This window comes from Cervus elaphus, chromosome 12 (assembly GCF_910594005.1).
Source record: "Cervus elaphus chromosome 12, mCerEla1.1, whole genome shotgun sequence".
Classification (NCBI taxonomy): domain Eukaryota; kingdom Metazoa; phylum Chordata; class Mammalia; order Artiodactyla; family Cervidae; genus Cervus; species Cervus elaphus.
The window spans coordinates 76,104,624-76,176,712 of NC_057826.1; the positions used below are offsets into that span (position 1 = coordinate 76,104,624).

At 38.7% G+C, this 72,089-nt stretch overlaps 5 gene segments (V, D, J or C); all 5 read left to right on the plus strand.

The window, feature by feature from the left end:
- The first annotated feature begins 11,521 nt into the window (after positions 1–11,521).
- LOC122705750 lies at positions 11,522–12,183 on the plus strand. The segment is given in 2 exon segments: positions 11,522–11,629; positions 11,837–12,183. Coding segments are annotated over 2 exon segments (396 nt in total).
- A 5,463-nt stretch (positions 12,184–17,646) lies between these two features.
- Positions 17,647–39,964, plus strand: LOC122705751. The segment is given in 5 exon segments: positions 17,647–17,713; positions 26,290–26,399; positions 26,530–26,875; positions 38,284–38,492; positions 39,945–39,964. Coding segments are annotated over 4 exon segments (621 nt in total).
- A 2,105-nt stretch (positions 39,965–42,069) lies between these two features.
- LOC122705752 lies at positions 42,070–43,558 on the plus strand. The segment is given in 3 exon segments: positions 42,070–42,191; positions 42,411–42,712; positions 43,544–43,558. Coding segments are annotated over 3 exon segments (366 nt in total).
- A 14,341-nt stretch (positions 43,559–57,899) lies between these two features.
- On the plus strand, positions 57,900–58,567 carry LOC122705753. The segment is given in 2 exon segments: positions 57,900–57,962; positions 58,161–58,567. Coding segments are annotated over 2 exon segments (459 nt in total).
- Positions 58,568–68,949: 10,382 nt separating this feature from the next.
- Positions 68,950–69,684, plus strand: LOC122705754. The segment is given in 2 exon segments: positions 68,950–69,079; positions 69,296–69,684. Coding segments are annotated over 2 exon segments (438 nt in total).
- Positions 69,685–72,089: the final 2,405 nt, after the last annotated feature.

Below are 72,089 nucleotides of genomic sequence, written 5' to 3' on the forward strand. Positions count from 1 at the left end.
AGGACGAGTGAGAGTCACTCTGAACACTAAGGAGGGCGACAGCTCCATGTACATCGGAGGATCCCAGCCTGAAGACTCAGCCACATACCTCTGCGCCTCCACACAGTGCTCCTCAGCCCCCTGCAGCCCACACCCAAACCCGGGCCTGCTGCTGCTCTGGGACCAGCGCTGAGGAAGGGCCATTGTTGGGGGAAAAGGGAAATTCAATGAATGACAGTGTCTTCAGTAATCAGGGGGAAATGCAGACACAGATAAACAGGCATTCCAGTCACTGTAGCTCCCTCAACCAACTGGACTGTTCCTAAACATCACTAATCTCCACTACCACCAGTATACTGGCCATATCATTGATTCCAATCCTAGCCTCCTCTTTTCCCATGATCCCAAGTGAACTAGATAGTACTCAAACCTATCTAAAATAATGTGGTTTTACCTGAGTAATATTTACCCTTCACTATTGCTATATCCTAAGAGCTAGTCTTTATGGTATTTCCTTATGTGCATGAATGTAATATGGGGATATGCTGTCTCACACATCTGGCATGGAAGTCTGCATGTTTTATACCAGAGCAGTCAATTCTGTCTCATTTAACTCGTTGGAGATTTTGATTTTGCTTTAGTTCAAACTTCCCACTACATGGACATCTGTATGTCATTTCTTTACTATGTGGCTGTTTACATTTTAAAAAGTCACTTTGATATCTGGAAGAAGCATTGATAGGGGAAATTCACTACTAAAATTGGTCTCTCCCCCAGTTTATATTGTAACTGTGATAATGAATAAGTAACTGAACTCCAGGATCTGAGTTTCTTACTTAGTAATTTCCAGGTATATGAAGCTGATCAATCATCTGGCCCTGTGCTCATTTTGCAGATTTCCAAATAGCCCACCAGTTTAATATCATATTGGGCTTCTGTGATGGCTCAGACGGTAAAGAATCTGCCCACAATGCAGGAGAGCCGTGTTCGATCCCTGGGTCAGGAAGATCCTCTGGAGGAGGGAATGGCTACCCATTCCAACATTCTTGCCTGGATAGTTCCGTGGGCAGAGGAGCCTGGTGGGCTGTAGTCCATGGGGTCACAAGGAGCTGGACATGACTGAGTGACTAGCACTCTCACTTAATGCCGAGTTGGTACTTTGCTGCTGCTTAGTCACTTTAGGTGCGTCTGACTCTGTGCGACGCTACGGACTGCAGCCCGCCAGGCTCCTCTGGCACAGGCTGCTAGTTCTGGGATCTTTCTGGGGTTTGTCAGCATGAATTAATTTGCTTCTGGGCTCTTCATCTTATAGCTTGTGTTTTCAGGTTTCTCCCCACCATACACATTAGTAATTAATATCTAGCCTCTGTCCAGCCTCCTGAAGTATGGTGCTATGTTGCTCTCTCTCTTTCATAAATTTATATTTTAAAAAATGTATTAGTGTCACTATGTTTAGGAAAGATAATACATATTATAAAAACAGTACTGGTTTGCATTCAAATCCCTCAGACCGAAACTATTTAAGAGACATTCATGTGAAAGATTTCTTTCTCAAAGGTCATTCACAAGGCAGTAATGAATCTATTTGTCCATCAGATTGCAAATGGTTGAATCCGTTTTGCGATATGAATGTGCATAGAACTGGAAGGTAAAGCACAGAAGTGAGTGAGGTGAACCTGTAGTTCATTGTACAGTAGTGCTGATGGAATAAAACAACACGCCAAAAAAGAGCTGCTGGTCAACTTCCCAAACTGGGTCTTCAACATGATTGGCATAAAGATCAATGGAAGAAATTTCTAATACTATCAGTGAAGACCCTGAGTTTTAGCTGACTCTGAGTTGGTAGAAACAAAAAGCACACAGAAAAAGCAAGGACACAATCTGTCTATACTCTGTGTTGCTGAAACACAGTGCTTCATGTATTTTTCATACCAAAGAACATATAGAAATTGATTACATTTGTACAGCCCTTCAATATAGAATGCTGCTTGAAACTGACCTGTGATTCCACATTCCCTGGGCTCTTCTTCACCTTAGGAGGTAAGGAGATAAAGCACTTTCCACCCAGGTAATCAATTCCTGGATGCAGTGGCACATAATTTGGAAAATCTACTCTTATAAACATGGGGAAAATGTAAACCTGGAAATGAGATTTCTTCAAAAATACCTGTGTCTTTAAGAAAGTCATATGTAACCAAGCAAACATGCACCAAACTTATCAGTTTCTTTGGGTTCCCAAATGGATTTGAAATTGAAAATATTCTGTTGTGTTAGTTATAGAGATACAGATCTGACCTCTTAAATAGTCCCTCATTTTTTAAAGTCACATGGAGTGAGAAGAATGAGTGAAATATAAAAATCAAATTGAACAAGGAAACCTCACATCTCCCTGTTTACTGTAGGGCTCCAACATGAGCAACCAACCACCTGCTCCCGTTCTAAGAGGCCCAAGGCTCTCATATTACCTGGGCATCACCAGCTAATCTTCTGCGCTAAGGCAGGAGCACTCAGACCACACGTGAAGAAGTTTGGTGAAACAGACAGATGTTTCAGGTCCAGCTCTTTGAGACAATCAGAAATCAGAGAGAGGAAAAACACCTTTCATTCTTGCTAATATCTCACAAGTCTTCAACAGGATTCTCTTCACAGGTGTTAGTGTCATTGTGTTTTGCTGCACAACAAACCACCTCAAAACTCACTGTTTAATTATCTCATGACACCTCTGCTCCATGCAGTGAAAGGGGGCTCAACTGCACTGGAATCCCTCAATTTACTCACTTAATTAGTGGGGTTTGACTGGAAGCTGAGGCTGAACTGAAATCTCAGAAGCTCAGGCTCATCTCTTCTTCAGACGTTCTCAGGAGTGACCATGGCCCATACATGTGATCTCTCTTTGGGGCCCTGAGGGAAGCTGGGCATCTTACATTGTGCCTCGGGGCTTCCAGAATCACAGAAGTGTCAACTGCCAAAGAGTCGCCCCCTTTCGCCTCAGAACTGGCATAATGTTAATTCTGCTCATCTGTTTACTCCAGCAAGTCACGCAGCCAGCCTGGACTCAGTGCACACGGGGGCTACACAAGGTCCCAGGTATCAGGAAGCAAGGATCACTGGAGGCAACTTTGGCCACTAGTTTCCACGTGAACTGATAGAATAAATACATTCCTTGTGGCAAAGTGGCACCAGAGTGCTAATGAAGCACATAGACCTTAATAATCATCAAGGTCAAGTCAGTTTACTTCTCAAATAACACCCACATCCATTTCCTCATCTCTATGCTCCTTGCAACTGACCTAATCCAAGCATTTAGCACCTCTCACTTGGATAACTGCAAAGGCCTCTTCACTCTCTTCCTGCCTTTGCTCTCAACTCTTTGAATCTGACTTTTACATGACCACAGAGTTTATACATATATATATATATATATATAGATATAGATATAGATATACTATATATATATTAGAGAAGGAAATAGCAACCCACTCCAGTATTCTTGCCTGGGAAATCACATGGACAGAGGAGCCTGGTGTGCTGCAGTTCATGGGGTCACAAAGAATTAGACACAGATTAGCGATTGAACAACAATAACAATAACTGAATAATAATAACAACAATGGTAACAACAGTAACATAAAATTAGTTTACTTCATGCTCATCTTTGGATAATGAGGAACCATTAGAAATTATAAAGATCAAATTTTATATTAAGAATTACAAGGCAATGTACAATTTTTCCCTGAGTTACTTCTAGTTTTCTCATTCACCCTTTTCTGCCACATACTCTAGATGTACATCAGCCACTTTAAAATAAAACCATTTATGCTGGCATTAAGCTCTTTTCTTAATCTGAACCTTTGCAGATGCTGTCCTCTTTGGTCAGAATGGTTTTTCCCAAGTACTTGTGTAAAACACATATATGTACTCAACCTTTACAGCCCAGTTCAAGCAACATTATTTCTTATGTGAAGTCTTAGAGGATAATATTGCTAACTTTTAATTATAAATATTCTTAGATCTCATCCCCTCTTAAGATGGTTTGACAGGAATACAGGAATATTTGCTACTGAGGGCCATCTTATATTTATATTCATTCAAACTGTTTCCTACGAGGCATGAAGAGATTCCTTTTAGTCCACAAACCAAAGCATGGTCAGGTTCCCTTCTTTTCATTTAGCAAATATCTCCTTCACAGCACAAGCCCTGGAGATAGGCTGCAGCAAATACGATGCTGTGAGTTGGGAAAGCGCGGCCTTCTCCAGGGGGTGACTGTTCTGTCTTGGTTTACATCCTTCTATGTAAACTGTGGCAGGGCTCCTGATCTGCATGAAGACCAGGGAACTTTTAAAGCATCCCCAAGTGCTGCTCCAGACCACTTGCTCTTTTAGGGTGGGAGTGGAGCCTTCACCAACATAGCATTGCTAGATTTGTCTTCATCTGGAGGTTCAAATCCAACATGCCTGAAAAGGAAAAGTTATCCCAATGATGTGCATTTCAAAGAGCTTTTTTAACTCATGGGATTTTCCTTTTCCATTACATCCTAAACCTGCTACTCTTTCTGTTTCTATATATAAAGTAATTCAGATTCAGATTTACTTTTGACTTTAAAGAAGTTTTGAGATGTCTACCATTTATATAACTGCATGGCAACACTTCAAAGACATTAAGGACCCTATAGTGGGTTGGAGGGTGGCCCCCGAAGGATACATTCACATCCTAATCCACGGAAACTGTGAATGTGAACTTATTTAACAAAGCAACTCTTCAAATGGAATTAAGAAAAGGGTGTCAAAATCCAAGCATACTGGATTATCTTGGTGGAGCCTCAATCCAGTGACAAGTGTCCTTTTAAAAGACACACAGGTGAGAAGGCCTCGTGAAGTCTTCTCGGTGGAGGAAGAGGCTGGAGGTGTACAGTCACTAGCAAAGGAGCACCTGGAGCCACCAGAGGCCAGAAGAGGCAGGAAAGAGTCTCTCCTGGACCATCTGGAAGGAGTGTGTTCCTGCTGACACCTTGTCATCAGACTTCTGACCTCCAGGTTGCAGGGAACCAATTCTTGCTTTTTGGAGCCATCAAATTTGTGATAATTTGTAATGGTAGAACAAGGGCTACTGGGGCTAACACAGTTTTCCATAGGTAACATTTCTAAATAGCTACAAGCAACTCCTGAATGTTTACATTCATGGAAGGACATTTTTAAATTACTTTAAAGAGGAATTAATTTAATTATATTACTCTTTGAGACATTTGCATTCAAATTCTCACATAAGTAAACATACACATTTATTTATCATTCAAGTGTTTGAGTAACCACTATTTACCAGGTATTACTGGATCAGAAATTTTTGATCCAGTCACAGAGGGGCAGCATCTGCTAACATAGACACTCCCTGGGGAAGAAGGGTGGGTAACATGGTGGTAAGTGATGGGCTGTCTCAAACTGCAGTCACTCCTTTCTTTTTTATTTCCCAAAGGCAGTATAGACCAGGTTTCTATAGGTCTGGAAGAAGCTGATACAAGGGAAACCCTTTAAGGAGCAGGCAGATTCAGCAACTCTTTTTGAAGAGGAAGAAAAGGGAGATGCTACCGTTAGCACCAGTGTTGATCTTAAGGATGCAAATATCACATGAGCTTGGGGTTTCCCTGATTGCTCCTTGAAAATTCAGCACAGAGGAATCTTATCTGCAGGCCACTGTAGCAGGGGGATTTTCTGATTGAGAGCATGATGTTGAGAAGAAAATGAAAACTAAAAAGTGGGAGATAGAGTTGGGGAGAGAGACATGGGAAGAAGGAGAAAATACACAAGAAGAATGAGAGAGACCATGACAGCTGAGAGAATAAACATCTAATCAGACTTTCTCTGTTACTTCTCACTGCTTTTCTGAACAGAAATGAATGGACAACAGAATTCATTTTCCTGGATTCTTGCTCCTGCAAGAAGGAGAGAACCTCACCACATACTGTAATTCTCAAGCACATTTTACAGTTTACAGTGGTATAAGCAGAGGCCTGGGGGAAGTCCTGTCCTCTTGATTATATTAGCTGAGGGTGGAGAAGTGAAGACGCAGCAGAGACGGACAGATCGGTGTGGAGAGTCCAGACAGCACAGTTCCCTGCACCTCGCGGCTGCCCAGCTCTCAGACGTAGGAACCTACTTCTGGGCAAGGGGACAGTGCTCTGGAAGCACCTGCTGTCTGTCCCCAAACCTCACTGTGGGCTCGGGGGTCACTCCTCCTCATCTCTCCTCAGAGCAGGGGCCAGAGAAAGCTGAAGTCATGATGTCTATGAAGAAATTGTAGTTTTAATAAAAAAAATCACCAGACTCGGTGTCACTGAAGAATTCTGTCAAACACTGAAGAGGAATTAGCATGAATTATACACAATTTCTTGCAGACAATAGAAAGAAAATAGTTCTTCAGTCATTTTATGAGGCTAATATTACCCTGATGCCAAAATCAGACAAATACCATAAAGAACTGAAAACTACAGGGAAATATCTTTTATCTAGAAGATAGACACAAATTTCTTAAAATATTTTAGCAAGTAAAATTCATTGATATGTAAAATGAATAATATACCAAGCACAAATGTAATTTCTTTCAAGGGTGCAAGACACTTTAATATTGAAAATTAATGGATAGAATTCACCATATTAGCAGGGTAGAAAAGAAGAACCATATCATCGTATCAATCTAGTCAGAAAAAAAAGATTTGCAAAAATTCAGTAGTCAATTATGATGAAAACTCTGAGAATCACAAGAATAGTGGGGAATTTCCTCAATAGTTAATGTTATTCTTACTAGTAAAAGACTATAATTTTCTTTGAGAAAGAGAAAAAAGCCAGAGTGTCCATTCTTGTCACTCTTTTGGTACAGTGCTAGATGTTGGAGCAAGTGCAATAAAGAAAGTAGATGTAACGATCTTATAGAGTTGAAAGAAGAAGTAAAACTGTCACTATTTGCTGGTAACATGATTATCTATGTAGAAAATACAAAGACTATACCCCTAAATTTATATTAGGAAAATCCAAATTAAAACTACAAAGAGACACCACTTCACATATATCATAAGGGCTAAAATTAAAAATACTGACAATACCAAGTTCTGGCAAGGATGCAGAGAAGTTGGATCACTCATGCATTGCTGGTGGGTGAATGGTCCAGTCATTCTAGAAAATAGTCCAAGAATTTCAAATACACTTAAATATTCACTTGCAGAATTCTTAATACTTGAAATCAACCAGTGATCTTCACTGAATGAACAGATAAATATCCTGTAGTACATTCACACAATGAAATATTATTTATACATCTTTCTAAACTTCAAGAGGGTTATTTTGCAATAAATCATTTTAAGTTGAAACAATAGGAAGGCAAAAGTTCGTTTAATACGGGAAGGAAATTTATAAAAGAGTGGAGATAAATGTATACATTAAAACTGATTCACTCTGCAGCACTGCAGAAACTAACATTGTAAAGCAACTATACTCCAATGAAGGTAAATTAAAATAAAAAAAAAAAGAAAATCCATCTAATATATTTAAGCTAGGCTTCCCTTAAATGTGGCCAATACTTGCATTAGCCTACAGGGGAAAAAAATCATCTCACACAGTCTATTTTATACTAAAATGATGAAAATCTTATGTAATGTATTGAATACTGTACTGAAAGTGAAAATCAGGGTGGTTATATGGGTGTGAAATGGCTGTAAATGTGTTAGTTGTTAACACTCATGATTTTGAGGCTGGCCAGGGGCTCAGCTCACTCTTGCTGCCCAGAATCACCAGGAAACATAATACTGCATGTTGCTAGCCCAGGAAAATATAAAATTTCAATATTCCAAGTATGGTTTCTATTGAAAGCATACCACTTTCTCACTACTGTAAAGTCAAAAATTCTAAATTGAATTATCATAAGTTGGGGACAGTCTGCAGTGATTAAAAGGAACAGACTATTGATATATGCAGTAGTCTAGATGGATCTCAGGATGTTATGCTAAGTAAAAAAGTCAATCTCAGAGACTACATGGTATATGATTACACTTATTGGATTATTATGACTGTATATGTAGTGTGATTCTGCTTATACAACATTCTCAACAGGACAAAATACAGAGATGAAAGGACATCCGTAGTGACCTGGAGTGTAAAGAATTGCAGGCCTCGGGAGGGTGTGCAAAGAGGGTTTCTTTAGAGAGATGGAACAATTCTATGTCATGATTTTAATGGTGGTAACAAGAGCCTATACATGTGATAAAGTTTCACAGAGCTATGCATCAAAACCAGAGTCCATATGAAACTGAGGTATCAGATTGCGATCTGTATTTTAACAAAATTTTAGCAATATCAATTTCCTGGTATGTATATGTAATTATTATATTAGCATATATATTTTAGAATATCAAGCTGATCTTCAGGCTGCTGCAATCCTTTGTGGTCTCTTCTGCTTAGTTACAAATAAATGGAAACCAGGAGCAGATTTCAGGGATTTTCAAGGGTTGTTGAGGTGGGGATGGTCTGCAAAGTAACTTCTTCAGGGTGATGGAATGATTCTGTATCTTAATTTTAGTGGTAGTAACAAGAACCTACAAATGGGATAAATTTCACAGCTATGCATAAAAAGGTAGATATAAAAACATGTGATATGTATAATAAAATGATACATATAATATAATGATACATATAGTATATGTATTATCATTCTTCTCCCCAGACTGCTCTGGGCATTTGTGGTCTCCCCTGCTTCTTTGTAAATAATTAGAAACCAGGACATCAGCTGCCTGTCACTCAGAGTTGAAATGGGACAGAAGAGTAGATGGTTCAACTACATATAAACTCTCCTTCCTGCATCACTCATTAATGAGTTCTTTTGACCTTAAATTTTAAGAACTGGCACTGTTTTGGAGACTGTGTCTATACTTCCTTTTCTATTTGCTTATTTGCTTTTGGTTCTTTTAAATTAATTCATCTATTAAGATGACGAAACTAAGTGGAAGATTGAGATATACATACTTCATGATCTTGCACAATATACAGAACTTCAGTAATCAACTTCTGTGGTATTGACATATACTAAGTGTTTGAACAGGACTGGAAAAGGTCAGTTTTCATTCCAGTCCCAAGAAGGGCAATGCCAAAGATTGTTCAAACTATTATGCAATTGTGCTTATTTCACATGCAAGTAAGGTTATGCTTAAAATCTTCTAAGCTAGGTTTCAGCAGTGTGTGAACCAAGAACTTCCAGATGTACAGGCTAGGTTTCAAAGAGACAGAGGAACCAGAGATCAAGTTGCTAACATTCATTGGATCATGGAGAAAGCAAAGGAATTCCAGAAAAGCATCTACTTCTACTTCATTGACTATGCTAAAAACTTTGTGTGGATAACAGCAAACTGTGGTAAAGTCTTAAAGTGATGGAAATACCAGCCCACATTATTTGTCTCCTGAGAAACCTGTATGCAGCTCAAGAAGCAACAGTTAGAACCGGACATGGAATAATGGACTGGTTCCAAATCAGGAAAGGAGTCTTTCAAGGCTGTATATGGTCAGCCTGCTTATATAACTTATATGCTGAGTACAACATGTGAAATGCCGGGCTGGATGAATCACAAGCTGGAATCAAGATTGCTGGGAGAAATATCAAAAACCTCAGATATGCAGAAGATACCACTCTAATGGGAGAAGATGAAGAGGAACTGAAAGGGCTTTCTGATGAGAGTGAAAAAGCTGCCCTGAAACTCAACATTCAAAAGTCTAAGATCATGGCATCTGGTCCCATCACTTCATGGCAAACAGAAGGGGAAAAAGTAGAAGCAATGACAGATTTTATTTTCTTGGGCTCCAAAATCTCTATGGACAGTGACTGCAGCAATGAGATTGAAAGATGCTTGCTCCATGGAAGAAAAGATCTGACAAACCTGCAGGTGGGCTAAGTCACTTCAGTCGTGTCCTGCTCTGTGTCCCTGTGAACTGTAGCCCTCACGGATCCTCTGTCCATGTGATTTCCCAGGCAAGAATACTGGAGTGGGTTGCCATGCCCTCCTCCAGGGGATCTTCCTGACCCAGGGATTGAACCCACATCTCTTATGTCTCCTGAATTTGCAGGCAAGTTCTTAACCACTAGTGCCACCTAGGAAGCTTAAGATGACATATTAGAAAGCATAGACATCACTTTGCTGACAAAGGTCTGTATGGTCAAAGCTATGGTTTTTCCAATAGTCATGTGTGGTGTAAGAGTTGGACTATAAATAAGGCTGAAAGCTGAAGAATTGATGCTTTTGCACTGTGGTGCTGGAGAAGACTCTTGAGAGTCCCTTGGACTGCAAGGAAGACAAACCAGTCAATCCTAATAGGAATCAGTGTGAATATTCACTGGAAGGACTGATGCTGAAGCTGAAACTCCAGTACTTTGGCCACCTGATACAAAGAGCCATCTCATTGGAAAAGACCTTGATGATGGGAAAGATTGAAGGCAAAAGGAGAAGGGAGAGGCAGAGGATGAAATGATTAGATAGCATCATTGACTCAATGGACATGAATTAAAGCAACTTTGGGAGATACTGAAGTACAGTGTAGCCTGGTGTGCTGCAGTCCATGGGGTCACAAAGAGTTGGACACAACTTAGCAACTGAACAACAATAAAGTGTTTGAAACCTGTAAATACCAAGTTTTGTAGGAGAGCATTACAGCATTATGTCACAGAAAGATTTGGCATACTTATCTTGAATTTATTTTACAAAGAGAAAAATAATGAGCCACTAACAAGTGAGACTGAACACTTTGGACCACTGACATAGAAAATGTGACGTCAGGACAAGTCCAGGACACATGATCTAATAAGTGCAATTCTGCTTGTGGAGGGGACAGGACTGAATATCCTGGTCTTCCTCAAAGTCTAATAAATAAGACTCAATTTTGAATTTCAAAAGAATATTTTATTCCTGTATAATTTCATTCAAAATTTAAAACTGAATAGACTCTGAAAGTCAGATGGACTGATTTTTTGTCATTTATGGTGAAGTAACTTTATTTATTGAAAAACCTAAATAAAGTCAAAGAACTCAATACAAAGACAAAGAGATACAATAATTATTTTGAATAAAATTTCCATTCACCAAGAAGCCTAAGATCTGCAAGTTTTCTTAAAGAGTCATTAGATTCTGGATGGAGAAAAGTAAGTATAGGCTAAATAAATGACCAGTTAATAGATAACAGAACATTTCATAGGCTATAGTAAATTATATTTTAAATCAGCTGGAAAAACCATTTTGCTGAATAATTATCGATGTATGTCACCTTGCTTAACATTCAGTTCCCCTCAGCTTAAATTTTAATACTGATTGCTTTTTTTCATGCCTTCTTTCAGGATCTGATTAATTTAATGACCAGGAAAAAACAAGCAGACAAAGTAAAGGTTTGTGGTGAGCCAGACTTTTTCCCATGCATGCACAGACCATGTGGTCTATGAACATCACACCCCCCACTTCCTGTTGGGGGGAGTCACACAGGTTCCGGATAGTATGTATATGTGCTGTCGGGCACTTAAAAGACACTGAACTCTCAGCCTGAGGCAGAACTCAGCACATTTGTTCAGGGAAATCCATGCCTCATGCCGCTCTCCAGTCTGCTCTGGGTGTTTCTGGCCTTCACCTTCCCTGGTAGGGATGCTTCCAAACCCGGATGTGATTATTCAGGGTAAAAGGACTGCACACAGGCATTGGTGCTTCACAGGGACTTGGGGAGGAAAGATGGAGAAAAGCAAGCAAACATCTTATGATTTCAATTTTTTGTCTTTGGGTCCTAAATAAATCCTACACTATTTTATTCACTGACTCATCTTTGTTTTCTGATTTTTTTCCCCACAGCATCTGGTGTGGCCCAGAAAGTTACTCAAGACCAGCCAGATATATCCAGTCAAGTGGGGCAGTCAGTCACCCTGAATTGTCGGTATGAAACAAGTTGGAGAAATTACTACCTTATTTGGTACAAGCAACTTCCCAGTGGACAGATGACTTACCTTATTCATCAGTATTCAGAAGACAGTAATGCAAGGAATGGCCGCTACTCTGTAAACTTCCTGAAAACAGATAAATCCATCAGCCTCATCATTTCATCCTTACAGCTGGAAGATTCTGCAAAGTACTTCTGTGCTCTCCCTAAGCTCACAGTGCTTGAAGTAATAGGAAAAGCTGTACAAAAACCCAGAGCTTGATAAGAGAGAGCCCCCCTGCTGCAGGACCCCAGCTGAAATTCACACCCACAGACCTCAGACAAGAAATGATAGTCCTGTGGTTGTTTAAGTTGTGGTCTGGATCAGAAGATTTAATTCTAGATAAAGGCTCCTTCATGTCATTGAAAACAGGTGTCCAAAGTAACTTTCTACAAATACATTCTCCTCTTGAATTTTTGACTTTAAGTCAACCATACAGAACATGTGTAAAGTTGTCTAGATTTGAAAACTTGTCCCATAATACTTTAAACTGGCAGTTTTACTTCGTCACAAACCTGGGTCTAGTTGTGTGGAGTCACCATCAAAACCATTTGCTTAGTCACTTCCTCTTAGACTTCGTGTCAGGGCACAATCAGAAAAGCAGAACCCTGAGTGATGTAGAATAAGAGATTAGTTATAAGGACTAGAATTCAGGCAATAGCTAGAGCTGGTGGACAAGTCTGTACAAAGCTGTTATTTTATATCTGATGTTGAGCCTGAATTCACTTTAAGTGAGCTTAGAGTAACGTTTGTAAAGGAAAGTTTGATGAGGACAAAGCATGGACAAACTGTGACACATAAAGTCATACTTAAACTGCGAGGATACTTGGAGCCCACAAAGACTTGTCTGTTTCACCTCCTTCAGTCTCACAATACTGGGTGACCTTGAAGAGAAGTGGCTGTCATTCCCCATCATGCTATACGCATACCTGGCCCAAGACAAAGAAGATGAGGAGGACTTCTAATGGGAAGTGGAGGAGTTGTGAGTCAACCATAAGATGAGCTAGTTCAGCAGCAGCAATGTAGAAAGAGCATTTGCCAAAATCCAATAGTCAACCATGGTGAAAACTCTAAGAAGCACAGCAATAATGGAGAAGTTCCTCAACAGCACTTAGTATGTTTACTGGTAAAAAACTACACTTTTCCCTAAGGAAGGGAACAAAGGGAGAATATCCGCTTTAATCACTCTCCTTCAGCACAGTGCTGGACGTTGTAACCAGGGCAGTAAAGAAAGTAAATATATGATCAACCTTATAAGCCAGAAAGGCAGTCAAATTACCACTATATTCTATCTATGTAGAAAATCCCAAAGAATATACCCTCCAAAGCTCCTACAACTAGTAAGTAGGTTCAGAAGGTCTCAGGATACATAAGATAAACACAAAATAATATGCATTTCTATATACTAGCAGTAAACATGTGGATATCTAAATTAATAATATAATACTGTTTACAATGACTCAAGAAAGACCCTAAATCCTTAGGCTAAAATTTAAGAAAACATGTACAGAACTTATACACAGAAAGCTACAAAACACTGGTACTTCCAAAAAATACAAATAGCCAATTAGTCTAGCTATTATCCTAGAAAGACCAACTTTTCCCCCATGGAGCTGCATAGGCATCTTTAAAAGTGAAAGTGAAAGTCACTCAGTCATGTCCAACTCATTGCAACCCCATGGACTATACAGTCCATGGAATTCTCCAGGCCAGAATACTGGAGTGGGTAGCCTTTCCCTTCTCCAGGAGATCTTCCCAACCCAGGGATCAAACCCAGGTCTCCCATATTGCAGGTTGATTCTTTACCAGCTAAGCCACAGGGGAAGCCCCATGGAGCTGCATAGGCACCTTTAGAGAAAAAAAAAAAAAAAAAATTGATGACACATGCATTATGACCTCCTTTTGGACTTGATTCTGTTTATTGACTTTATTTTATCCTCATACCAACAGACCATTCTATCTTAATTACTGGGGCTTCATACACATTTTGAAATCTGGAAATGCAAGAGATGCTTTGTTTGTCTTATTCAAGGCTTATCTAGGTTTTCGCACTTCCACATAAGTTATACATAGCTTCTACCACAAGAGATTGAGGTAATTTTCTTGGGATTGTGTTGAATTTATGAATTGATTTGGGACAATTGACATCTTAACATATGGAGTCTTTGGATCCATAGCCTCTTTATTTATGTCCTCTCTAATTTCTTTCATTAATGTTAAGATTTTTGTAGAGGACATGCATTGTTGCTGTTGTTTAGTCTCTGTCGTGTCCAACTCTTTGCGTCCCCATGGACTGTAGCCCGCCAGGCTCCTCTATCAATGGGCTTCCCAGGCAAGAATACTGGAATTGGTTGCCATTCCCATCTCTAGGGGATCTTCCCAATGCAGGGGTATTTTCTACATATACAAATGTATGATGTATAAATAAAAATAATCCACCTGGTTGGCAGGCAGACTCTTTACCACTGAGCCACCTGGGAAGCAAGACTACTTATTGATATAACAATTTTATCTTTTATTTCATATAAATTTTTTTACCTTAATTGACCTAAATGCCCAGCATCAAATCCAGAGCTAGGGTTAACTGGGTTAAGAAAAATGTGAATACAGGGATTTAATTGTGCTCTGAAATGGCCAGAACAGAGTTAGATGCCTGTCAATATGAGAACAGATTCAATTCAACAGCCAAATAGATGGTACCAACCTCTTGTTGGGGTTTTGAAAATACTATTTCATTGAGCAGCCTTAGGAAACGGTCTTTCCTGATATCAGTGTCTGTAGGTGGCAAGGAGTGGTCACCACTGAGTACCAGGCCATGGTTTATGTTAGTTACCCCAGACATCAGAAGTGAGGACGTTTCTCATCTCCCTATAATAATCTGTCACTTTTTTCTCCCAAATCAAAACTATTCTAGAGTTACTGGAGAGGAATCAAGAAGAGGACTTGCATACCTTATAATAAATTAGTTCCCAAGCATTTGATAAATGGCATTTTAATTGCATTTTCTAATGCTTTTGCTAGAATCTAGAAATAAAATTGACTTTTTGTGTTTAGTGACTGTATCAATGCACTAATAGGTTCTAGTTCTTAAACAGCTTGTTTAGAGGTACTTTGTATTTTCTACACATACAAACTTATGATCTCTAAACAAAAATAGCTTTACTTCTCCTTTTCAAACTTAATACATCTTATTTCCTTTCCTGGTTTGATCCCAGGCCCTCCATCAAGTCAGTGAATAGGAGTACTGATAGTCTACCTGTCTTGTTTGTGATCCTGTAGGGAATAATACTGACTTTGATATTTTCAATGATACCCTTTATTAGATTTGGGGATTTGTCTTTTATTTTTGGATTGTTGGGAGTATTCATCATACTTACCTCCCATAACTCCCATCATACATACATAACAAAAGAGACATTAGCCGTTCAGCAAATTCTCTTGATTATTTGAAAGTAAATTAAGTACACAATTTTGGTTTTCATCAAGCAAAGGAAGATAACCTCACCTCATATGGTCAAGATATAATCTTCTAAAATTAAAAATTCTGAAAAGCAACAATAGGCTAGAAAACTTATTTTCAGATTCTCCATATGTTTTTGGAGATATTATTTAAAATGACACTTTGAAGTTTTTCATACAATCCTCTAAAAAATAAAGTCAAATAAACCAACAAACAAAATGTTCATGCTAGTTTTCTTCTGCCTTTTGCTAATATAATAAAATAATATATTCCTACATAGCTTAAATGAATTCATTTTCATTTGTTCCTATATTTTCAGTAGTAGTGGGTGTTGACTTGTGTGTGCATGTGATCTGCCACAGAGAGACTCCCAAAGAATATTTATGATTATTTGTTAAATGAATGAAGCATGATTATCATGATATTTACTCCCATATCATCAGTTTAATTTTCCTCCATCCTATAGTTGGGATGTTTGTTATCTGTTCTTGAAGTTTGTCCACAAATATAACCCTCTATTTATCCTGTTGGAGTCTTTTGTTTAACTTGACTTCCATGGCATTGAAAGATTGCTTTTAGAATAATTTCAAGAGTTGCTCAGCATAACTTCTTTCACTAAGTTCATGAATAACAACTCATCTACTCATTCAGAAAACAGATAACTCTTGAGTGCTTTTTGTGTAGGAACCTCTCTTTATAAACTTTGAATAACCTTAAAATATGGGAAGGTTAAAGACAAAAGGAAAACTACAAAGAAGCCGACAACTGAGGATCATAATGGGGGTGTGACAAAGAAAGGAGCCAGAAATAACTAAAATCTTTTGTGGAGCGGTATAGAACTAAGAAAACACAGCTGAGTGCAGAGGTAGTACAATTATGATGTGTGTGAGTTCTCAGTCGTGTCCAGCTCTTGGGCCCACCAGGCTCCTCTGTCCATGGATTTACCCAGGCAAGAATATTGGAGTGGGTAGCCATTTCCTTTTCCACAGGATATCCCTGATCCAGGGATTCAACCCCCATTGCCTACGTTGCAGGTGGATTCTTTACCGGCTGAGCCACCAGGGATATTTACCTTTCAATCTGAGCAACTTTTCAAAAGGTTGACTTCTGGTGGGAGTTTAGCTCTGCAGTCTGTTTATTCAGTCACAAGAGGGGGCTGCTTCACTTGGAAACAATGGTCCTTTATGGCTATAAAGGAAAGGAAACATGTTTTCCATCAATGTTCCACAGAAAAGTGAAAAAAAAAGAACAGATTTTCATTGTCATTAGACAAACTGATTTTATAATCCTTTGTTGAGTGCATGTGGTCGAGGATTCAGGGAATCATAGCCTCTTAGCCTAAACCTTTTCCATTTACTTCCCTAAACACTGCTTTCCTATTTCCCACCCCTGGTTAACTCTTCCCTTCCCTATTGCTTATGCTCTTTCCTCTTCACTCCTCTTTTTCTGCCAGGATCACCCTTCTCCACCACAGAGAGTTTGCCTTCCCTTCTGTCTTTTCTCTCAGTGTCTGCATCCTTGGTGCAGAGCACCTACAAACGTGGGCACAGAGGGCCTTTAAGGGCAATTGTTCAAGGAGGACGAGGAGAATACCATCCGTGTCATCAGTTACTATATCAAGAACCGATGCGTTGAGAAATGTCTGCCTAGATGGAGACAGATGCATGATTCCAAGGACATTTTCAGGACGCTGAGTTCCTATGTCCGAGATCAAGATGTTTAGCTTTTTGTCTCAGTGTTACTAATATTTCCTGTCCCTAGGAACAACCAGAGCCTACTTTGAAATCTCACGTACATTTGCTAGAATGTGGATGGGAATTTTCACCTCTTTACATTTTAGAGCTCAGTAAAGCTTTCTGGGATTAAACAATGTTTTCCACAAGCTTCACGGAGCATCAGAAAATTTCTTTGAAGAAGTAATGATAGAACAATGGTTCTGGATAGACACACCACTGCGATTGGTGTTCCTTTTCCAAAGCCAGACTTTAAACTTCACAAGAGTATCAGTCTGTACCCTGTGAGTTGGGGATGTCTCTCCTTCTTTGGAGGACATGACTGAAACATGGGAGGAAGACCTACACAAGGAACTGCTTGATCATTGGCTGACAGATCCTGGCAACAACACACTGCAACAGATACCTGCGCTGGTTCTAAGTCTCTACTAGCAGCAGTTGTTTTGTTCACTGGAGACAAGCCCAGGAGCAGACACAAGTGTGAGCCCTGAGCCCACAATCCTGGTTTGTCCTTGAAGTATGAGGCTGGTGGTTGGAGTAACTGTTTTTCTGACCTTGGGTAAGTGTTCTGTGTCTACAAGGGTTGACTTTGAGGCCAAGGGAGCATAAAGCATCATTTGCTTTCTACTCTCCTTCCTGTGTTTTATTCAGCTTTATAGCAATGGAATTGAGAACAGATCTATGAATTTGCTAGTGAGCGCAAACTTCTACATGACAGGTTAATCCATAGCCATGATCCCAGAAGAGACCTTAGCAGTAAGCAGGTTGGAAGAAATCTCTGGGGTTATTGAGCCAAAGACCCATGGGATAAAGCCTATAGAGTTCTCAGAATCTTGCATGTGTCTTTGGTCCCTATATAATAAGCACCAATAATATTTCTCAGGACACAGATAAAAATACTGGAGTAGGGGGTAAGTCCAGACAGTTTGGGGAATGTTGTGCCCTTGTTCCACAGAATTACACTGATTTGTTGTCGGGGGATAATTTTATTTTCTTGAGCCTTTAGGGACTGTGACTGATGCTAAGACCACTCAGCCCAGCTCCATGGATTATGCTGAAGGAGAGGATGTAAACCTACCTTGTAACCACTCTACCATTGGTGGAGATGGTTATATACATTGGTATTGGCAAAATCTCAATCAGAGTCCACAGTATGTCATTCATGGCTTACAAGGCACAGTGAACAAAAGCCTGGCCTCTCTGACCATAGCTTCAGACAGAAAGTCCAGCACCTTGGTCCTGCCCCAGGTCACCCTGAGAGACACCGCTGTGTACTACTGCATCCTGAGAGGGCACACGGGGACAGATGGGGCTGCACCTGGGCAGTATCTCTGGTGGGAAGAAGGGGGGACACAGTGGGGGAGCAATCATGAGAGCAAATCTAGAGTCATTTAGAAGGAGAGTCAGAGAGCAGTGAGAGATGAGGAAAATGAAGGGAAGGGAAAGGGAAGAAGATGGATAAAGAAAAGAAGAGAAAGAGGACAAGCAAAAAGTGCGTCACTGGTTGATGTGGCTGCGAATGACAAGGCAATTAAGGATCATAATTTTAACACAGGAATAAAGTGAAGAGGTATTAATAATTTCTCATGGCTCCTCCTCGTGTCAATAAAATGTTGGTTTCAGTGTGTTAAAGATGAAAAGAGGGAAACAAAAATAATTCTCCTGTTCCAAAGGCTTCTTTTGTTTGGACCCAGGACAAAACCATACTCAGAACACATATTATTACAGTTGTTTCACTTGCAAATAGATCTTACTCAGAGGAAAATCTGAAATGTTATTTTGTTACAACTCTAGAACACGCATGTTTGTGATAAACAAAATTTAAGGAAACAAAAGCTAAGTGAATATTTGTTTTTAATCTGTCTAGAAGTTCTGCCTCTATAAAGAGTTTTCATAATTTTTTTTATATTCTAAGCAGTATATAGATCCATCACATCATAAAAGTCTCAGGCAGAGCAAAAGTGAAGGCTCATAGCTATATCTCCTTCATTCCACCAAATGAAGGAGATTCCTCCCACTGTCCTTTTCTGACAGTTTAATGTATATCATATCAGCCTGTTTATTTCAATTACATATATTTTTGCACAGTTCCCCAGGTGAAAGGCTTCCCTGGTGAAAGGCTTCCCCTTGATGAAAATGAAAGGGGAGAGTGAAAAAGTTGGCTTAAAACTCTTCATTCAAAAAACTAAGATCATGGCACCAGTCCCATGACTTCATGGCAAATAAATGGGGAAACAATGAAACAGTGAGAGACTTTATTTTGGGGAGCTCAAAAATCACTGCAGATGGTGACTGCAGTCATGAAATTAAGACACTTGCTCCTTGGAAGAAAAGCTATGACAAACTTAGATAGCATATTAAAAAGCAGTGACATTACTTTTGTGACAAAGGTCTGTCTAGTCAAAGCTATAGTTTTTCCAGTAGTCATATGTGGGTGTGAGAGTTGGACTATAAGGAAAGCTGAGTGCCAAAGAACTGATGCTTTTGAACTGTGGTGTTGGAGAAGACTCTTGAGAGTTCCTTGGACTGCAAGGAAATCAAACCAGTCCATCCTAAAGGAAATCAGTCCTGAATATTCATCGGAAAGACTGATGCTGAAGCTCCAGTACTTTGGCCACCTGTGTGAAAAACTGACTCATTTGAAAAGACCCTGATGCTGGGAAAGATTGAAGGCAGGAGAAGAAGGAAATGACAGAGGATAAGATGGTTAGAAGGCATCACTGACTCAATGGACATGAGTTTGAGCAAGCTCCATGATGGACAGGGAAGCCTGGCCTGCTGCAGTCCATGGGGTTGCAAAGAGTCAGACACAACTGAGTGACTGAACTGAACTGAACCCCAGGTGGTGCAGTGGTAAAGAATCTGCCTGCCAATGCAGGAGATACAACAGAGGCAGTTTCAATTCCTGGGTCAGGAAGACCCCTGGAGTGGGAAATGGCAACCCACTCCAGTATCCTTGCCTGAGAAATTCCATGGACAGAAGAGCCTGAGCAGCTACAGTCTAGTGGGTCGCAAAGGGTTGGACACAGTTGATCACACATGCACATATCTTTGCACATCACTTTATGCAACTGCATACACATTTATACACATACATACATATGTACACACACACAGATCAAATGATTTGCCATTAAATTGAATTTATTTGGATTTTTCACACTGTGCCTTTTGATTTTCATTTAATAATGTCCTGGAGCTCTTTCTACAGTTGAAACAAAGTGGAGTGGCCCACTACATTCTTTCTGATGCTTATTTAGTACTTTGAAACATTTTATCATTAAATTAATTAATTAGTAATTATAATAATTATTATGAAGACAACATCTTACTCATCTTTGTGGAATCTTACACATCTTTGTCTTACACATCTTTGTAGGATCACTTTGGCATCTACATGAAAAATTTAATTAGATATATGAATTAGATACTAGAAAATTTGATTAGATGTTCAATAAAGGGTGCATTTAAAATTTTTGGAGAAGTGGCATCTTGCCCTCTATATGCTGTAAACAGTCACACTTCAACAGAGTGAGAGGACATATCTTGCATCCTCCACAAATAGGAAATTACCTGTGAATTTTATTTTAACAGTCCAAATATATTTTATCTATACACAATGTGCATGTATGCTAAGTCGTTTCAGTCATGTCCGACTCTTTGTGACCCTCTGGACTGTATCCTGACTGTCTCCTCTGTCCATGGATTCTAGGCAAGAATACTGGAGTGGATTGCCTTGCCCTACTCCAGGGGATCTTCCCAACCCTGGGACTGAACCCATGTCTTTTATATCTCTTGCACTGACAGGCAGGTTTTTCACCACTAGTGCCACCTGGGAAGCCCCAATATGAGAGAAGGCTTTTTATTAATCAAATTGGTTCACTACTTTAGGATTGACAAGCACTGTGCTTCCTTGGGCACATTGCTGAATCATCATGTGCATTTTTACATTTTCATTGACTTACAGCTGTGATGACACGTTGACTGTGAGTATCAACTGATGTCTAAATGAATATTTTTTTTGTTATTTTTTTATGCGAAGTTAGAATTCCTCGCATCTTTCCAGGGGACTCTATCTAGCTACATGCAATCATCATCTTTCAAACTATCTGGTGTCAACCTTATGACAAACAATAATTAAACACTTTGATAAAACAAGCAGAAATCTGTGCCATTTATCACAGTCTATGAAGAATGTCAGAGATAAAGAGAAGTGTGTATTGGAATGAACTGAAGTTCACAGGAAGAGCCTAACAAAATAGTTGGGGACCAATTTCACATTTAATAATGATAGGAATGGGGAATACAAAGAGGAAGGAAGAAAAAGATAGAGGGTTGGATGAAGGAAAGAAAAAAAGTAAATAGGAAGGAAAAATTTAATGAGTCCGTGAATGAATAAGGATTTTGGAATACATTCTTGTCTTCATTACGAGATCCCGTGTGATGTCCTTTGACTCTTTCTTCTGTGTTTTTAGAAGATCTAACTCATGCCCTCTATATTTTGTTGCATCCCTAGCAATTGTCAGTAAAATGTTCAGCCAAGAATATTTCTTTATTCAGTAAATGTTTATTGAGCAGCTACTATTTGTCAGGTACTATGCTAATTACTGAGGACATTTTAACAAATAAAACAGATAAAAAGATAAGTTTTAGGAAAAGCAAAGTGAGGAAATAAGCAAGTGAGCTCTAAAGCTGGGAAGGGGAGGAAATGAGGGAAAAAGTGACTGAAAGTGTCCTGAAGGGATATGCTGATCTTTGGAAAGTGCTAGAGCACCTCTCATTGTGCTTTCCAAGACTTGAGTACAAGTATCTGTTACCTCAGATTTCACTCACAGAATCAAAACAATTTCCAATGTATGATAAACATAGCTATTTACATTTCCACACACATCCTACACACCAGGACAAATTTCTGTCTTTTTGAATATCCAAGAATACGATGTGAACGATGCCACATTGAGGATTCTAGTGTTTCACAAACTCCATCTGTTAGGCATATCTGAGAGACTGAGTCTAAGTTAGAAGCATATCTAATTCATTCTATCAGAATTGCGTGAAATGTGCAACATACTAGGTGATTTCAAATTGACTTGCCCCCTGAAGTAGATAAGATGTAAGAGGGTTATAAGAAACAAGTAACAAGTATATACACATATGGCACATGGAAAAGACAATTTCCTGAACACAAAGAAAACAAAACTTCTGAAAATAATCCATTGGGATAACCAAAATTTACTGATTGATGACATCTTCTTAGAGACTTGAGCACCAGTTGATCTGGTTGTGGCCACCTTCCTCTGTACTAGGACCTTTGAAGGCACATTTGCTTCTACCCCTGATTGACTTCTTGCAGAGAGGAATGATTCACCAAGGAGTCTGACCTGTTTAATTTTCTACATTGACCTAATCACCTCTTACCACCCCACACTGCTTTCTACGTTGTGCTTTAAATCCTCATTCTATTGAAAACAAACATTCAGTAGCCCCTGTAAAAATTCCTTCCACATATCTTAACTGAAACCTGACTGTAATACAGCTCTTTCACTTGTGGTTACTTCTGGTCCTCCCTCATCTAAAACACTTCAAATTTAGAAATGAGAACAGCATGCTTGTCACTCCCACACCCCCCAAAAACGGACTCTTGTCTTTGACCCTTTGAGGCTTTACCTTTTACCCCTACTTTTCCCTATTCCTTTCATCACTCTCATCTTTATAAACATCAGACACTCTCTGGGGGAACCATGTTTCACTGTTTGCTCAGAAACGTCTCCTGGAATTGACTCTCACTCACTCCCTCCTCCTCGCTTGCTCTCCCCTGCCTTTAAGTTAGATGTTCTGGTTGACACGTCAGCATTGCAGGATGCTGTTCTGCATGATAAACAAGCCCCCCTTTCTTCAAAGGCCTTTCTTTAGGACTCTGGTGTGATTTCCTCCAGACCTCCAGGAGGTCGCTTCCTTAGCCCCAGAGTGCTGCCTCCGTCTGGCTTTCCTGCTCTCAGTTAAAGATCACCTGACACGTTACCAACAAACACGCGCCAGGCGTTTCCTCAGAGCTGCTCTTCCCGAGCCTCCCCGCACTGTCTCTTACGATCCTGTGTGTTTGTGAGAATCATTCAGTGCGACGCCGCCGCACTCTCCCTTATATATTGAAGATGTACACACATAAGATTCTACTGTAACCTAAAATACTCCTTGACTTAAATTCAGAGAGGGCAATTCAGAGAGAAACCTGAACTCGTCAACTTTGAAGTCTATCAGTTAGGATCCCTCTCAGTCACAAACTCCCATGGCCACACTCCAGGAAGATGTGATGATGTTTCTCCAGGTAGATGCCACTCCACCTCTGAAATCTTACATCCTGTCTAAACCTTGCATCCTCAGATTCCTACACTCATATACTTCTGCTGCATTCGCTCTTTGACTCTTTATGATCATTTAGTCCCCAGATCTCTTTATTGTTATCTTATTTCTCAGACGTTTCCAATCTTTTATTTCTCTTTCTACAGTATCTAAACTTCACAGCCCTCCTTCAATCAGTCTTTAGTCACTAACTTCATTGTTTTGAGTTAATTCTATGTCATATCAATGATCTTATTAATTCCTAATCATGGATTGATATCTGCCTTATGTACTCCATTGGGGTAATGATTAAAAACACTATATTACACTGATACCATGGAATACTGTTCAGTCATTATAAAGATCAAATTTAAAAAAACCTACTTTCTTATATACTTTGATAAAGCAGAGTTCAAGAAAATCACACAGATGGGCAGGCTGGTGTCACTGAAATGTGATCACCTCCAACACTAACTAGACCCACAGTGCTTCCAAGAAAGTATTCTTTTTCTCTGTAATCATTTCTCATTGTCAATTCCTACAGTGACTTTTTCAAAACTTCTCACACTCATCAGATTTCTTAACCCAGGATCTCTTCTATTAATTATCTTGGAAGGTACTTAATTTCTACCTACAAGAAGAAAAAAATCATTAAATTAATAGATGTGTCAACTTTCTGCCTTCATACCCTGAAATAATACTGAAATCCAAACCAATTCTTTCCTCCTTCATTCCAATAAAATTGGAAATAACTGTTTCTCCTCACAAATTAATTCTCCTACCTGTGGTCCATATTCCATCCTGGCTGTCTCTTCAGAAGTTTGATCCATTGTTTATAGAACATTTCCAAAAACATGTAAATATATCTCAACCTTTAAAACCCCTACGATTACCATTTCAACATCCTTGTCTAGTTAGAACCATATCTTTTCTCCCCATCACAGTTCAGCCTCTGGAAGGAGATTTCTGTATTCCAAAATTTTTCTCCTTTGTCTTGTCTCTACTACAGTTGAGTTTCTGCCGAAAGACTGAAATCATGATCTTTGTGCTGCTAAAAGTCAACAGACACTTTTCAGTCATCATCTCACTAGGTAGACTTTTTTTAGCATCTGCTCTGGTGGACAGTCCTTCCTCTTTGAAACTCCACTTTCCTTCTCTTTCAGGACACCAGTCAATTCTGATTTGCCATGTACCTCTCTGGACTACCTTTGAGGTTTCTCTGATACTCTTTGCTACTGGCCATCACGTCAGTGTTTGAGTTCCTTGGAGATTTTCTTTAGTTTCTATTCTCTTGTGAAGTTTGCTCTGCGTGTGTGTCTTGGTGAAATTACATTTATTCTAAAGAGTAGTATTGTCAATAGTTGTCAGTAGATGACAACATAGTGGAGTCTAATTGAATTAGGTTCTAATCCTTATATGTCCTTGGACAAATCATTTAACTTCTAAAGGACTTGAGTTATCTAGACTAATGGCCATAGTGCTGAATTGTCAGTGGCCAATGATACAGATTCTTGAATCATACCAATGGGACAAATTTCAGATCACTTACTGTAATCTTGAACAAATTACATCCTTCCTTCCTTGCTTCAATTTTCTCATCTATAAAAATAAGGATAATTTACTTTATGTGATAATGTGATTATATAATCACATAAACTATTATATTACAATATAATAGTTTTTATTATATTTTTCTTATATTTTTCTTATATTTTATATTATTTTAATAAAATATATAAAATGTATTTTATATATTTATAAAATTTTATAAGTTTTATTTATTAAATATTTGTTTTATATTTTATTACAATAATATAATATTTCACTCTGTATAATGGGCTCCAGTTTCATCCATCTCATTAGGACTGATTCAAATGAATTCTTTTTGACAGCTGAGTAATATTCCATGGTGTATATGTACCACAGCTTCCTTATCCATTCATCTGCTGATGGGCATCTAGGTTGCTTCCATGTCCTGGCTATAGAAAGATAAAGAACATTACAGCATACTAACACATATATATGGAATTTAGAAAGATGGTAATGATAACCCTATATGCAAAACAGAAAAAGAGACACAGAAGTACAGAACAGACTTTTGAACTCTGTGGGAGAATGTGAGGGTGGGATGTTTCAAAAGAACAGCATGTATACTATCTATGGTGAAACAGATCACCAGCCCAGGTGGGATGCATGAGACAAGTGCTCGGGCCTGGTGCACTGGGAAGACCCAGAGGAGTCGGGTGAAGAGGGAGGTGGGAGGGGGGATCGGGATGGGGAATAAGTGTAAATCTATGGCTGATTCATATCAATGTATGACAAAACCCACTGAAATGTTGTGAAGTAATTAGCCTCCAACTAATAAAAAAATTAAAAAAAATAAAAAAATAAATAAAAAAAAAAAAAGAAGGAACAGAATTGAAGGGGGGAAAAATAATATAATATTAATTATAATATATTATATATATTGTGATTATATAATCACAATAATTATTTAATTCATAGTATTAAAAGAGCCTCTTAGTAAGCAAACCTTTGAAACATTCTCATCAGTTTAAAATGCTAAGTAACTCAAGCCTAAATAGGAGCAGAAAGGAGATGGGGCAGAAAATCCTGAAGACTCAATTTGTTTCTTTTGTTGACCTGCAGAGGGTGATGTTGCATAAACTGGAAGTGTTTGTCTTACTCCTATGAGCTTCTTTATCTTACAGCTCATTGAAGTGCATTTCTTACTGGTAGTAGCTAGGATTGCCTAGACAGGGATCTCTTTAACTCTCAGATTTTCCCTGTTACAAGGACTCAGCACACCCTGGCACATTCCTTCCTGCTCCTCAAAGGAGATCTTCCTTCCTCTGTAGCCATGCTCTCAGCGACTCTTCTGCTACTTGGAATGCTCTTCACAGCAAGTAAGTAACATTATATTCCATGCTGCTGCCTATATAGAAGGGATTTTGTTCTGAGGGTGTCTGAATGGAAACACTGTCTCATTATAGATAGGTGTGTCCTGGATTCACTGATGCTGCATTGCTGTTGCAGGAGGAACTGGAGCCCAGTTAGTGACCCAGCCTGACGGTCACATCAACGTCTCTGAAGGAAACCGTCTGGAGCTGAGATGCAACTATTCTTATGGTGGATCTATTTATCTCTTCTGGTATGTCCAGTACCCAAGGCAAGGCCTCCAGGTTCTACTGAAGTATTTATCAGGACCCACCCGGGTTAAAGGCATCAAAGGCTTCGAGGCTGAATTCAAGAAGGATGAAAAGTCCTTCCACCTGAAGAAAGCTTCAGCCCATGGGAGTGACTCTGCCAAGTACTTCTGTGCTCTGTGTGACACAGTGCCTGAGTCTGCAGAGGGAGCTGAACAAAAACCTTCTCAGACATTGTAGCTTAAAACACTCAGGGTCTCAGCCTGACCTGGTTTTAGAGAGGTCTCTGATCTGATCAAAGTGAGCAGAAGGAGAAGCAGAGTCCTGGGGAGTGCATGGTCCCAAGGAAAAACAAGATTTTCAATGAGTCCCTTGTTTGACATCTATGCAAGACCAGACCTGGAATAGATTTGAATGGATAGTCTCCTTTTTCGTGGTGACGTAGCATTCTGAAGGGTCAGGATCCTAATTTAATGTGTTGCTGTTGTTGTTTAGTCACTAAGTCATGTCCAGCTTTTTACAACTCCCTGGATGGCAGTCCCCCAGGCTCGTTTGTCCATGAGATTTCCCAGGCAAGAATACTGCAGTGGGTTGCCATTCCTTCTCCAGGAGATTTTCCTGACCCAGGGATAAAACCCATATCTCATGCTGGGCAGGCAGGTTCTTTACCGCTGAGCCACCTGGGAAGCCCCAGTTCAACGTGAGCAGCACTAACCTTCTGATTGTTCACCTTCTGAGCTGTCCTCCAACACGCTCCTCCCACAGCTCTCGTTTACAGCTGAGAGCACCTCCATTCTGTCCACATCTCTTGCTGTAACCTTAGTGATCTTTGACTCTTATTATTTTCTCACTGCTTACATCTAACTCAGAAAGAAACCCAGTTGGCCGTATCTTAAAAATTAATGCCAGATTGAACCACTGCTGCCATTTTCACTGCTACTTCTTTGGCCAAACCACGCTTATCTCCCAAATGTATTACTCTGAAACCCAGTTTACATATTATGACATAGACACTCTTCAGGAAATGGTATTGGGAAAATTGGAGAACTGCATGTAAATCAATGCTGTTAGAACATACTCTCACACACCACACACAAAAATAAACTCAAAGTGGCTTAAAGACCTAAATATAAGACACAATATTATAAAACTCCTAGATGAGAACATAGGCAAAACATTCTCTGACATAAATCTCACCAGTGTTTTTTCAGGTCAGTCTCCCAAGGCAATAGAAATAAAAGCAAAAATAAACAAATGGGACCTAATAAAACTTACACTTCTTTTTTTTTTTTTTAACAGCAAACGAATTCATAAACAATATGAAGACCCAAGCTACAGACAGGGAGAAAATATTTGCAAATGTTGTGATAGACAAGGGCTTAATTTCCAAGATATACTAGCAGCTTATATGACTCAATAACAAAACAGGCAACAACCCAGTGGGAAAATGGGCATATGACCTAAATAGAAATTTCTCCAAAGAAGACATGCAGATAGCCAACAGGCACGTGTAAAGATGCTCAACACTGCTAATTACTAGAAAAATGCAAATCAAAATGACAGTGAGGTATCACTTCACACCAGTCAGAATGGCCATCATCAAAAAAATCTGCAAACAATAAACACTGGAGAAGGTGGGGAGAAAAGGGAGCTCTCCTACACTGTTGACCTGAATGTAAATTGGTTCAGTCACTGTGGAAAACAGTATGGAAATTCCTCAAAAAACTAAAAGTAGAGTTCCTATATAATCAAGCAATCCCTCTCCTGGGCATACACCCAGAGGAAAAACCATGGTCCAAGAAGATACATGCACTCCGATGTTCACTGCATTATTCACAATAGTCAAGACATGGAAGCAACCTAGATGTCCATTGACAGAAGACTGGATAAAGAAGATATGGTACAGGTATACAATGGAGTATTCAGTTGAGTTCAGTGGCTCAGTCGTGTCCGACTCTTTGCGACCCCATGAATCGCAGCACACCAGGCCTCCCTGTCCATCACCAACTCCCGGACTTTACTCAAACTCATGCCCATCGAGTCAGTGATATCATCCAGCCATCTCCTCCTCTGTCGTCCCCTTCTCCTCCTGCCCCCATTCTGTCCCAGCATCAGGGTCTTTTCCAATGAGTCAACTCTTTGCATGAGATGGCCAAAGTATTGGAGTTTCAGCTTCAGCATCAGTCCTTCCAATGAATACCCAGGACTTATCTCCTTCAGGATGGACTGGTTGGATCTCCTTGCAGTCCAAGGGACTCTCAAGAGTCTTCTCCAATAACACAGTTCAAAAGCATCAATTTTTCAATTCTCAGCTTTCTTCACAGTCCAATTCTCACATCCATACATGACCACTGGAAAAACCATAGTCTTGACCAGATGGACCTTTGTTGGCAAAGTAATGTCTCTGCTTTTCAATATGCTATCTAGGTTGGTCATAACTTTCTTTCCAAGGAGTATGCGTCTTTTAATTTCATGGCTGCAATCACCATCTGCAGTGATTTTGGAGTCCCCAAAAATAATGTCTGACACTGTTTCCACTGTCTCCCCATCTATTTCCCATGAGGTGATGGGACCAGATGCCATGATCTTAGTTTTCTGAATGTTGAGCTTTAAGCCAACTTTTTCACTCTCCTTTTTCACTTTCATCAAGAGGCTTTTTAGTTCCTCTTCACTTTCTGCCATAAGGGTGGTGTCATCTGCATATCTGAGGTTATTGATATTTTTCCCAGCAATCTTGATTCCAGCTTGTGCTTCTTCCAGCCCAGTGTTTCTCATGATGTACTCTGCATATAAGTTAAATAAGCAGGGTGACAATATACAGCCTTGACGTACTCTTTTTCCTATTTGGAACCAGTCTGTTGTTCCATGTCCAGTTCTAACTGTTGCTTCCTGACCTGCATACAAGTTTCTCAAGAGGCAGATCAGGTGGTCTGGTATTCCCATCTTCAGAATTTTCCACAGTTTATTGTGATCCACACAGTCAAAGGCTTTGTCATAGTCAATAAAGCAGAAATAGATGTTTTTCTGGAACTCTCTTGCTTTTTTGATGATCCAGCAGATGTTGGCAATTTGATCTCTGGTTCCTCTGCCTTTTCTAAAACCAGCTTGAACATCTGGAAGTTCATGGTTCACGTATTGCTGAAGCCCAGCTTAGAGAATTTTGAGCATTGCTTTACTAGCATGTGAGATGAGTGCAATTGTGTGGTAGTTTGAGCATTCTTTGGGATTGGCTTTCTTAGGGATTGGAATGAAAACTGACCTTTTCCAGTCCTGTGGCCACTGCTGAGTTTTTCAAATTTGCTGGCATATTGAGTGCAGCACTTTCACAGCATCATCTTTCAGGATTTGAAATAGCTCAACTGGAATTCCATCACCTCCACTAGCTTTGTTCATAGTGATGCTTTCTAAGGCCCACTTGACATCATATTCCAGGATGTCTGGCTCTAGGTGAGTGATCACACCATTGTGATTATCTGGGTCGTGAAGATCTTTTTTTGTACAATTCTTCTGTGTATTCTTGCCACCTCTTCTTAATATCTTCTGCTTCTGTTAGGTCCATACCATTTTTGTCCTTTATTGAACCCATTTTTGCATGGAATGTTCCCTTTGTATCTCTAATTTTCTTGAAGAGATCTCTAGTCTTTCCCACTCTGTTGTTTTCCGCTATTTCTTTGCATTGATCACTGAGGAAGGCTTTCTTATCTCTCCTTGCTATTCTTTGGAACTCTGCATTCAAATGAGAATATCTTTCCTTTTCTCCTTTGCTTTTCACTTCTCTTCCATCACAGCTATTTGTAAGGCCTCCTCAGACAACCATTTTGCCTTTTTGCATTTCTTTTTCTTGGGGATGGTCTTGATCCCTGTCTACTGTACAATGTCACGAACCTCCATCCATAGTTCATCAGGCTCTCTGTCAATTAGATCTAGTCCCTTAAATCTGTTTCTCACTTCCACTGTATGGTCATAAGGGATTTGATTTAGGTCATACCTGAATGGTCTAGTGGTTTTCCCTACTTTCTTCAGTTTAAGTCTGAATTTGGCAATAAGGAGTTCATGATCTGAGCCACAGTCAGCTCCCAGTCTTGGTTTTGGTGACTGTATAGAGCTTCTCCATCTTTGGCTGCAAAGAATATAATCAATCTGATTTCGGTGTTGACCATCTGGTGATGTCCATGTGTAGAGTCTTCTCTTGTGTTGTTGGAATAGAGTGGTTGCTATGACCAGTGCATTCTCTTGGCAAAACTCACTAGCCTTTGCCCTGCTTCATTCCGTACTCCAAAGCCAAATTTTCCTGTTAATCCAGGTGTTTCTTGACTTCCTACTTTTGCTTTCCAGTCCCCTATAATGAAAAGGACATCTTTTTTGGGTGGTAGTTCTAAAAGGTCTTGTAGGTCTTCATAGAACTGTTCAACTTTGGCTTCTTCAGCATTACTGGTTGGGGCATAGGCTTGGATTACCATGATATTGAATGGTTTGCCTTAGAAATGAACAGAGATCATTCTATCGTTTTTGAGATTAAATCCAAGTACTGCATTTCAGACTCTTTTGTTGACCATCATGGCTACTCCGTTTCTTCTAAGGGATTCCTGCCCACAGTAGTAGATATAATGGTCATCTGAGTTAAATTCACCCATTCCTGTCCATTTTATTTCGCTGATTCCTAGAATGTCGAGATTCACTCTTGCCATCTCCTGTTTGACCACTTCCAATTTGCCTTGATTCATGGACCTAACATTCCAGGTTCCTATGCAATATTGCTCTTTACAGCATCAGACCTTGTCTATCACCAGCCCCACCCACAAATGGGTATTGTTTTTGCTTTGGCTCCATCCCTTCATTCTTTCTGGAGTTATTTCTCCACTGATCTCCAGTAGCATATTGGGCACCTACCGACCTGGGGAATTTCTCTTCCAGTATCCTATCATTTTGCCTCCTCATACTGCTCATGGGGTTTCCAAGGCAAAAATACCGAAGTGGTTTGCCATTCCCTTCTCCAGTGGACCACATTCTGTCAGACCTCTCCACCATGACCCAACCATCTTGGGTGGCCCCACACTGCATGGCTTAGTTACATTGAATTAGACAAGACTTGTGGTCCTGTGATCAAGTTGGCTAATTTTCTGTGATTATGGTTTTAGTGTGTCTGCCCTCTGATGCCCTCTCGAGAACTGCGCAGAAGCGCGCCGGCTGCGACTGACCACACAGAAGTGTGGCCGTGAGGAGCTACCCCTTGCCCAAGGTCAGAGAGAGCCACCGAGAGTGCCAGGCTGCGACAGCACACGAGCGGTGGCCGGGAGGCGCTTCCCCACGCCCGAGGTCAGGGGCGGCGGCTGAGAGGAACCACCCCACCCTGGAGGTCAGGGACCCCGCCCAAGAGGAGCTACCCCACCTCCAAGGAGTGGCTGCTTCGTTGGCGCAGGAGGACCGAGAGGAGCTACTCCACGTTCAATGGAGTATTACCCAGCCATTAAAGGGAATGAAATAAATGCCATTTGCAGGGACATGGATGGACCTAGAGATTATCATACTGAGATAAGCAATTCAGACAGAAAAGGAGAAACATTGTGTGACATCCCTTATATACAGAATCTAAACAGAAATGATACAAATAAACTTATTTACAAAACAGAAATATATCCACAGACCTAGAGAATGAACATATGGTTGCCAGGGGGGAAGAATGAGGAGAAAGAATAGTTAGGGAGTTTGGGATCAACATGTACACACTGCTATATTTTAAATGGATAACCAACAAAGTCCTACTGTATAGCACAGGGAACTCTGCTCAATGTTATGTGGGAGGGAAGTTTGGGGGAGAATGGATACACATGTATGTATGACTGAGTCCCTTTACCGTCCTCCTGAAACTGTCACAACATTGTTGATTGGCTGTATGTGTCACTCAGTCCTGCTGACTCTTTGTGACCCCATGGACTATAGCCTTCCAGGCTCCTCTGTCCATGTAATTTTCCAGGTAAGAATACTGGGTTGGTTTGTCATTTCCTACTCTAGGGGAATATAAAATAAAAAGCTTTAAAAAAGTAAAGTCAATTAACTTTGTAAAAGTTAATTTTCATGTAGAAAGTAAAAGGCAAAAAGAAAACTCAATCTATGAGCTTCATCTCATAGAAATATTTACTATGCACAGCTCAGATCATTTTCTAATTTCCTACCATGTCTACCCTCTTCAACTTTTTTTCTTGGTGTTTTTCTGTTTTTGTATGTACTATGCAGTACGTATTATGCAAAACTACTTGAGTATGTATGTAATTCAATTATAATCATAACCTGGAAAGTAGAAATAACCTGATAAGTAAAGTAATATAAAGGCATTTAAGAGGGTAGGTGTATGCATATTCCAACTCAACTGAGTTACAGCAAAAAGAAGTTAATAAATATTTTAATCTTAGTTTTGTTACATGTATACTGGGGTAGTTACAAAAAAGAAAGGAGCCATAGGACGGTGTTAAAAAAATAGTAGATGGAAAAATGAGTCCAGTCTGGTTCATTTGGAGACTGCTGTGATGCCCATGGAAAGAAAAGAAAGATTCAAAGTGTGTGGCTTTTCAGCAAGATTCTTGACCATTCTGAATAGCTGTAAGTCAGCAGCCAAAATGTTTTTGGTTGCTGAGTATTGTGGAGGGAAAGATTTCACTTCTGAATTTCAGGTATTAGGTGACATGTTTTGATATGGTGGACTCTAGCCCTTTAGTTTTCTCTATCATGTAGTCACATGACCTTGAGGAAAATTAAAGGATAGCAAAAACAATTTTTTTTAAATCACAAATCTCTCACTATTATGACTTTGTGAGCCAAGTATTTCAGTGTGAACCTGGAACCTTAGCAGCCATAAAGACTTTATCACCAGAACAGAACCATCTGCTCTGATAAACGGGACAAGATCTTATACAAGAGATTGTTACTGTGAGCAACTAATTCATTTAAGTCATGTTCTTCAAATTTTACAAAAAGAACAAAAGAGAAAAATGGGAAAAGCAACTTATTTTTATTACTCATTTCACCTAGGTCTTCACAAAAACCTTTCTTAAATATTTGAAGTTAATACACCTTCATTTCCCTAAGATGGTTAACCTGTGACTGCCCTATAAGCTTGCTCTCACGTAGCTCATTTCCAAGTGTGCAGGCATGTGTGCGACCCCATGGACTATAACCAGCCAGGCTCCTCTGTCCATGGAATTTTCCAGGCAAGTATAGTGGAGTGGGTTGCCATTTTCTTCTCCAGGGGATCTTCCTGACCCAGGGACCGAACCCTCGTCTTTTGCATCTCCTGCATTGGCAAGCAGATTATTTACCACTGTGCCACCTGGAAAGCCCAAAAGCAATAGTATATATTGTTTGTTGACTACTTGTTCTCTCTCACTCTTGCTATGCTAACCTTTAGCCAGAGTGTATTTCCGATACTTCACCACACTGTGGACTTTGGACGTAACAATGTGACCATATTTGACCAATAAAATGTGAGTGGATAGTTATATCCTAGTTAAAACTAAATATATTTACATGATATGCCTTCTTTTGTTTCTTCCCTACACATACCAGATAGTAGTTGTCCTTTCAGGTTTTATTCCATAACGTGAAGCAGACACAAGTTTCAAAATGAAGAGACAACTCATGGGAGCAGACCTGAATCCCCTTGTGTGCAAGAGCAGAGCCACAGTGTTGGGATGGCAGCTGACCCACAAGTAACACACAGTGGACCATTCATTAGGCTTTGTTCCTGTGAACCACTGAGATTGTGAGGTTCTTTGTACTAAGTCTTATGCTAGCCAAAGTTGACTGATACATGAAGTCACATCAATCCTGTCTTCTAAATATCTCTCACATTCAACCACCTCTTTTTAGTTGCCTGGTTACTATCCTGGTTCAGGTTCTCATAATCTCTCACCAAGTTGGTTGGAATAACTTCTTAAATATATCCTTTACCCATGAGCTCCTGCCACTCAACTCTCTAAAGTAATCATTCTAAAGCACACATTTGGATTAGATTGCTATTCTATTTCAAGACCTTCTATAGCTCACAATGACCCACAAGTGAAAATCAAGGTTTCTGTTGCCATCTACAGTATTACTTCCAGGAAGTTTTCATCCTCATCCCCACCACTACCCCAAGATTTCTAAATATCAGGCATAATGAACTCATTTTAATATTTTCTTCTCATATATATTATTCTTTTCTCAAGTTTGTAAAAGCCTACTCAACCTTCAGGACTCAGTAAATGTCACATTTACTTTTTAAAAGATTTCCACCTTTTATTTATTTGTCTTTGTCCTCTTTTAGTATTTTGTATACAATTTTGCAATAGCAATATTTACAATGCTATGAATATTGCTTGGTTTTTAACTCTTTACTAGTACAAGTTCCTCAAGAATAGGGGCCATTCCACACTATTCTTTAATCTCACCTGTTATTACTGTTACTGACATACAAGGAACATTCAGCAGATGAGTCACAGCTTGACCACAGGGTGCTTTTGACATGTGCACTGATGAATGAGAGCTGGTTTGTGAAGCTGGATATGCAGGTGGACTGGAAACGTCCCATGTGGGAACCCTTGAGGACACCTTAACCTCATTACATCCCTCAAACCAACACATGTCTATGCTTCCCACTCTTACATACTTAAACCATATAATCCCCAGAAGACAATATTACTCCATTCAGCCGTATGAATCATACAGTCTTGCAGAAGTTTTTCTCCATATATTTGTGGCTTTTAACATCAATAGTACATGAAATGGTTAATGAAAATTTTTTCATGTTTCTACAATATATCATTTATATCTCCTTTGACTCTGTACTCTCCTAAAATAGCCAACCTACCACATTTGATGAGTCATGGTAGGTGACAATAAAGACAATTCATAGCATTAAATGAATCTTCCTCAACTCTCTGCATCCTAGGTAAAACATTCCTGTTTTACACATATAGTTTACGTTCTCTCCCATAATAATAAAAAAAAAAGTGTCTCTCTTACTTTGAAATGAATGGTACCCCTCTGCCCGAACTATTTACCCATAGTATTCTGTCTGAATTCTCTGGCACTTCAGCCCACCAACCATACAAACTTTGGTCTGACTTTTCAAGATTTACTTGCTAATTTCCTCCCAGCATTTAAAACATTCAAGCTTTCTCATTTTAAAAAATATTTAATATTCCCACAAACCCATTTGTGCCTCTCCAGCAACAAATCTTTTTTTTTTTTTTTTTGCCACCTGTTCCTTGTAAGATCCACAAGATGATAGATATCATTCTTTTTATTATTTTTAAATTTTTTTAATTGAAGGATAATTGCCTTACAGAATTTTGTGGTTTTCTTTCATAGCAATAAGAATCAGCCATAGTACATCCATGTCCCCTCGCTCCCAGAACTCCCTCCCATCTCCCTTCCCACCCGCCCTTCAGCCTGTCTCAAAGCCCCTGTCTGAGCTCCCTGTTCCCTCAGCCCCTGCTCTTAGTCTTAGAGCAAATTCCCACTGGCCCTCTCTCACACACGGTGCTGTATGTTTCTATGTTGCTCTGTCCATACGCCTCCCCTTCTCCCTCCTCTTCTCCTACCTTGTCCATAGGTCTGTTCTCTATGTCTGTTTCTCCACTGCTACCCTGAAAATAAATTCATCAGTGCCATCTCTTCAGATTCCATATATATGTGTCAGTATACAATATTTTTATCTTTCTTTCTGACTTACTCCACTCTATATAATGGGCTCTAGTTTCTTCCACCTCATTAGAATAGATCCAAATGTGTTCCTTTTTATGGCTGAGTAGTATTCCATTGTATATATGTACCAGCTTCTTTATCCATTCATCTGTCGATGGACATCTAGGTTGCTTCCATGTTCTAGCTATTATAAATAGAGCTGCAGTGAACATTGGGGTACATGTGTCTTCTTCAATTTTGGTTTCCTCAGGGTCTATGCCTAGGAGTGGGATTTCTGGGTCACATGGTGGTTTTATTCCTAGATTTTTAAGGAGTCTCCATACCTTCCTCCATAGTGGCTGTATCAATTTACATTTCCACCAGCAATGCAAGAGCGTTCCCTTTTCTCCATATGCTCTCCAGCATTTATTGTTTGTAGACTTTTTGATGATGGCCATTCTGACTGATGTGAGGTGGTATCTCATTGTAGGTTTGATTTCCAATTCTCTGATAATGAGTGATGTTGAGCATCTTTTCATGTGCTTGTTAGCCATCTGTATGTCTTCTTTGGAGAAATGTCTCTTCAGGTCCCTTTCACACTTTTTGATAGGGTTGGGTTTTTTTTTTTTTTTTTTTTGGTATTGAGTTGTATGAGCTTCTTCTATATTTTGGAAATTAATTCTTTATTAATTGTTTCCCTTGCTATTATTTACTCCCATTATGAGGGTTGTCTTTTCACCTTGCTTGTAGTTTTCTTTGTTGTGAAAAAGCTTTTAAGTTTAATTAGGTTCCAATTGTTTATTTTTGTTTTTACTTCCATTACTCTAGGAGGTGGGTCATAGAAGATCTTGCTTTGATTTATGTCATCAAATGTTCTGCCTATGTTCTCCTCTAAGAGTTTAATAGTTTCTGGTCTTACATTTAGGTATTTAATCCATTTTGAGTTTATCTTTGGGCATGGCATTAGGTAATGATCTAATTTTATTCTTTTGTACATTGCTGTCAAGTTTTCCCACGACCACTTATTGAAGAAGCTGTCTTTGCCCCATTGTATATTCTTGCCTCCTCTGTCAAAAATATGGTACCATGGGTGTGTGGGTTTATCTCTGGGTTCTCTATCTTTTTCCATTGGTCTGTTTTTCTGCCAGTACCATACTGTCTTGATGACTGTAGCTTTGTAGTATAGTCTGAAGTCAGAAGATTAATTCCTCCAGCTCCATTCTTCTTTCTCAAGACTGCTTTGGCTATTCAGGGTCTTTTGTGTTTCCACATGAATTGTGAAATTTTTTGTTCTAGTTCTGTGAAAAAAAAAACCATTGGTAATTTCATAGGGATCACATTGAATCCCTAGATTGCATTTGGTAGTATAGTCATTTCACAATATTGATTATTCCCACCCAGGAACATGGAATATCTCTCCATCTGTTTATGTCATCTTTAATTTCTTTCATCAGTATCTTATAGTTTTCTGAATACAGGTATTTTGTTTCCTTAAATAGGTTTATTCCTAGATACATTATTCTTTTTGTTGCAATGGTGAATGATATTGATTCCTTAATTTCTCTTTCTGAGGGCACTTTCAGGGTTTTGCAGGAGCTCTGTGGCTCAGCTGGTGAAGAATCACCTGCAATGCAGGAGACATCGGTTTGATCCCTCGGTTGGGAAGTTCCCCTGGAGAAGAGAAAGACTACCCAGTCAGTATTCTGGCCTGGAGAATTCCATGAGCTGTATATAGTCCTTGGGGTCGCAAAGAGTGGGACATGACTGAGTGACTTACACTACACTACTGTGACCCTCTCCTACGACAGTTCTCTCTCATCAGGTGTGAGAGGGGTGGATGTGGAGCAGAGTACCCCAGCCCTGAGTCTACAGGAGGGAGCCAGCTCTACTCTGCGGTGTAATTTCTCCACCCTCGCAAACAGTGTGTAGTGGTTCCATGAGAACCCCGGGGGCCGCCTCATCCGTCTGTTTTACATTCCTTCAGGGACAGAGCAGGATGGAAGATTAAACGCCATGACAGTCCCTGCAGAACGCCGCAGCTCACTGCAGTTTCCTCTTCGCAGACCACAGACTCGGGCACTTACTTCTGCGCTGCGCAGCGGAGCGCTCCCCAGGCACCTGCGGCCTCTACACGAACCCTCCTGGGGCTCAGCCCCTCCTCCAGCCACAGTCACACCGTGAGGCTGTTACCAGGTATCTGCACTGTTTAGTATTTCTTACCTACACTGGTACAGTTTTAACTGTGAGGCTGCCAGGGTTAATACCATGACGGGCGGCCTGGACCTAAGTTTTAGCTTTCCCCGAAATGGTAAGATTCCCTACCCCCATCAGGTAATCTGGAGCCAGCCAATCAATATGCGCCCAGTAAGAACAAAGGGAGAGCTGAAAAGCCCGCGAAAGTCTGTACCGATAGAATTACTTTGCAAACATGTAACCAATCCGCTTAAGCCAGCTACTAACCGCTTTTGCATATCTTATAAATCTGTGTAACAAGCTTGAGCTCGGCACTTTCTGACCCTGCACCACTGTGATGTTTGTGGCAGAAAGCCCTGGCTCGAGACAGTAATAAACTTCCCTTTTTGCGAGTTGCATTGTCTTGGGAGATTTCTCTCTTCCCACTCGGGGATTCGGACATCGGGCATAACATTAACCACAAACACTTTTGGCCCAGTGAATTTGGGATTTGGTCTTTTCCCTTCTGAATATCTCCTGTATCTCCTTCTGCACTAGAACCTCTGACCTGTAGTTAGGAGAGAATCTAGATAAGACGACAGATTTAAAGTAAATATTTAAACACAATATGCTGGACTCCAAAATGATAAAAAGTGAAAGGACCTAAAAGGAGAGAAAATAACTCCAATAAAGATGTTATCCAGTTTAGTTGGGTGTCTCAAGAATATTCAAATCTGCCTTACCATAAATGCAAATACAAATAACTCACAATTGCAATTACTCACATTTGCAAATTGCAAATACTCACATCTTATCCTATGACTGGGGCAAAGCAAACAAAATATTTGTTCAGTGTTCATACATAAATTGATCATTTGAAACAAATTTATCCTCTTTCAGTTCTGGATGCAAGAAGTCTAAAATCAGTTTCACTGGCTACAGTCAAGTTCTTGGCAGGGTGGATTCTTCCCCTTCACTGCACATTACATAGTTTTAATTTATTTATTTTATAAGTGGAACTTTCTACCTCTTAATCCCCTCCACCTATTTCACCCCTACATCCATCCTTTCCCTTGCAGTAACCAGTAGTTTGTTCCCTATATGTCTGAGTCTGTTTCTGTTTTGTAATATTTGTTAATTTGTTTTGCTTTTTAGATTTCATATAAAAGTGAAAGCATACAGTACTTGTCTTTCTCTATCTGACATTTCACTAAGTGTGATATCCTCCAGGTCTATCATGCTGTCCCTACTGGCAAAATTTTATTCTTTTTTTATGGCTAGTAATATTCCATTGTATACACACACACACACACACACACACCCTCATATATATATATGTATATCTTCTAGATCCATTCATATGAGTGAAAACTGAGGTTGTTTCTATATATCTTCACTATTGGAAATAATGCTGCAGTGAACATTTGGGTGCATACATATTTTTGAATTAGTGTTTTTGTTTTCTTCTGATAGATACCCAGGAATGGAATTGATGAATCATATAATACATGTGCATGCTAAGTCATTGCAGTCATGTCTGACTCTTTGCAATCTCATGGAAACATAGAGGGGCCAGGCTCCTCTGTCTCTGGAAATTTTCCCGGCAAGAATACTGGAGTGGGCTGCCATTTCCTACTCCAGGGGATCTTCCTGACCCAGGGATCAAAATTGAAGTGTCTCCTGCATTGAAGGTGGCTTCTTTATCGCTGAGCCACTGGGAAACCCCGAATCATATAGTAGTTATATTTTTATTATTTTGGGGAATCTTTATGCTGTTTTAAATACAGGCTACATCAGTTTACTTTCCCAGCAAGAATGCACAAGGTTTCCCTTTTCTCCACATCCTTGACAATACTCAATTATTTTTCATTTTTGTCATGATAGTATTCTGGTAGGAGTGAGGTGATTTTGGTTTTGATTTGCATTTACCTGATGATTAGAGATGTTGAACATCTTTTCATGTGTCTGTTTGCCATCTGTATGTTTCTTTGGAAAAATGCCTATTCATGTCCTCTGCCTGTGGTTTTGATATTGTGTGCAAAAGTTTTTTTTATATATTCTGGACATTAACCCCTTATTGACTGATTACTTCCAAATATCTTCTCCCATTTGATAGGTTGCCTTTTTTGTGTGTGAATGGTTTCTTTCACTGTGCAAAATAATTTAATTAGGTCCTATTTTCTGTGTTATTTCTTTTTTGTCCTTGCCTGAGGAAATAGATATAAAAATATGGCAAAGATGAATGTCATAAAACAGATTGCCTATATTTCCCTTAAGAATTTATGAGTTCAGGTCATGTATTTAAGTCTCTAATCCATTTTGAGTTTGTTTTAGTATATGCTCTGAGAAAATATTCTAATTTCATTCTTTAACATGTAGCTGTCCAGTTGTCTAACACCACTTGTAGAAGAATCAGTTTTTCCCCCATTGCTTATTCTTGCCTCCTTGTTATAGAGTGATTGACCATGTATACAAGGGTTAAAATCTGGACTCCCTATTCTGTTCCATTGACTGAATCTCTGTGTTTGGGCCAGCAATGTACATTTTGGGTTATAACACCTTTGAAGCATATTTTGATGTCAGGGAGTGTGATACCTTCAATTTTGTTCTTTTTTTTTTTTCAAAATCGCTTTGATAATTTGTGGTCTTTTGTGATAATTTGTGGTTCTATACAAATTTTAGGATTATTTGTTCTAGTTGCATGAAAAATGCCATAACTAGTTTGAGAGGGGTTACATTAAATCTGTAGATTGCTCTGGTTCAGAGGACATTTCAACATTGTTAATTCTTAAAACCCATGAACATGAAATATCTTTATATTTACTTGCATTATTTTCAGTTTTCTTCATCAATATCTTATAGCTTTCAGAGTGGCATCAGTACAATTCTAGGGCACATGATCTAATAAGTTCAATTCTCCTTGTAGAGGCACAAGACTGAATATCCTGATCCTCCTCAAAGTCTAATAAATAAGATTTGGTGTCAGATTTCAGAAAAATAATATTTTATTCCTGTTACAGTTTCATAAAAACACATACAAATGAATAGATTCTGAAAGTCAGAAGAACTGATGTTTCTTCATTTCATGTTAAAGTAATTTTATTTACTAAAAAATCTAAATAGAGCCCTAACACCCAATTAAGAAAAAAAATAATTATTTTGGATAAGATAGCTTTTCACCAAGAAAGTTGAAAACCTGTGTGTTTTAAAAAAGACATTGTTTCTGAATGGAGGAAAGGTAAGCATAGGCTAAATGAATGACCAGTAAGTAAGTTACAAGAGTTCATATCCTATGCTAAATTCTATCTTAAATGAGCTGGTAAAATGACTTTACTGAATGATTATCAATATTTGTCAACTTGTTTAAAATTCAGTTCCCCTCAGCTCATACCATTAATACTAATTGTTTTTTCTCCATACTCCTTTTCAAGATCTGCCTAACTCAATTGCCAGGGAAAGACAAGTAGACAAAATAAAGTTTGTGGTGAGCCAAACTTTTTTCTCACATGGCACAGACCACATGGGCTATGAACATGACAAACCCCACTTCCCGTTGGGGGGAGTCACACAGGTTCCGGATAGTATGTATATGTGCTGCCAGGCACTCAAAGACACTGTACTCTCAGCTTGAGGCAGGACTCAGCACATTTGTGCAGGGGAACCCATGCCTCATGCCACTCTCCAGTCTGCTCTGGGTGTTCCTGGCCTTCACCTTCCTTGGTAAGGATACTTCCAAACAAGGGTACGAGTGTTTAGGGTGAAAGGTCCGCACATAGGCACATGGTGCTTCACAGGGACTTGGGGAGGAAAGGAGGGTTGGAGAAAAGCATACTTATTATGATCTCAATTTGGGTTTTCTTTGGGCCCCAAATTAGTCTAATTCTTACATTATTTTGTTCATTACTTCAGCTCTGTTTCCTGATTTTTTTTCCCCCACAGGATCTGGTGTGGCGCAGAACGTTATTCAAGACCAGCCAGACATATCCGGTCAACTGGGACAGTCAGTCACCCTGAACTGTCGGTATGGAACAACCTGGAGCTATTTCTACATGTTTTGGTACAAGCTGCTTCCCAATGGAGAGATGATTTACCTTATTGGTCAGGTTTCTTCTAGCCAGAATGCAAGGAATGGCCGCTACTCTGTAAAATTTCAGAAAGCTCGTAAATCCATCAGCCTCACCATTTCAGACTTAGAGCTGGAAGATTCTGCAGAGTATTTCTGTGCTCTCTGGGAGCTCACAGTGCTTGAAGTAATGGGAAAAGCTAAACAAAAACCCCAGAGTTTAATAAAAGAGAGCTTCCCTGCTGCAGAACTCCAGCTGAAATATGCACCTGCATATCCCAGACCAGAAATGGTAGTTGTGTGGTTGCTTAATCTGTGGTCTGGAAGCCCCTTTTAAGTCGCTTAGGAACAGATGTCCAGACTAACTTTCTAGTAATATGTTCTCAGTCTTGATTGTTTTAAATTTTGTATCAACCGTACAGAACATGTGCAAAGTTGTCTAAATTTGAAAACTTGTCCCATAATAATTTAATGTGGCAACTTCACCTAAAAAATCTCACATCTTAAATCTGGGTTTAATTTTCAGAAATTGTCATGAATATAATTTTCTTAATCTTTTCTTCTTAGGTTTTGTGTCAGTTAGGGTACAATCAAAAGAGTAGAACCACAGTGATACAGAATAAGAGACTCATTTTAAGGAATAGAACTCTCAGGCAATTGCTAGAGTTGGTGGAGGAGTTTATACAAAGCTGTTATCTTTGCATTTGGTGCGAGCCTGAATTTACTTTAAATTAACTAGAGTGTCATTTGGAAAGGAAAATTGGATATGGACAAAAACGTGGAAAAACTGACGTGTAAGGACATACTAGAACCCATGAGGACAATCGGAACCCGCAAAGACACACTAAAACTTGTCTGTCTCTCACCTCCTTCAATCTCATGGTAATGGGTGATCTTCAGGAGAAGTGGATATTTCCCATCATGCTACATGCACATTTGGCCCAAGATGGGAGATCTGGTTGGAGGTCAAGGAGTTGTAAGTCAATAATAAGGTGAGTTAGCAGATCAGCAGCAACACGTGTGAGTTGCACAGTGGCTGGAGCCCTGCACCAACCAGCAGGACATAAAAAAATGTGGCTACTTCATGACAACTACCTTCTAAACCTTGCAGTATCATTTTTATGGCCAACCCTAACCCAGAACAATACAGGGAAACAAATTCTGAGTCATAGGTTTCCAGCTAGTAGAGACACTACAAAGCTATTCCAGTACCTTCTATGTCAACTGGTCATCCATCTATACCTCTTTTAACAACACACTTTCAAATAAAGAAAACAGCAAAACTATGCTTCTTGTTAATACGATGCAATTACTCCCCATTTGACCAAAATCACTGTAACCTTCTCCTGAAAAGAGTATATCAGGTTTGTGCAAGCATTCCTAAGTTGCTTCAGCCACATCCGACTCTTCATGACCCTATGTACTGTAGCCCACCAGGCTCCTCTGTTCATGGGATTCTCCAGGCAAGAATACTGGAGTGGGTTGCCATATCCTCCTCAAGGGATACCAAGTTCACTTATCCATTTTTGGGTGCTATTCTTTCCTTTTACACCTCACCCACACTGTCCCATTGGATCCTGCATCTTAACTACTGAGATACAATCAGATACAAGATTAACTTGTATTTTGCACATCATACATTTCCATAGGCAGGCTATTGGGGGAGAGATTTAAAAATGGTTACTGTATTCATAAACATATTCACATCAAACTGAAAAAGAGATTGTCATAACTACTATCAACTTAAAAAATATTCACAACCAGAAGTTGAGAGTTATGTTTTATCTGGTGGGAATTTTTAGGACTTCAAGCCTGGGAGATAACATCCCAAGAAACCCTGAAAGAACTGCTCTAAGGAGGTGAGCAGAGGATCCAGGTTGTGTAGAAGTTTTGCAACAAAATGCAGGTAGTCTGAACATTAGAAGATTACTGTTAATTAAAGAAAAATGGATATCTCAAGTCAAGGAGTCTAGCTCTTTTCTATGCATGGGAAGATGAAAGAGTCTGGGCTCACTGAAGTCATTCTTTTACTATTCACCTCAGCTGTCCTGGGGCCAATATCTGTGTTTCTTACATCCTGAGATCCTTTAGGCTCCTGGTAGGGAGTGACTGCAGTTCTGATGGTTGTTAGATCACAGATATTCTTCTCCTTCCTGAGTGCCCTTAGGCTCAGGAGCTCACAGTGGGCTGCAGTTGCTGATGACTGATATCCTTGTTTACTGATAATGGCAGGAAATGCTCCATTTCTGACTATTACAGTTTTTGTTACTGCAAATGACCACATGATTGTTGGGAGTATTTATAACTACCTTTTCCATTACCCATTCCATAACATTTTTGCTCATAACAAGCACCTTCACTCACTGCCACACTTGACTTCCTATAAAACAAGCTCCTTACATAGGAGCAATGCTATGTGGAAAGTCATCAAGGTGAATAAGCCATTCTGCAAGTCCTCCACTGTGGTTTTGACAGAAGTTCAAAGGGTATTGAAGGCAAATCCAAGGGTCTATTTAAGTGGAAATAATCTTGCCAATAAACAGGGAAAATTGATAGAATGTATTCTGGGAAATATCATTAAGAATGATGCTTGATTTCATATCAGATGCAATAGAAGTCACCAAGGGAAAGCATTTTTAAAGTGTTAAAAGGAAGCAAATACTTTCAAACTAGTAACACTTTCAAACTAGCTTCTTAGGAACATGAAAGCGAATCCTTTATCTAAATCTTTCTATTTTTTCCCCTGAGAATCAGGCTGTAACACACTGCATGAATCAAGAATGAAAGCTAAAGCTCTGCCAGCTGGTGTCCTGCTCAAACATCTTATGATGCTTACACTGGCCTCGCTGCTCCCCTCCAGTGATCATGGGTTAAACTGCCAGGAAGCCTGTTGCAGTGAAAAGGAAAAAAGAGGAATAAGGTCTTTTCCTTTCCCTTTCCTGAGAACAAAGAAAATAAAGAGAACAGTGAGCAGGCCTGAACATTCCTGAAGTGAAATGAAAGTCACTCAGTCGTGTCCAACTCTTTGCAACCCCATGGACTGTAGTCCATGGAATTCTCCAGGGCAGAAAACTGGAGTGGGTAGTCTTTTCCTTTTCCAGGGGATCTTCCCAACCTGGAGATCGAACCCAGGTCTCCTGCATTGCGGGCACATTGTTTACCAGCTGAACCAGCAGGGAGGCCCAAGAATACTGGAGTGGGTAGCCTATCCCTTCTCCAGAGGATCTTCCCAACCCAGGAGATGAACCAGGGTCTCCTGCATTGCAGGTGGATTCTTTACCAACTGAGCTATCAGGGAAGCCCTGATAGGGATTCTCTGAAGTCTCAGTAGGGAAAGGTGTGAACATTCCTAGTTGCTTTTTTGTTTTGCTTTGCCTTAACTGCTCCTGACTCTGAATATCTGTAAATTTGCTTTACTGCTCCCTAACTCTGCAGGAGCTACAATTCACATTTTCTCCTTTGTCTTTATGCTAAATACATCTCCTATCTAGTGTACCCTTCCCTTTGCAGTTACAATCAGAAAGAAGGCCGCAAAGCCACCTAACTGCCAGACTCAACTGCTGGGTTACAGATGCCAGGCTATGACTATCTTTGAAACAATGCAAGAGGAAGGAATAAAAGTCTACAAGCAATAAATGCTGAAGAGGGCGTGGAGAAAAGGGAACCCTTTTACACTGTTGGTGGGAATGCAAACTAGTACAGCCACTATGGAGAAGAGTGTGGAGATTCCTTAAAAAAACTGGAAATAGAACTGCCATATGACCCAGCAATCCCACTCTTGGGCATACACACCGAGGAAACCAGAACTGAAAGAGACACGTGTATCCCAATGTTCATTGCAGCACTGTTTATAATTGCCAGGACATGGAAGCAACCTAGATGTCCATCAGCAGAAAAATGGATAAGGAAGCTGTGGTACATATACACCATGGAATATTACTCAGCCATTAAAAAGAATACATTTGAATCAGTTCTAATGAGATGGATGAAACTGGAGCCCATTATACAGAGTGAAGCAAGCCAGAAAGATAAACACCAATACAGTATACCAAAGCATATATACGGAATTTAGAAAGATGGTAACAATAACCCTATATGCAAGACAGAAAAAGAGACACAGATGTATAGAACAGACTTTTGGCCTCTATGGGAGAAGGCGACGGTGGGATGATCTGAGAGAACAGCATCGAAACATGTATATCATCAAATGTGAAACAGATCACCCCTCCAGGTTGGATGCATGAGACAAGTGCTCAGGGCTGGTGCACTGGGATGACCCAGAGGGATGGGATGGGGAGGGAGGTGGGAAGGGGGTTCAGGATGGGGAATCCATGTAAATCCATGGCTGATTCATGTCAATGTATGGCAAAAACCACTACAATATTGAAAAGTAATTAGCATCCAACTAATAAAAATAAATGAAAAAGAAAAGAAAATAAAATCAGGATCCTATTATCACCTTTGTTCCTCATCACCGACTCCTGACTGTGAGCCCTTGTGATTCAGATGGTAAAGAATCCACAGGTTTGATCCTTGGGTCAGGAAGATCCCCTGGAGAAGGGAATGGCAACCTACTCCAGTATTCTTAAAGCCACCTTTCTATTTCCTCCAAATTCTGCCTCTGTCCTTTTTATTTGGCTTCGGTGGGCAGAGAAAGCCAAGAATTTGGCCAGCAAAAGCATAATCACAATAGAAGCTGTCATTGCTGAACCACTCAGTAAACGTCACTATGCAGAAATGGGGACAAAGAGGATTCAGCGAAACTGGCTGGTTTTTTTTTTTTTTTCCTTCTTCTTCTTTGGCCTGCCAGATGTGAAAGTGATTGACTTCAAATGACAAATACAACACATGGCCCGATTATGGCTGGAGAGTAAGAGGCTACCTTGAAAAGAAAGCTTGGAATTGTTGCACAAGTTGGGAGTTTCTTCTCTGGCAAGTAAGTATGTACTGCTCTGTCTTTTCTTGTAGTATGGAAATATCCAGAGAAGTGGGAGCAAGAGTCAATCATGAGAAAAAAATAAACAATTGCAGAAAACACTGCTTTGTATATCCATTCCATTCTATATTATGGTACCCAATCTCTCAAAATAACACCCTAATTAATTAATTTCTCATTAATAGTAATAAGAACATGATAGACCATGGATACTTATGATAACACATGAAATCTGCCAGGTAAACTACTGCATATACGTCAGAAAGGGCTTCCCTGGTGGCTGAGCTGGTAAAGAACCCATCTGGCAATGCAGCAGCCACAAAAGATGTCGGTTTGACCCTTGGTTATGGAAGATCCCCTGGAGTAGGAAATAGCCACCTGCTGCAGTATTCTTACCTGGAAAATTCCATGAACGGAAGAGCCTGGCAGGCCACAGTTCATACGTTGCAAAGAGTCAGTCATGAAAGAGCACACATACACACACATATATCTCATAAAATATTGAAAATACTGAAAATATTGAAAATATTGAGAAATATTAAAAATATTGAAAATATTGAAAAATGTTTAAAATATTGAAAACATTGAAAAATATCAAAAATATTGAAAATATTGAAAAATATTAAAAATATTGAAAATATTGAAAAATATTGAAAATATTGAGAATATAGAAATTGTTGAGAATATTGCAAATATTGAAAATATTGAAAAATACTGAAAACATTGAAAAATATTAAAAATATTGAAAATATTAAAAACATTGAAAATATTGAAAAATATTGAAAATATTAAAAAATATTGAAAATTTGAAAAATATTAAAAATATTGAAAACATTGAAAAATATTAAAGTATTGAAAATATTGAAAAATATTGAAAATATTGAAAATATTGAAAAATATTAAAAGTATTGAAAATATTGAAAATATTAAAACTATTGATAATATTGAAAAATATTTAAAGTATTGAAAATGTTGAAAAATATTGAAATATTGAAAAATATTGAAAGTATTGAAAATATTGAAAAATATTAAAAATATTGAAAATATTGAAAATGTAGAAAACATTGAAAACATTGAAAAATATTAAAAATATTGAAAATGTTGAAAAATATTGAAATATTGAAAAATATTGAAAGTATTGAAAATATTGAAAAATATTAAAAATATTGAAAACATTGAAAAATATTGAAAGTATTGAAAATATTGAAAAATTTTGAAAATATTGAAATATTGAAAAATATTAAAAGTATTGAAAATAAAAATATTGAAAATATTTTAAAATATTGAAAATATTGAAAAATATTAAAAGTATTGAAAATATTGAAAAAAATTGAAAATATTGAAAATATTCAAAATATTGAAAAATATTGAGAATATTGAAAATATTCAAAATATTGAAAAATATTGAGAATATTGAAAATATTCAAAATATTGAAAAATATTGAGAATATTGAAATATTGAAAAATATTGAAAATATTGAGAACATTGAAAATATTGAATATATTGAAATATTGAAAATATTGAAAATGTTGAGAATATTGAAAATATTGAAATATTGAAAACATTGGAAATATTGGAAAATTTGAAAAATATTAAAAATATTGAAATATTGAAAAATATTGAAAATATTGAGAATACTGAGAATATTGAAATATTGAAAATATTGAGAATATTGAAAATATTGAAATATTGAGAATATTTAAAATGTTGAGAATATTGAAAAATATTGAAAATATTGAAAAATATTGAAAATATTGAGAATATTGAAATTGTTGAGAATATTGAAAAATATTGAAAATATTGAAAAATATTGAAAAATATTGAAAAATATTGAAAACATTGAAAAATATTTAACTTTATCTTGTGGATAGATTATTCTGCAATTTCAGATTCTGTCTCCCAACCCCACTCCCAAGATTTTGCACATTGCTGCAGCTGATTGAATATCTAAGTTAGGAAAGGTATTATGTTGGGTGATTTGAATGTGTGTTCCTACTTAATTCTTATTGGAACACTTCAAGGTTGGATCAATTCACCTTTAGGGAGGCAATGTGGCAGTGCTTGAGACTGAGGACTTGGTTTGCATTTCTAGATCTACCACTCATTAGTTGAGTATCTTGGGAAAATGACTTTATGATTTTTTGCTTTAGTTTTCTCATATCTACAACATTAGATATTGATAGGATATTGATAGAATCTACCACGCAGAGTTCTCATGAGAAGTGAATGAGATAATAAGTGTCAGTGCTGAGACCAGTGCCCAGCAGAAAGATACTGACTACCTACAGGAAAGGAAATTGAACTTGAAGGGGGCTCAGCATTTTGCCTGGTGTTGTATAGTAAGTATCAGAGTGGAGCATCCCCTCCATATCCTACTTAGGGCAGATGCCCTTCCTCACCCCAAGAGCAACTGTCTCAATATAGTACTGTATTGTGTTTATAGTACTTATTACTCTTTAAAATTATTTTTTTCTCAAAAAAAAAAAAACATTCATTTTTCTCTCTTCCTACTGAACTGTAGGCATTAATATCTCTTTACTACTGCATCCTCCAGACCTGAACCATGCTTGGCACACAAGAGGGCATACACATACACACATACACACACACACACAAATGAAACCCAGCAGGGTTCTATAGGGTCTTTCTGAAACAGACTCCCAATACCCACCTTCTGTTGCTTCTTGTGCAAAGAAAACAATTAGCCTCTTGGGCTTTCCCTGAATTCCAAAGAATAAACTTAATCAGAAAAAAATGCAGAAGGAGAGGAAAGCAGTCAAGCAAGACAAAATAATAATAGTTTCACCATTAAACAAAGCTAAGAAGGAACTTTTGTTTCTTTCCATTTGAAAGTTTTAAATTTTTTAATTGAAATTTTATATAAAAAATTTCTAACCAAAGTGCTTTTCCTCCCATGGGTTGCCATCCCAATCTCTCTCAAGTTGAACAGCAGCAGTCCACAGTGAGGAAACTGATTTCTGAAAGTTCTCAGAAACTTTCAGTTTCTCTTTGCTGAAAGAGGGGCGTCAGCTCTCTTTGCATGTGACTTTACAGGGGATGTCTGATTAAGCTTCTTCTTTGACTAAAGTTTTTTCATAGACAAGGGCAGACTGAGGACATAGGAGGCAAGGACCATAGAGCCCAACTCCATTTCAGTATATTTAAATGAATCTTCAACTTTCTGCATCTCATAAAACATTCTGCTTTTACACTTGTAATTCACCTTCCCTCCCATAATAATAAAACAGGTATCTCTTTTACTTTGAGGTAGTATCTCTTTGCCTAAACACTTCACCGACACCAGTTTTTCTGATTTCTATGGCACCTTAGGCCACTGATCATCCAAATTCTATAGTCTGATTTTTTAGGACTCATTTAAAATATTCAAGCTTTCTCATCTCAGAAAAAAATATTTCATATTCCCCCAAGCCCCATACATGCCACTCCTGCAACCAATCTATCTTTTACTCCCTGGTTATTGTTTAAAAGCCCTAATCATATAACTGCTTACACTCTGTCACCTCTTTTTCACTCCACACACTTCTGTTTTTTCTCCCAATACTTTCTAAAATCTGTTTTCTTAAAAATCACTAATGATTTCTTTATTTTTAAATCCAAAAGATGTTTTTAACCTCTTTCATCTAGACAAGTATTTCTCAAATTTTAATGTGCACAGGAATATTATTAAAATGCAGATTCTGGCATAGGAATTTTGGGTTGAGCCTGAGATTCTGAAGTCAGAGTAGCTCCCTGGTGACGCAAATGCTACCCACCTACAGACCACATTCGAGCAGCCATTCTCTGCAGTGCTTGCCACTCTTTTGGAGACCTTTGTGTTCCTGGCACACAGTACCCCAACTTTAAACTTTAATTTCTGGGAGATCCCTTGCAAGATCTCCTATTTTTCTTTACCCATCCCACATCAAGAGCATTCCTACTGCTTAGGGCCTCTTTCCTCTCAATCTGTATACTATTCTTTGAAAATTTCATCTGCTCATATTGCTTCAATTATCATGCAAGCAGTCTTAGTGGAGTGCACATAAGACTGGTCTCTGGAGTTAGATCTAGACTTTTTTTATTATATTTTATTTTAAAGTCCTCTATTACTCCTTAATTTTCATTTTCATTTCACTATAACCTTGCAAAAAAAAAAGACCTTATTTTTAAAGCAAACTTCATATATATTTCTTATTTTTGTGTGTTTTTGTTTTTGTTTTTAATATTGTATTTTTAAGAGTCTAACCTCTACTCTAGATTTTTAATCTTTGTTTTTCAGTATTTGATATCAATTTTGGACATTTGAGAATCCAATATTCAGTACCCATTTTTATTCAGGAGTGTGATGACTACTCTCTCCCCCTTTTGACTCTCCTTTTTCTCCCCCAGATCACCTCTATTTCCTCCCTCCCCCTTCTCTTCTCAATCCAATTTTGTGAATCTCTGTGGGTGTTCTGGGCTATGGAGAACACTTAGGGAACAGAGTACAACCTAGATCTGTCTCTCTCCTCTTGAGTCCCCCTTTTTCTCCTCCTGCTCATCTCTATCTCCTTCCTCCCTCTCCTTTTCTTCATGTAACTCTGTGAACCTCTCTGGGTGTCCCCCACGGTGGAGAATCTTTTCACCATTAACCTAGAAGTTTTATTATCAGTGCTGTATAGTTGGAGAAGTCTTGAGGCTACTGGAAGAATAAGACTGAAATCCAGAGGCAAGAGACTTAAGCCCCAAAACTGAGAACACCAGAAAACTCCTGACTACAGGGAACATTAAGTAATAAGAGATCATCCAAAAGCCTCCATACCTACACTGAAACCAACCACCACCCAAGAGCCAATAAGTTCCAGAGCAAGACATACCATGTAAATTCTCCAGCAAAGCAGGAACATAGCCCTCAGTATCAATATACAGGCTGCCCAAAGTCACACCAAACACATAGACCCATCTCAAAATCCACTACTTGACACTCCATTGCACTCCAGAGAGAAGAAATCCAGGTCCACGCACCAGAACACCGACGCAAGCTTCCATAACCAGGAAACCTTGACAAATCAATCGTCCAACCCCACCGACTGGGAAAAACCTCCACTATAAAAAGGAACCACAGACCACCAGAATACAGAAAGGCCACTCCAAACACAGCAATCTAAACAAGATGAAAAGGCAGAGAAATACCCAGCAGGTAAAGGAACATGAAAAAATGGCCACCAAGCCAAACAAAAGAGGAGGAGATAGGGAATCTACCTGAAAAAGAGTTTAGAATAATGATAATAAAAATGATCCAAAATCTTGAAAACAAAATGGAGTTACAGATAAATAGCCTGGAGACAAGGATTGAGAAGATGCAAGAAATGTTTAACAAGGACCTAGAAGAAATAAAAAAGAGTCAATTAAAAATGAATAATGCAATAAATGAGATCAAAAACACTCTGGAGGGAACCAACAGTAGAATAACAGAGGCAGAAGATAGGATAAGTGAGGTAGAAGATAAAATGGTGGAAATAAATGAAGCAGAGAGGAAAAAAGAAAAAAGAATCAAAAGAAATGAGGACAACCTCAGGGACCTCTGGGACAATGTGAAACGCCCCAATATTCGAATCATAGGAGTCCCAGAAGAAGAAGACAAAAAGAAAGGCCCTGAGAAAATACTCGAGGAGATAACAGCTGAAAACTTCCCTAAAACGGGGAAGGAAATAGTTACACAAGTCCAAGAAACCCAGAGAGTCCCAAACAGGATAAACCCAAGGCAAAACACCCCAAGACACATATTAATCAAATTAACAAAGATCAAACACAAGGAACAAATATTAAAAGCAGCAAGGGAGAAACAACAAATAATACACAAAGGGATTCCCATAAGGATAACAGCTGATCTATCAATAGAAACCCTCCAGGCCAGAAGGGAATGGCAGGACATACTGAAAGTAATGAAAGAGAATAACCTACAACCCAGATTACTGTACCCAGCAAGGATCTCATTCAGATATGAAGGAGAATTCAAAAGCTTTACAGACAAGCAAAAGCTGAGAGAATTCAGCACCACCAAACCAGCTCTTCAACAAATGCTAAAGGATCTTCTCTAGACAGGAAATGCAGAAAGGTTGTGCATGAACGTGAACCCAAAACAACAAAGTAAATGGCAACGGGACCATACCTATCAATAATTACCTTAAATGTAAATGGGTTGAATGCCCCAACCGAAAGACAAAGACTGGCTGAATGGATACAAAAGCAAGACCCCTCTATATGCTGTCTACAAGAGACCCACCTGAAAATAAGGGACACATACAGACTGGAAGTGAAGGGCTGGAAAAAAATATTTCACGCAAATGGACCAAAAGAAAGCCGGAGTTGCAATACTCATATCAGATAAAACAGACTTTAAAGTAAAGGCTGTGAAAAGAGACAAAGAAGGACACTACATAATGATCAAAGGATCAATCCAAGAAGAAGATATAACAATTATAAATATATATGCACCCAACATAGGAGCATTGCAATATGTAAGGCAAATGCTAACAAGAATGAAAGGGGAAATTAACAGTAACACAATAATAGTGGGAGACTTTAATACCCCACTCACACCTATGGATAGGTCAACTAAACAGAAAATTAACAAGGAAACAAACTTTAAACAACACAATGGACCAGCTAGACCTAATTGATATCTATAGGACATTTCACCCCAAAACAATCAATTTCACCTTTTTCTCAAGTGCACACAGAACCTTCTCCAGAATAGATCACATCCTGGGCCATAAATCTAGCCTTGGTAAATTCAAAAAAACTGAAATCATTCCAGTCATCTTTTCTGACCACAGTGCAGTAAGATTAGATCTCAATTACAGAAAAAAAAACTATAAAAAATTCCAACATATGGAGGCTAAATAACACACTTCTGAGTAACTAACAAATCATAGAAGAAATCAAAATAGATCTAGATTCTAATCGCTACCCTGTCACTTAAAAATACTGCAATCCTGGGTAATTTAAATTCTTTGAGGCTAGGTTTACCATTTGTAAAATGGAGGGTAAAAATGAGTAATCCAAGATGTTGTTGTATGAAATAAGGTATTTCTTATAAAGTTCAGACAGTAAAGAATCTGCCTACAATGCAGGAGACCTGGGTTCAATCTCTGGGTCAGGAAGATACCTTGGAGAAGGGAATGGCAACCCACTCCAGGATTCTTGCTTAGAGAATCCCATGGACAGAGAAGCCTGGCAGGCTACAGGTCATGGGATCAAAAGAGTCAAACACCACTGAGTAACTAACACTTTTAGTATTTCATTTTAAAATAAAGCTTAAGCTTCAGTGCCCCTTACATAAACATGACATTTCCAAGAGGCGTAGGGCCCTAGCCATATTTTATAAATGTTTCAAAAAATAAGATATCTTAACGAGTTAAGATCCTTGCCTGTTAAACCCCAACTTCCACTCTACTATAATTCTAGTCTGTCAGGTGGTGACAGAGTGAGCCACAGGCTTATTCGGCATCTGCAAGAGTGAATTTAAATTAAGAATGCATATAATTTTGACCTAGTGGAATTTATTTATGCAGCTCACAGTCACTTTGGTATATAAGTGTTTGTCATCAAGATCTCACAGGCTAAACATCAGAGACAGATTTCACACAAAAATCCGTTTGACACTAATGCTAATTACCTTACATTACACTGTACTGCTGCTCCTTTGGTAATGATTCATCAAAAAGTCTTTGTTTCCAAAAGGCATGATAGTCTATTGCCAGAACTTCCAGTGTTTAAAAGCATGCAACACTTCCCTAACTGGTTCCAATATGTTTTTATGGTTTCCTTGCATGCTGTTGCATTCCACTCTGTGGAATATCTGTGCATTTCACTCTATAGATTGGAAAATGAGTTCGCTTATGTTCTTCCTTTGGTATGAAAACAGCCTTGTTCGATCATATTTATTACTGTTCATATTAAGTCCATGCTGACTGGTCACAATTTTTTACATTTATGAGAATAAAGTGAAATTCATAGTATGCCAGTACCATGAGGGCATTAACAACTATGGTAGGTAGATGATACTAAGGTCCCCCAGGTAGTGCAGTGGTGAAGAATCTGCCTGCTGATGCAAGAGATACCGGTTTGATCCCAGGATTGAGAAGATCCCTTGGAGGAGGAAATGGCAACCCACTCCAGTAGTCTTACCTGGAAAATTCCATGGACAGAGAAGCCTGGTGGGCTACAGTCCATGGGGTCGCAAAGAGCCTAAGGGGCTGAGCACACACACACACACACACACACGAAATTTGCAGGTGGGATTAAAGTCTCTAATCAGTATGACCTTGAATGAATCAAAAGGAGATTGTCCTAGGTGGGCCTAATCTAATCCGGTGAGCTCTTTAAAAAAGAGCTTAAATGTTTCCTGAGATCAGAGACATCCTCCTTGTCTTGAGGAAACAAGTTGCCATGAGTGCTACAGCTACAAGGAAATGAATTCTACCAGCAACCACTGAGTTTGGAAGAGGGGCCCATGCCCCAGACAGTCTTAGCTGACTCCTTGACTACAAACTTGTGAGATTCAGCTTAACTGTGTCCTGATTTCTGACTTACAGAACCTGTGATATAAACAGATGTTGTTCCATCACAAAAGTTCTTGGTAATTTGTCACTATCAATAGGAAACTAACATAGACAATAAACTTGTTAATTGGTGTGATCTGCTGATAATATTGATCAGTTGATAGGATTTGTTAGGACAAGAAAATTTGGAATGTAATGAAATCTTGTAGCACATAGTACTGTGATAGACAGTTTCCAAATTTTGACCATAATCCTACAAATTTTCATCCATTATCAAAATGCTCTTTGCATTTTTTAAGAAAGCAAATTTCAATCAATGATTATCTTTCTTTTCTCTGTACTGGAAGCTTTTATAAATTTATTGTCATATGAAGAAAAAAGTAAAAACTATGAAGACAAAAAGCGTAGAAACAAAAAGTATTATGGCAGTGTGTCATGGAAATAAGTACTAAAATAGGATTCAATTTTCTAGATTTATGCTGTCTGTGGAATTTGCTTTCTAAAATTTATAATTTGTTATGATTTTATTTCTCATTCTAAACATTATTTTGTATTTACTTTTTATCCATAATTTTGTGTGGTTTTAGAAAGTGCAATTTTGTAAGTTTCAGAGTCTACAAAACATAAATTCTCCTCCTTACATAATTATAATGCTTTAAAATTCAACCCTACAAAGCCAGCAAGGGGGTGAACAAAAATTGTGAACTTCTCTTTATTTCTCTATCTGACCCCTGGAGGGCACTGTTGTGAAAACTAGAAAAGATCAGAATAAGCTAAAAAAAACCTTCCTTCCTTACAATTTAAAGAGATATCCTGACACCATTTTTTACACAATGACATGTAAAGCGTCTCAGACACTAAGACAGGAAGTTTTAAGACAGCCTCTCTTCTTAGCCTAGTCTACAGTCTCCATCAGAAGAAGAAATCTCTATCACCATCATTGCTCCTCAACCTCAGAGCAACTTGGATTCAAGTCCCCCAGTCATGAGACTTCTGTCTGTGGGGAATCACCCAGAAAGCAGCTCACTGCCTCTTCACTGCTCCTCGGAGACCTTGGTGTTCACCTTGATGCCTGAGGCACTCCTGCTGCTGAGGGAGTACTGTCCCATTTTACTCTCTTGTCCACACATGGAACATTGTTCTGGTTTGACTTTGAGTAGAGACTTTCGTTTAGTTGAGTTCACTGATTCAGTAGTAATGTTTCAGGAGCCCAGTCAGTGACCCAGCCCGATGGCCACATCACTCTCTGAAGGAGCCCCTCTGGAGCTGAGGTGCAACTACTCAATTTCCCTTCAACCAGATCTCTGCTGATATGTGCAGTATCCCAACCAAGGACTCCAGCTTCTGAAGTACATGTCTGGAAACAACCTTGTTTCAGCCATCAAAGCTTTTGCGTCTGAATTTAGGAAGAGTGAGACTTCCTTTCACCTGAGGAAAAAGCCCACTGAAGTAATGTGACCAAGTACCCCTATGCTCTGAGTGACATGGTGACTAGGACTGTAGGGGGAGCTATCTGCAAACCCCTGAGGTCTGGGAGCTTAAAGGACTTACAGCTTCAGCCTGCGTTATTTTCAGGAAGTAGGCATGTTCTGTGAAGGCAAACAGTACAGAGAATATAGAGTATTGCAAGTGTTTCATTCCTATGGGCATCTTAGATTTTTTCTTTTCTTTCTTTTTCAATTTGCAAAGGAGAGATTTGTTTTCTCCAGTTCCATGTTCTCAGGGGAGCTGACTGTTAGGCGGGCTTCCTGTCACAGAGTGTCTCCTGAGCGGGGTTTGCTGGGGGAGCTGATTGGTTGCAGGAGCAGGAAATTTCCAGACAAGAAATCACATACCACTTATGGGTTTAGCTGTGTATTTTAAGGTGAAAATTTCTCAGCAGCAAGTCAAGGCATCATGAAGAGGCTAGTGGGCACTGTGCTGGGGCTTTTGTTTGCCCGGGTTTGCTGTGAGTTGGGGCGGCCCTGCAGGGGAATCTGAAGAAATGAGCAGCTGCTGTATTGCCGAGGGAGGGAGTAGAAAGGGTTGACAAGTCCTGCACACGTCCTGTCCTTCTCAACGTCTGTGGGAGCTGGAGGGACACGCTCGGGGTCTTTTCAGAGTTACAGTGAGCCTCACCTGTGACTGTTTGTCTCTTTCTCATCAGGTGTGAGAGGGGTGGACGTGGCGCAGAGTCCCCCAGCCCTGACTCCACAGGAGGGAGCCACCTCTACACTGTGGTGTAATTTCTCCACCTTGGCAGAGAGTGTGCAGTGGTACCTTCAGAGCCCTGGGGGCCACCTCATCCACCTCATTTACATTCCTTCAGGGACAAAGCAGGAAGGAAGATTAAAGGCCACGACAGTCCGCAAAGAACGCCGCAGCTCACTGCACATTTCCTCTCCGCGGACCACAGACTCGGGCCCTTACTTCTGTGGTGCTCAGCACGGTGCTCCCCAGGCACCTGCCGCCTCGACACGAACCCTCCCGGGGCTCAGCCCCTCCTCCAGCCTCAGTCACACCGTGGGCCCCATGGGGCATTTGCAGTGCTTCTTACTGGCCTTCCAGATGTGAGACTTTGGTCTTTATCTTCCTCTCAATCTGTATCTTCTTCTGCACTAGAGTCTCAAACTTGTAGCTAGGAGAGTATCTATGAATAGATAAGACAGTGAAAGTGAAAGGCGCTCAGTCGGGTCCGGCTCTTTGTGACCTCATGGACTATACAGCCCATGGAGTTCTCCAGGCCAGAATACTGAAGTGGGTAGCCTTTCCCTTCTCCAGGGGATCTTTTTTACCAGCTGAACCACAAGGGAAGCCCAAGAATACAGGAATGGGTAGTCTATCCCTTCTGCAGCGGATCTTCCCGACCCACGAATGGAGCCTGGGTCTCCTGCATTACAGGTGGATTCTTTACCAACCGACCTGTGAGGGAAGCCCTCTCAAAATAAATATTTAGCTACAATATGCTCTACTCCAAAATGGTAAGAAGTGAAAGGAACTAAAGGAAGAGAAAAGTGACTCCAAGAAGATGTTATTCAGCCAAGTTGGCTGTCTCAAGAATGTCCATCCAAACCTGCCTCACCATGATGTGTCCCAACAGACAATTGCAGATACATCTCATCCTACTACTGCAGCACAGCAAACGAAAAATACATATATGCTCAATGATTCATATCAACTTGGTCGTTTAATTAAAACAAATTTATCCTCTTTCAATTCTGGATGCAAGAAGTCTGAAATCAGTTTCACTGGCTACAGTTAAGGTATTGGGAGGGTCGATTCCTTTCCTTACTGCACATTACATAAATTTATTTATAAGTTTGGGAAAATACACATAATTTTGTACCTCTTAATCCGCTTCAGCTATTTCACTCCTACACCCACCCCTTTCTCCTCTAGTAACCAGTAGTTCATTCCCTGTATCTCTGAGTCTGTTTCTGTTCTATTTGTTAGTTTTGCAATTTAGAATCCATATATAAGTGAAAACATATAGTATTTGTCTTTCTCTGTCTGACTTATTTTGCTAAGTGTAATACCCTCCAGGTTTTTCATGTTGTCTCATGTGATGAGATTTTATTCTTTTTATGATTAAGTAATATTTCATTGTTAATATATATATATATGTATATATATATGTGTATATATACATATATATATATATGAAATGTATCTATTCATATGGATGAATACTGATTGCTTCCATATCTTGGCTATTAGAAATAGTGCTGCTGTGAATATTAGGGTGCATATATATTTTCAAATTAGTGTTTTTGTTTTCTTCTGATAGATATGCAGGAATGAAATTGCTGGATGATGTAGTATTTATATTTTTAATTTTTGAAGAACTTTTATGCTGTTTTAAATAGTGGCTGCACCAGTTTACTTTCCCAGCAAGGGTGCCCAAAGGGCCCCTTTTCTTCACATCCTCAGCAATACTTATTACTTCTTGGCTTTTTGATGATAGTGTTCTGATTGGGGTGAAGTGAGATCTCATTGGGTTTTGATTTGCATTTACCTGATGATTAGAGATGCTGAATGTCTTTTCATGTGTCTGTTGCCCATCTGTATGTTTCTTTGGGAAAATGTCTATTTAGGTCCTCTGCCTTTTTTAAAATCAGATTATTTATAGTTTTGATATTGCATATAAATTTCTTTATATATTTTGGACATTAACCCCTTATTGACTAATGGTTTGCGAGTATCTTCTTCTGTTTGATAGGCTGTCTTTTTGCATTTTAATAGTTTTATTCCAATTTGGATGCCTTCTATTTCTTTTTCATATATGACTGCTATGACGAGGGCTTCAAGTACTATGTTAAATGGAAATGGTGAGAGTAGGCATCCTTGTCTTGTTCCTCATCTTAGAGAAAAGATTTCAGTTTTTACCATCAAATATGATATTAATTGTGTGTTTGTTGTAAATGGCCTTTATTATTTTGAAATCTGTTCCCATTATACCAAGTTTATTAAGAGTTTTTAACATGAATGTATGCTGAATTTTGTCAAATGTTTTTTCTTTGTCTGTTGAGATAATTATATAAGTTTTTATCCTTCATGCTATTAATGCATATCATGTTGATTGATTTGCAAATATTGAACCATCCTTGTACACCTAGGCTATATCCCACTTGGACATGATATATGATTCTTTCATAAACTGTTGAATTAAGTTTTCTAACTTAATTCAGTTCTAAAGGAAATTAGTCTTGAATATGCATTGGAAGGACTGATGCTGAAGCTGAAACTCCAATACTTGGGCCATCTGATGCAAAGAACTGATTCACTGGAAAAGACCCTGATGCTGGGAAAGATTGAGGGCAGAAAGAGAAGGGGACAACAGAGGATGAGATCATTGGATGGCATCACTGACTTGATGGACATGAGTTTGAGCAAGCTCCAGGAGCTGTTGATGGACAGAGAAGCCTGGCATGCTTCAGTCCATGGGGTCGCAAAGAGTCGGGATGACTGAGCAGCTGAACTGATTGAATTGAAGTTTGCTAATATTTTGTTGAAGATTTTTTAAACTATATTCATTTGGGAAATTGACCCTTTTTTTTGTAGTTTTGTTGTCTAGTTTTGGCATCCGGGTAATGAAGGCTTCATTGAGTGAGTTTGGTAATATTTCCTCACCTTCAATTTTATGGAAAAATTTGAGAAGGATGGGACCTAACTATTCTTTAAATGTTTGAAGAATTACCCTGTGAAGCCATAGAGTCCTCTATATCAGGAATCAGCAAAATATGGCTCATGAACCAGTCCATTCAGCCATTTACTTTGTAAATAAATTTTGTTGGAACATAAGAAAGCTTATTTATTTATGTATTATCAATAACTGATTTCATGAAACAATGGCAGAGTTCAGTAGTTGCAGCAGAATGAATGGCCTACAAAGACGAAAATATTTACTATTCTACCCTTTATTGAAGATGTTTGTAATCCCCTCTTCTACATCGTTAGTCATCATGGAAATGCAAGTTAGTTAGATCTCTATACACCCATTAATGGCAACCAACTCCAGTATTCTTGCCTAGAGAATCCCGTGGACAGGGAAGCCTGGTGGGCTGCTGTCTATGGGGTCGCACAGAGTCGGACACGACTGAAGCGACATAGCAGCGGCAGCATACACACATTATTTTGGCTAAAAATAAGAAGACAACTATATCAAGTGTTGTTAATGACGCTGAATAATTGTCAGATTTAGAATCTATTTAGAGACATATTCTCTTCAGTGTGAGCAATCTCCTTGATCTAATGTTGATCTTATGGGAGGAGAGACAGCCCCATGCAGTGACTCGGCCTGAGGGCCAGTTTCTGCCTTTGAAGGGATCCCAGGACAGGTGAGGCTCTATCATGAGTATTTTGAGAGCCCTGCTTCCTCCTGGTGTATCCAGCACCCGGACCAAGGCTTCCAGACCCTCGTGAGACACGCCTCCATATGGAACAGAGAAGGTTTCATAGGGGACCTCAACAAGGGCAGAGATTTACTAACTGAAGAAATCCTTGACACAAGAAGAGGACTTGGCCACATATTTCAGTGTTCTGATAGATGCTCTAAAATATATCTATTACCAAAAATAGTTAAAGAAGAAATAGAAAAGCTAAATAAGTATGTAATCATTAAAGTAATTTGACAATTAGAAATATAAATTTGTAGAGAATTTCTAATAGATGGGAAGTTTTTAACCTGCAAGTGTGCCCCACCACATAATTAAAAATTGGATGCATAGTAGGATATATAGTAAACCATGTAACCAAGAAAGTATTAGAAATTAAGTTTATATAGGGGGGTTATACAAATAAATAAGAAAAACATTCAAAATGAAAAGAGATACTAAAGATAATTTGCATAAAGCCAATTTAAAGAAGAGGAAATAGACATGTGAACATATAAAACATCAACTTCTGCAGTAATCAGAGGAAATTAAATTAAAGCAAATTACTATCTCATTTCTGTCAGATACCCAGAAATGTGAAAGTCTGGTAGCATTAAGTTTTGACCCAAATACAGGGAGAGGAAGACTATTAAACTTCTCCAGATGGAGAAAAGCAACCACATAGAGAACACTTATTTAACAGCTTCAGAGAAAAATTGCCTGAACTATTTAATAAAGAAGAAAATGTATATATTTAAAAAGTCAAGCAATTCAACTTCCTGTTACCTACATTCAAGTAATTCCAACATTTGAACAAGGAGGCATTTACAAGGATAGTCACACCAATCCTGTAAGCAAACGTGTAACCATTCAGGTATAGAATGAATGAAAAATGATTTACATATGAAGTCAAAATACAATGAATTATTACAAGCAAAGAAACAGTTCTTATATTGTTTTCTTAGATAAATCTTACAAAAATAAAATGCTGAATATAAAAAGCATCAGAATGATATATGCTTCATGACACTACTTATGAGAAATTTCAGAATATAATCACAATATAATATATTGTTTTGTGATACATAGCTATAACAGTAAAATTGAAAAGACATACATGGAATCTTCCCAGTAGTAGTTATTACTTTAAAAATAGGAAAAGTACTAGAAGTTACTCTTTAGTTTTGTCTGTAATGTTTGGAAAGAGCTATAGAAAATATAGCAAAATTAAATATCTGTTTACCATCATTGGCAGGGGAAAATGTGTCTGCACATAATTTTGTGTACTGTAAGAATTATTTAGTATTATTTTTTTAAAATTTTAAAAATTGGATGGTAGCAACCACAGCTTTTACTAGTTCAATCAATTCATGGAAGGAATAAGATAAGCCCTATTACCTATAACTTTGACAGATGTACTTTTAATAGGCCATAAAATGCCAATAAAATGCCAGAGAAAAAGCTTTTAATTTGTTTAAGCTCTAGAAATTACTCATCTGAAAGTAAACAGCACTGAGACATCCTGCCAGAGTTAAAATATACACTTTTTGAGTACACAAAAAGAGAAAGTGAGAAGAAAATCAGATCATCTGGCTTAGCAGTGGGAGACATGCCCCCAAGATGTTAGTCTATGTTGTAACTAATACACAAATTCAGCAAAGTTGCAGGATACAAAATTAATCTGCATTCCAATAATGAACTATCTGGAAGAGATATTAAGAAAACAATTCTTTTTCCATCACATCAGAAAGAAAATACTTAAGAATAATTTTAAGCAAAGAAGTATAGACTTGTATATTGAAATCTGTAAGACTTTGATTATAGAAATTGAAGACAAAAATTAATGAGAAGATACTTTGTTCTTACAGACCAAAAAAAAAAAAATCAATTGCTAAAATATCCATACTACCCAAAGCAATCTACATATTCAATGAAACCTCTATCAAAATTCAATGACATTTTTCATGGGGATAGAATAAACAAACCCTAAGATTTATATGAGAGACAATAGACTACCAATAGCCAAAGTGAACTAGAGAAAGATCAGAACTGAAGGCATCACATGACCTTATTTTAAACTACATTACAAAACTATAGTAATAAAAACAGTGTGTGTGTTTTTTGGCATTAAACAAAGACACATAGATCAATGGAGCGAAATAGAGAACCCAGAAATAAACCCTTGTATACATGGTCAATTCACAGCAAAGAATCCAAGAATATACACTCAAGAAAGGAACATCTCTTCAATAAGTGGTATTATGAGAAATGGCAAGCTACATGCAAAAGAATGAAATTGGACTCATCAAAATGGATTTTAGAATTGAATATAAGAACCACAACAATAAAGCTTAGAAGAAACATAGGGGGTAAGTTCCTTGACAACGGTATTGGCCACAGTTTTTTTTGTATTTGACACTAAAAGCAAGGACAACAAGAGCGGAAAAAAAAAAAAGTAAAAAACAAGTGTGACTACATCAAACTAATAAGCTTATGTCCGGCAAAAGAAGCCATCAACAAAACGAAAAGGCAACCTACAGAGTGAGAGCAAATATTGCCCAAACATATATCTGATAAGGGGCTAATACCCAAAATATATAAATATCTTATATAGTCATTAGAACAGAAGTCTGTTTTAAAAGTAGGCTGATGACCTGAATAAACATTTTCCCAAAAAAGACATACTAATGACCAGAAGGTAAATCAGAAGATGCTCATCATCACTAATCATCAGGGAAATAAAAGTCAAAACCAAAAAGACCTATCACTTTACATCTGCCAGAATGGCTACTATCAAAAAGACAGGGAATAAAAAATTTTGACAAGAATGTAGAAGAAAGGGAACCCTGCCCACTGTTGCTGGAAATATAAATTGGTGCAGCTTCTATGGAAACAGTATGGAGGTTCCTCAAAAAATTAAAACTAGCTCTACTATGATATTCAGCATTTCTACTTCTGAGTATTCATCTGAAGAAAATGAAGTCACTATCTCAAAAAGATATCTGTACCCCACGTTTATTGCAGTTCATCTACAACAGCTGAGACATGGAAACAACCTGTGTCCTTTGACAGATGAATGGATAAAGAAAATATGGTAAAAAAAGAAATTTTTTCATAGATTTACAACAACATGAATGAATCTTGATGGCACAATACTAAGTGAAATAAATCAGGCAGACAAAGTCAAATACTGTATGAAATCATTTATATGTGGAATCTAAGACACAGATGCAGGAACACACACACACACAGACATATAGACACACAGACACACACACACTCAGACCTCATAGATACAGAGAATAGACTGGGGGTGTAGGGTGTGGAATAGGTGACTATGTTCAAAAGACAGAAACATCCAGTTATAAGAGAAATAAGTCCTGGGGATTCAATGTACAGCATGATGACTATAAAAAAATTTTTTAATGGTGTCAGTATGTAAACCCTCTAGGCTCTCAAAGATTTCTTTTTTAATTAAAAAAAAATTTTGGCTGCTCTGGGTCTCTGCTGCTGTACACAGGCATTCTCTAGTTGCACCAAGCAGGGGCTACTCTTGGTTGCAGTGCACAGGCTCACTGTCATGCCTTCTCTTGTTGTGAAACACAGGCTCTAGGAGCACAGGCTCAGTAGTTGCAGCATGCAGGCTCTAGGGCATGCGGGCTCGGTAGTTGTGGCTCACAGGCTCAGAAGTTGCGGCTCTTGGGCTCTAGAGCAAAAATGCCATAGATGTGGTGCCTGGGGTCAGTGGCTCCAGGGCATGTGGAACCTTCCCGGACCAGGGATTGAACCCATGTCCCCTGCATTGGCAGGTGACCTCCCATCCACTGTACCACCAGCGAAATCCTCTTGAAGTTTGTTTTGCTTTTTTTTTCTAGTGGTTTGAACAGTTGAATAACAAGTTTGGAATAGGATGTACAACTACTGGACTGGAGTATCTTTCATTGAAAGATGACTGAAATATGCAAAACTCAAAATAGGATGTAGTACCCAGATTGGAATGCAGGGTGAGCTTCAGAAGACAGTCACCAGAGATGTAAGAGTGAGGACTAGGGAAGATCTGGGAACCTCAGCAGTAATTCTGTGCCCTCATATGCTATGTGAGTCTGGGAATTCCTATGAAGGAACCAAGGAGAATCCAAGGACAATCTATTATAAAATAACTCAGTTAGGTTTTCCCTGGTGGCTCAGTAAAGAATCTGCCTGCCAAAGCAGGAGACATTGGTTCAATCCCCAATACAGGAAGATCCCACATGTCACGCAGCAGCCAATCCTGTGCACCACGACTATTGAGTCTGTGCTCTAGAGCCCGTGCTCCACAGTCAGAGAAGCCACCGCAATGAGAAGTGCAGCTACAGAGTGACCCCTCTCTCTGCAGCTAGAGAACAGTCCGTGTAGCAATGAAGACCCAAAACACTCTAAATTAATAAATAAATAAAATTATAAAAAGAATAAGTTATTCTTATTGGGGTTTCTTTATGAGGTGTTGAAACAAAAATAGGATGTTTGAAATTTGATCAATTTGATGTAAATGACTTCATTACATGAAATTTCAGAATAAAATGAAATAGAATTTTCATTCCTTCAATGTCAAGAAAGAGAAATCTTTTTAATTTAGAAAACATATATAATGAGAATTATAAGATTGTACTAAAGAGTATAACTGCATCCATGACAGCAACATGGTCAAATATTTGAATTTAGAAGACCCATTGGTTCTTGCTTCCTAAACCTTTAATAAGTTAATCACAGAGTTACATCACAAATGAGTATGATTTCACAGCCATTACCATTTGGTATTCCAATAACGACTGGAGAGATTGCAGAAGTCAGAAGTTTATTCTGTGTTCATTTGTCTGTGTGATATTTGCTATTCTGAAGTTATGTGCTAAAGTTACCAGTTCACATGGTTTGGTGGGAAAGTGGGAAGAAAAGGGAGCTCATGGCTTCTTGTTGGTCTTTTTTAGGGAAACTAGGGAGCAGTTAGTATAATTATCTTAGAATTAAAATCAGAAAGGCAAGAGAACAATCAGAACATGAATGAATATTTGTAATCTCAGCATGATTCATAATGAATTTGTTTCAGATAACGTCCCAGGTTTTAGAATACATTAATTTACTACTAAATTTGGAAGTTTTAAGTAAAAAATCTCTTTCAATTTCGTCCTTCAACATTAAACTCTGGCTGTCCTTTACCGGGTATTATCATTTATTAGTAAATCACAAGGAAAGGCAGAACAATGTTTAGGACAGTCTAAATCTTCCAACCTGAGTGTCATAGCATGTTCAGACTTGATCCAGCCAGAAGCTACATTTTTCAGAGTCTGATTCTATAACGCAGCTGAGGGAACATGCACCTTTACTGTCAGGAACTCAGAGCAAGGCCATATCAACAAAGGGGAAAAACCGCCTTCATGCTGCTCCCCGCACTGTTGTGGGCATTTGTGGTGTCCTCTACTTAGTTACAGATAATTGGAAACCAGGACATCTGCTGCCTGCCAGCACCCAGAGGTGAAATGGAACAGACTAGATGTCTCAACTAAATATAAACTCTCCTCCCTGCATCACATTAATGTGTTATTTTAACTTTAAAATCGAAGAACTGGCACTGTTTTAGGCCTTTCTGTACTTTCTTTTCTACTTGTCTATTTGCCTTTGGTTCTTTTATATTAATTCAGCTGTTAAAACAATGAAATCAAATGGAAGATTGACAGTGACATTCTACATGATCATGTACAGTATACAAAACTTCAGTCACCAAATAGCGTGGTGTCAACATTTACTAAGTGTTTACAGATACCATATTTTCTAGGAGCGTGCTGTAGCATTGTGTCACAGAAAAATTCAGCATGCTTAGCTTGACTTTACAGAGAAAAATAACAAACCACTAACAAGAGAGACTGAACACTTTGGGGTAAAAAATATGACATCAGGACAATTTAAGGACACCTGATCTAATAAATACAATTCTACTTGTAAAGGCAGCAGGATTGAATATACTGATGCTCTTCAAAGTCTATTAAGTAAAACTCAATGTCAGATTTCAAAGATTAATATTTTTTCCTGTTAACCATTTCATAAAAAAACACACACAACTGAATAGATTCTGAAAGTCAGGAGTGATTTTTTATCATTTGATATTGAAGTAAGTAACTTTATTTATTGGAAAATATAAACAAAGACCTAGAACCAAGTGAGAAAAGAAAAAGATATGTTAATTATTTTGGAAAAGACTGCCTTTTGTCAAGAAAGCTAAAGGGCTTCCCAGGTTGAGCTAGTGTTAAAGAGCCCATCTGCCAATGCAGGAGATGTAAGAGTTTGATCCCTGGGTTGGGAGCCCACTCCAGTGTTCTTGCCTGCAGAATCCCCATGGACAGAGGAGCCTGGCAGGTTAGAGTCCATGGGGTTGGACAGAGCCGCACAGGACTGAAGCAGCAGCACAGCACACACATGAGAAAGTTAAGATCCGTGAGTTTGTTTTATTGTGTGTTTTTTAAAGAGTCATTAAATTCTGGATAAAGAAATGTAAGCATCAGCTAAATGAATGATCAGAATGACCAGTAAGTAGATTACAGGAAGGATTCATAGTGTATACTACTATGTTTTGAATGGGCTGGCAAAATTATTATCAATGTGTGTCAACTTACTGAGTCTTCTGTTTCTCAGCTCAAACACTTAACGTGTGTGTGTTAGTCGCCCAGTCATGTCCAACTCTTTGGGACCCCATAGGCTGTAGCTGCTAGACTCCTCTATCCATGGAATTCTCCAAGCAAGAACACTGGAGTGGGTTGCCATTCCCTTCTCCCGGGTGATCTTCCTAACTCAGGGATCAAACCAGGGTCTCTTGAACGGCAGGCGTATTCTTTATCATCTGAGCCATCAGGGAAACTCTCAAACATATAATACTAACTGCTTTTTCCATAACCCTTTCAGGATCTACCTAACATAATAATCAGGGAAAGAAAATTAAACATCTGTGAGCCAAAAGTTTTTCCCATCTGTGAAAAAGACCATGTGATCTATGAACATGACAAACCCCACTTCCTGTCTGAGGAGTCACACATAGTCACACAGGTACTGTGTAAATGTGCCGCCAGGCACACAGAGACACTGAACTCTCAGCTTGAGGCAGGACTGAGCACATTTGTGCAGGGGAATCCACGCCTCATGCCGCTCTCCAGCCTGCCCTGGGTGTTCCTGGCCTTCACCTTCTCTGGTAGGGATGCTTCCAAGCATGGGTGTGAGTGTTCAGGGTGAAAGGACTGCACACAGGCACGTGATGCTTCACAGGGACTTGGTGGGGGAAGGAGGACTGGAGAAAAGGAAGCATTTTATACTTTCAATTTGATTTGCCTCTGGGTCCTAAATTAGTCTAAATCCCACACTATTTTATTTACTACTTCATCTCTGTTTTCTGATTTTTTCCCCATAGGACCCAGTGTGGCCCAGAAAGTAACTCAAGTCCAGACAGCCATATCCAGTCGAGTGGGGCAGACAGTCACCCTGAATTGTCGATATGAAGTAAGTTGGACCATGGACTACTACTACATTTTTTGGTATAAACAGCTTCCCAGTGGAGAGATGACCTTCCTTATTCGTCAGTATTCAGAACACCTGAATGCAAGGAATGGCCGCTACTCTGTAAACTTCCAGAAAGCAGATAAATCCATCAGCCTCATCATTTCAGCCTTACAGCTCGAAGACTCTGCAAAGTACTTCTGTGCTCTCTGGGAGCTCACAGTGCTTGAAGTAATGGGAAAAGCTGAACAAAAACCCCAGAGCTTAATAAGAGAGAGCACACTGCTTCAGGACCTCAGTTGAAGTGCACACCTGCACATCCCAGAAGAGAAATGGTAGTCCTGTGGTTGCTTCATCTGTGGTCTGGATCAGAAGATTTAATTCTAAATAAAAGCTCCTTCTAGGTAGATCATCAGGCTACAGCTGGAACCAGGTGGGCCTGCCCCGCAGGAACTGGAGCCTGAAGAAGACAGGGAATCACTGTGGTTTCTCCCTCCCTTTGGTCCCCCAATTTCCCACCACTGCTTTGGGTCCCCCATTTGAGCAGGAGGCCAGTAGATGCTGGAACTGTGAAAGCACATCTTATCCCCTGCAACTCCTTTCTGGTGGATCCACTTCACAGCTCTTGCCTCCCCTTTCACTCAGAGATTCCTCTGACTGCCCAGGTCGATACAGGCTTTCAGCTCTTGCTAGTATCTTGATGCTTCCCATCTCTTCTTTGTTTTCCTTAACCCTGCCTGCAAATCTATAAATATTCCCTTCATTAAACTTTGTAGTTAAATCTTCAAGTAAATCAAAGATCTTTCTAGGTTATTTGGAAGTAGGTGTCCACAGTAATTTTCTACTAGTACATTTTTCTCTTGAGCTTTTGACTTTAAATCAATCATACAGAACATGTGTAAACTTGTCTAAAGCTATAAACTTGCTCCATAATAATTTAAAGTGACTGCTTCACTAAAATACACTCACATCACAAACCTGGGTATAGTTATTTGGAATTGTTATGAAAATCATCTCCTTAGTCCTTTCTTCTTAGACTTTGTGTCATTTAAAGTACAATCAGGGAAGCAGACCATTAGCGATGTTGAATAAGAGATTAGTTATATATAAAGATTAGAACTCAGGCAGTTGCTAGAGTTGATGGAGTAGTCTATACAAGCAGAAAAGATATAAGCACCCTAATGTTCATTGCAGCACTAATTACAGTAGCATGGACATGGAAGCAACCTAAATGTCCAACGATGGAATAATGGATAAAAAAGACACAGCATATATATACAATTGAATATTATTCAGCCATGAGAAAGAACAAAACAGTGCCATTTGCAGTGGCATGGATGGACCTAAAGACTGTCATACTGAGTGAAGTAGGTCAGACAGAGAAAGACAAATGTCCTCTGATATCTCTTTTATCAGATGGAATTTTAAAAAGTGGTATTTACAAATGAAGGTGTTTACAAAACAGAAATAGAATCCAGGATGTAGAAAACTAATTATGGTTACTAAAGGGGGAAAGGGATATGAGAGATAAACTGGCAGACTGGGATTCACCTATACACACTACTATATATAAAATAGATAACTAATGAGAACCTTCTGTATAACACAGGAGACTCTACTCAATAATCTATAATAACCTATACAGAAGCACAATCTGAAAAAGAAAGGATATATGTATACATATAACTGATTTGCTGTACAACAGAAACTAACATTGTAAAGCAACTATACTCCAATAAAAGTTAATTTAAAAAGTAGAGATAATAAATCTACTGGAAAAAATAAGAGCTATCAGAAGCTTGAAAAAACAGTGATACCTGACTTCTTATCCAGACCAACAGAAGTTACCAAGGGAAAGCATTTTTAAAGTGTTTAAGAAAATAAACAAATGAAACTTTCAAGCTAACTTCTTATGAAAATGAAGATATATATTAAAATGTCTATGTTGAATATCAATGCTAAGAGGGTAGAAAGTCAATGTGCAGACTTTTAAACTATATTTGCAATGCATATTTCTGAAAAAGGACTCAAATGAAAAATATATATAAAGCACATACAAATTAGTAAAAAAAACAGTTAAGAAGGATGGGACAATCTTGGAGATCCAATTCAGAAACTTGATATGTAATACCCAATAAATTGGAGAAGGAAATGGCAACCCACTCCAGTATTCTTGCCTAGAAAATTCTATGGATGGAGGAGTCTGGTGGGCTACAGTCCATGGGGTCGCAAAGAGTCGGACATGACTGAGCGACTTCACTTTCTTTTCACTTTCAGTTTCACCTAATAAATATACCAAAAATAATATTATTGTTCATCAGGTATATGAAAATAAAGCTTCCTCTGAATGCTCCGTGTCCTTTCAGCACCCTGAGTGTTCTAATGTAGCTAGGAGAATATGACCCAAGAGGACAGGGAAAAATAATAACTGTCTCAAAGAAAATAAGTGATTAAATAAATTTCCTATAGTTTCCCTCATCGAACCAATGGGGAGAAAAAAAAAAAGTAGTAACAAGTCACAGATTCTGGATATTGAAGAAAAGACAGGTTTCACTAGAAAAAAAAGAAAGATGGTGTTTTTTTAGCTTATTCTATGTAAGGCACTGTGGTATGCATTTCAGATTCATCATCTAATTTAAATATCAAAACCCTATGAGATAGGCTTTATTGTTTCTTCTTTTTTTGTTGTTTTTTAATCTTTGGGAAAT